The following is a 60,948-nucleotide window of genomic DNA, read 5'->3' on the forward strand; positions in this document are numbered from 1 at the left end:
ACTTCTCGGGACAGCAGCTGTCCATGGAGTTAGGAGTGCAGTCAAGGCATCTCTTTAAAGAGGCTATGTGGAATTCTGTAGGATTTAAGTGGTCTTGAGCACATCCATGTGGCACTATTGCATTGACTTCCATTGCATTTAATACAGCTGCCGCATGCAGTAAAACCAATGTGGCATTACAATAGAGCCAGCCCGGCGCTAGCTACTTCAGTAGATATCTGGACAACACAGAGCATAGGCGTTTTTGACATTACTTCAAGATGAACGTTTCATCAATGGAGGGCAAGCGTACTGTATTCAACGTTTCCCATACATTTGACTTATTTGTGGTGGCCCACCACAATATCAACATTGAACACCACAAAATGATTTTCTATGTTGTGCAAAATGATTTTCTATATGAGATGAAATCCTTTCATTTCATCTCTCTCTCTGATTTAGTTATTGTTTGCAAGCATATAAGAAACAGTATCCCTATGCTAACGTTAGAATACTGTTGGGTTGTCGAGGTTAGCACACTATAACGTTACAGCTACTTGTCATTATCGACTCGTGCAAGGCAAGTATTACTGTAGGCTATTCATTTTATTGACTCCGAGACAGAATGTTGGCTCAACACTCCCCCCCACCTCCTTCACCTACCACCACAAATACAATTCCATTCTGTGGTAAACACTGGTATTTACAGTTAAGAACAAAATTATTCATACCCCTGGCAAATATTGATATAATGTTGATTTTCTCTTGACCGATATGTTTGTTTTAACTGAAAATGACACGGCCACATGTCAAAAGGTTGTAAGACAATGAAATAAAATTAAAAAAATTGTTTTTATCTTTTTTTAACATTTTTATGAAAAATGGCATGTCCAAAATTATTCATACCCTTTTTAAATAATCAATGGAAACATCTTAATTTGCCATCAAAGCTCTCAAAATGGTTCTTATAATATCTACCAAGCCTCTCCCATGTCTCCACAATGATTCTAGACCACACCTTTCTAGACCGCACCTTTCTAGACCACACCATCACTCTGGTCTTGTGCTCACTTTTTTGACGGATTGAGGTCTGGACTCTGGCTGGGCCACTCTAAAATGTTGACATTGTTCTCTGTTAACCATTTCTTGCCTTGTTTGGCTGTATGTTGAGCACAAGTGAGCACAAGGCCAGAGTGATGGCCAATAACCATTCCTGACTGAAAACCCAGATTGCTGTTAAAAAGTTGTGGTCTAGATTGAATCATTGTGGAGACATGGAGAGGCTTGGTAGATATTATAAGAACCATTTTGAGAGTTGTGAATGCAAATAAAGATGTCTCCATTGATTATTTAAAAAGGGTATAAATAATTTTGGACTTGCCATTTTTCATAAAAATGTTAAAAAAGATGAAAACGCTTCTTTTTTTTTAATTCCATGTTTCTCCCACATTGTCTTACAAACTTTTGCCATGTGACAGTGTCATTTTCAGTCAGAATAAACATATTGATTAAGAGAAAATTAGCATTAAATCAATATTTGCCAGGGGTATGAATAATTTTGTTCTTAACTGTATGTAGCACATTTCATACAAAAATGCAATGCAATGGGCTTTACATATTAAATAAAAGAACATGCCCCGGTGAATACCAACACCAATGTCTGAGCATAACAGAAGTTTCTGTAGAGAGTGACTCTATACGTCATCAGTGACTGGTAAAGTTGTGTGAACAAGTAAACCTGTGTGTGTGTGTGTGTGTGTGTTGGAGCTCACCATCTCCGTGAGCAGGTCCCAGTTGTTGCTGTAGAGCTCAGGAGGGAGGTTGTAGACCCGCAGTATATTATCTGCACTGTTGGACAGCACACAGGAGCCATCGGGCGCTACACACACACACACACACACACACACACACGTTTACAGAGGCAACATTAAAGCAATTATTTGACCAAAGCTACACTTCAGGACACAAGAGTGTTCAGACTCGATACAAGCACATGAATTGAATCGATGGACAGCGTCTTATAAATCCTCATATGAATGATTCTTAGCCTTATGGTATCTAAAATTCGCAAGGAGCCATTGGCACCCTGCAAACAGACACACACCTACATTACAGAAGCAACATTAGAGCAATATCATATTCATCTTAATTCGACCAAAACTACACTTCAGGACACCATACCAGCACATGCATAGAATCGCCTTCAAATTAATCCAGAGCATCCTATAATCCTTATAGGATTAATGCTTAGCCTTATGGGATTCATAATTAGCATGCATGATTATAGTATATTCAAATTTAGTATAGATGTGACTAGTAATTTTGAATGATTTTTACCATGATCCTAGACAGTAGCTATATTTCCATATGGTCAGTATGACACAACATCAGTTCGTAATCAGTCTAAATCTGATTAGTGGTGAGATATATTGTCACCCATCTAGTTGATCAATATGAAGCGTGTTAATGAATGTGATCAGTTGTTCATCAGAATGTGAACAGTTAACTTTGTGCTTGTCGCTTATTATTCCACAGAAGAGAACTGTCAATGACAAGTATGAACAAGACTGTTCAATTTAACATTCAAGTAAAAACATAATACAGAAAATAATGGGAAAATGTTGAAGACATCATTAAATGCCTTGTTTTCTCTAGATTCCAAGTTTAAGGTTGGAGTTAAGTTTCCTTAAAAAAAAAAAAGACTCAATACAGTAAATCCATTACCAAACAGTTAATTGATTTATTTAATTGTTAACAACTAATCGATTCATTGCTGAAGACTTGAGTTGGAGTAAATGTGTCAAAGCCAGCAGCTGAACATCAGCAGCATTTGGCAGCTTACCACTTGCAGCCTTTGAGGTAGTTCTCTGCGGAGGTCGTACTCCGCCCAAGACCCTGTCAACATTTGGGGGTTCTGGTTGAAATCAAGACCCAGGCTGCAGACAACATGAGACACAAATCCTTGTTACACTCGTCCCATGCATACTTGACACACGTGGTGTCGCATGCTGGAAAAGAGCAAGTCACGAAGCAAGCAATGTCAGTGTAATGCTAATCGCAAAAGCAGAGATGTCAAGTTATCTTTTATCAGGTTAGAATGATTTACAGCCTGTTTAGTCCATGACTGAAGTCAAAAAGGTGAACAACTAAATCAGTTGCTTAGTCAGTTGTTACAATCAAACTGTAAAAGTGTGTTTCTTTCATTTGAACTGCAAATGGGCTAAAGTGTGCTTGTTGTGTATTTGCGGCTGTTTGTTTGTTTGTTGGTTGGAGGGGTGACCTACTGTTGTTGTTGTTCTGTAGGAGTACATTCAGAACAGTCGGCGTCGTTTGAGTCATTCCCTTGATCCTCCACTGCCACAGGAGCCTCCTCATCGGCTCCGTTCTGCTGCCACTCCACCTCTACCTCTTCTGCTCCTCCTCCTCCTCCTCCTCCTCCACCTCCTCCACCACCTGCTGCTACAGGAGCCTCCTCATCGGCTCCATTCTGCTGCCACTCCACCTCTACCTCTTCTGCTCCTCCTCCTCCACCTCCTCCTGCTCCTCCTCCTCCACCTGCTGCTACTGCCCCCGTTTCTCCTCCATCTATCCGTTCCAGGTCACTAGGATGAGCGCCATCTGAATAACATAAAAATACACAAGTGTATTATTTACATTTCTTTAATTTTTTTCATTAATTGTACTTAAAATGGTTGTCTGTATTGCCAATTTAATATCAAGCTTGCATGAACACACAAAACCCAGAGCACAAGAGGCTGGTCTCTCTTGAATCTCAACTATCTTACCTGTGTGTAAGTAAAGTGATGAGGCATGGTTCTGGTGTCCCTCTTCTTGCAGGCATGCTGGCGTTTTGCTGATGTCTAAATTCAAAGCCATCCCGTCTTTATCCAATCGTGGCTGTTTGGCAGCAGGGGGTACCTCCTCTTCAAGCCCCATCAAGTCAAGTTCACTCAGCCTGAGCTCCGGCGTCTTGGGATGGTGATGGAAACTCGTTGGGTGGCTCTCCGTCTCCCTCTGCCTCTTGTCCAGACACCGATACTCCACCGCCGTCACTGCACCGCTCGGCTGCCGACATGCCACCTCGCTTCGCAACGCAAAGGATTCCCCAAGATGAGCAACCTGTCGTTGCGGTCTGATGATGATGACTCGATTGTTCCCACCCCCAAAACACGTTGTTAGTCAAACGTTGGTGTGGTAGGTGCTACTGGGGTAGTGTTTCCTCCGTCTGTGCGGTTGGCCAAGTCTACGGGAGACCGGGGACATCACAGCACCTCGGGTCACTGGCTTTGGGAGACACAAACCAAGAGGGAAGGCGGGAAAGGGAGACAGTAAGGAAAACCAACAGAACAGAATAACGTCAGCAACATGAACTCAATATAACTGACTTAATGAAGCTAAGTTAGTAAAATGTCGTTCATCAAGAACAGTTTGATATCCATGAAAACGCTATTCCTGTCTAATAGGATTGCATGGTGATGAATACTAAAAACACAAGCAATTGTGACTAACTGGAATTCCACACAATTTACCAATCAATCACTAACTATGCTTTCCAGACAGAGGTGGTCAACTGCTAAATAACGTTAGAGGCAGTAAGTACAGGCTTCTTCGCTCGAGAAGTTAGCTAGCTGTAACGTTATGTTAGTCAGCGCCACTCAGAAAACAGCCATTGGTAAAATAACCCATAACTTAATCATTAACCTTATTTGAGTATTGCCAGCGCACTGCATAATTTCACTTAAATCTAGGAAACATTAGCTTCTAGGCTCTTGTAGCTCAAAGTTGTAGGCTTGAACTTTACCACCAACAAATCAATGGCTTGTTTACGTTCGTGTCGACCGTCGACACATTGCATTAGCAAGCTAATGTTAATCTTACCAGCTGTTGCTTCCCTGTTCTTGCGTCTATTGTATAAATCAGCGGTAGCTGAAATTCGGTCCTTCTTCGCTAAAACGAAGCCTTCCAAAATGTTTCGAAAATTTTCACCCACCAAGGCCCTGTAAAACTAATCAACAAAAACTCATGCCTTGTATACGTACACACAGGAGGCCGCCATGTTACAATCACATCAACGTATCACCCCGGAGGAAATATCGCGAGATCTTCCCCTCCCCTCCGCCACGTGCTAAGAACAGAACCCGTCTACCTTATTATGACCGCCGCGCGGTTTGTATGTTGATCTCAAAGGGCCATGTCAACCCATTCCATAACCACTCATTTCATGTATAGCGCCACCTAGTTAAACACAAAAAAGTAAAAATGAGGTGTTGTAATCGCAGGTATCTGTGACCTAACATAGTCAAAACTGCACGAAATTGGAAGTGTAGGATCATTATGACACCCTCTGAATGCACACCAAGTTTCGTGGAATTCCGTTCATGGGGGGCCACACAATAAATTAATTACAGTGCATGAAAATGCACTGTACTGTTCTTCCTAGGCTTCTTCTTATTAGAGTGCATGAAAATGCACTCTATTGTTATCCGATTTCTTATTACAGTGCATGAAAATGCACTGTACTGTTATTCCAAGGCTTTTTTTCTTCTTCTTCTTCTTCTTCTTCTTCTTCTTCTTCTTCTAACGCAGTTAATGCAGCTTAAACCGTTTAACGTAGAAACTTCATTCAAACTATGTTGCGTGAGGTCTTACTTAGGACATGTGGGCTTTGTATTTTTTCATCTTTGTAACTTTTATACTTTTTAAACTATTAATTAAAAACTAATCAAAATTTCCCCATTGACTTAACATTATGATTATGACATCACAATACGGCCGTTAAGCAATTAGAATCCTATGGCAGGTGTTCGGGCCACCTGGATCAACTGCCAGTCTCAGGCTTTAAGCATACATACTGGCCCTATTAAGACTACACATCCTGTTCAACTGCTTCCTCTGCCAAAAACTGTTTCAAAATAAAAGTCCTCACTATAATATTTTACTGTTAAAACAATTTAACCCTTTAAACTACTGAACTTTTTAACTGTTCAGCCATTGTAACTGTTACTTGTCATCAACTATGACTCCTACCCACTGTAGCTAGTTAGCTAAGTTAGCTAAGTCACATGGTTAGCATAGTAAAGACACGAAAGATGTTAGCATGATAGCATGCTAGTTAGCATTTTTAGCAAAACTGCTTAAAATGATTAGCTAAGTTACATGGTTAGCATAGTTAGCATGCTAGCATGTTAGCACGCTAGTTAGCATTTTTAGCAAAACTGCTTAAAATGATTAGCTAAGTCAGCTAAGTAACATGGTTAGCATAGTTAGCATGTTAGTTAGCATAGTTAGCATAACTACTAAAAATGATTAACTAAGTTAGCTAAGTAATATGGTTAGCATGTTAGCATGCTAGTTAACATAGTTAGCATAACTGCTAAAAATGATTAGCTAAGTTAGCTAAGTCACATGGCCAAGATACTTAGCATTTTAACATTGTTAAGATGTTAGTTAGCATAGTAACTTGGTTAACATTATTATCTTTGTTAACATGGTTAGCATAACTTCTAGCAAACATTAGAGCCATTTCAAGTGTCAGTTATCGTCAACTATCTACCTAAATAATTTAACCATTTAAACTATCCACTTATTTAACTGTTCAGTCATTCCAACTATATTAAACCTCATCTACCTAGCAACCAATATAGTTTGTTTTTACTCTGTATGATATTTTACATCATATTTTTGCATTTTCATGCACTGTATTTCCTTCAGGAAATGCTTTTCTAGTTACAGTGCATGAAAATGCACTGTACTGTTATTCCAAGGCTTTTTCTTCTTCTTCTTCTTCTTATTCTTCTTCTTCTAACGCAGTTAATGCAGCTTAACCCTTTAGGCGCCAGAGGTTTTTTTTCAAAATGTTCGATTTTGACATCTTAATTTCAAAAAGCTATATCTTAAAAGTGATAAGAGATAGAGACTTTCTGTAAATTAGAGAAATATTAAGGATGACCCAAAGTTTATGTAGGGATTAAATTTCCCCATCTAATTTGCATATTATGACGTCATCTTGGATTATAGAATTTTCATGAAAAGTCACATGTTTGAATGATAAAATTCAGCACTTCTTTCCCCCCAAAATGTCCCTCATCTTCTGTGTGCTATATTGCACAATACTGAATGCTCAGGTAAATAGTAAGTAGTAAACAAACTGTGTAAATCATTACTAATAAATGGCAGTAACAAACCGAATGAATGTAGCTGTAGGTTGGCCTTTTGCTGTAGAGATTTTCCATTTACTACATACAGTAGGCACTCTGAAGCCATGTATAGGGTACATATATATTATTCATATGACACACAAACACAAGTAGACAAGACCTGTTTAGTTCAAAAGCTCACTCGCCAATGCAAGGCACAGATCAGGAGTGAGATGTGAGACAAGACGATAGACAATGTTAGTATTTTTTTTTTCTTTTTGTTGTTTTTGTTGATGTTTTTTTGGTTGTTTTTTTTAGCTGACAAAGACACATACATCACAAGGACATGAACTCAAAAAAAGAACACATAGTGTACATTACTATGGTCAGGGGAAATAGATAGTAAATCAACAGTCTAAATCATTACTAATAAATGGCAGACAAAAAAAAAGAATTTATGTAGCAGGCCTTTTTTGCTGTAGAGATAATGACTCCTATCCATCCAGGTGACATTTCTTGTAGTGTTTCAGGGTGTGGTACCTCTCATTGCAAGGCACAACACAAAGACCCACCCCACACTGCCTACACATGTATTTTGTCTGACGGCTGCCTTTAGGCTGGTCCGATCAGAACAAACGACACAATCTGGCTTACCATCAGCCTGGCACATAAAGTGGCGCCAGTGAGTCTCTGTGGCATGTCTCCCAGTGAGGATGACTTTCGGCCTTTGTTGCTCTCTTTCCTGGAGAAGCCTTCCAGTAAAGCAGAGATGACATCCTGCACCTAAGACTTTCAGGGGCTTGTGAGGAGCAGCAGTGCAGCGGCAGTAAATGATGTGGGCATTCACCATGCTTACACTGAGAATGCCATTGAAAATTCTATTGTACCATTTCCTTGATCTATGGGGAAAGAGGTAGGTCTTCATTCTCTGGTCTGCTGTGTCGACACCCCCCATGAATGAATTGTAGTCATCAACACAAACAGGCCTATTTATCTCCCTATAGCCACTATCAGTGTGTTTGGTCCTGATGCGCTTTCTGACACATGTGTTGGAATGCAGTGTAGAGAGCATTGTGAGGCGCTTTGTATCATGCCACGCACAAGCTAGCAACTTCCCCTTCCTCATGAAGACTGGGTCATCTCCCTTGCTCAATGGCAGCTGTTCACGGGTGAGGCCCTTTGGCATCCCCTTCCTGTTACTGCTGACAGTCCCACACAAACCCGAATCATTGTTTGCCAGCTCATCTGCTATGGCTGGCGAGGTGTAATAGCTGTCCATGTACACCTCATGCCCTTTCCCTGTGTACGGGGCCATCAGCTCACGGACAACAAGGTGTGTGGCACCGAAATCAGCGTTAGGCCTATTTTGTCCAGTGTACATGGACCACTGTAGCACATAGCCTGACTTTGCCTCCTCACCATATTTGTCTGGTTTGTTTGGGTTATACATTTTTAGGGTTGATTTTCCTTTGAATGCAATCGTCATTTCATCCAGTGACAGCTGCTTAGATGGGCCATACACTGCTGAAAACCGGGGGATGACCAAATTAATTATTGGGCGGATTTTGAATAGCCTGTCATAGCCTGGCTGACCCTGTCAACATACTCCTCATTATTAGTGAAATGAAGGAAAGACAAAATCATCTCAAATCTATTCCTGGACATCACCTTCCCAAATCCAGGTGTTGCTGTTGGCCAATATTCAGCCCAATAATCCTCCAACTCTGACTTCTCTACCAGACCCATACTCAAATGCAGGGAAAGAAGGCTTTCATTTCACTGACAGTTACGCCAGACCATTGATGAAATCTGGAGTGTGGCTGGAGTTGATGGGAGGCTAAAACTGATGGGCATAGCGATTTGTCTCAATAAACAAGTAAATTCCAGAACTCATCAGAGAGAAAGAGTGATAGAAAATCTAGGGCGAATTGGCATTGGAGAGTTCTCTTTCCCCAGATAACCAATTGGCTGATCAGTATGATCCAACTTTGGTACTGCTCCTCATTGGCCAAGTACTCAAAGCCATCATCTTGCACTAAACTATTCATGGCTCCTCTGCCCCGTGTCACACCGCCTCTGCTCCTGCGCGACTCAGCACGCCTGATCTGCCTCAAGGCCGAAAGTGGTGGAGAGAAGTTGCACAGCTCGAACTAGGCCTACTGTCATTCTCATTGCGACTCCCCTGCCTCCACGTTGCCCCCTAACTGTCCTATGAACACGCCACCTCGCCTAACATCCCCAGTGGCATTAGACAACTGCTCCAACAACACGTTACTGTCGCCGCTGATTGCGGAGAGAGGCACACGGGTCAGAAGACAAAGAAGGCTGGCTAGCGCTGTAAAAAAGACTGGACCCCACATAACTTCCAGCCTCGCTTCCCCACATCACTAACACGCCTGCTAACTTCCCCCGGATGAACACTACGCACCCGTGAAACATTGTTCCCAGCACTAACATTGGGCAAAGGACCATCTACATTGGGCAAAGGATTCATTTGTGCTTGGTGTAGGTCTAAACTTTGTCCAGCTGCACCATTGTAAAGGCAGGGACGATCTGAAGCGTGGTGAGTAAACGAATCACCGCCATTTTCTAAAGGCAGATATTCTCCTTCAGAATCAGGGTCAGCGAATAGAAAACCCAACACTTCATTGCGGGTAAACTTTTCTGATGCCATTACACCTTTATAATGTAGTGCAAATACTCTCTGACGTTGACAATACCGCTTGATAAAATGACACACACGCACACTAGCTCCCGTATTTCTCGCACTGATTCAATGAGCTCTAAAGGAAGATTTTGTATAGAAGCATGACGATTTTTTCGACTCGTGATGACGAGATGACATGTCTGCCATCTAGTGGAGTGGAGTTTGAACAGAATTATGACACCCTATTTGACAGAATCGGCCGCTTTATTCAGTGCCGCGATCTTTGTCGACTATAGTCGCCGATGGGTTTAGAGGGTTAAACCGCGGTAACGATAGAAACTTCATTCAAAACTATGTTACGAGGTCTTACTTAGGACATGTGGCTTTTGCATTTTTTCAACTTTGTAACTTTTATACTTTTTAAACTATTAATTAAAAACTAGTCAAAATTTCCCCCATAGACTTAACATGGGCTGATGACATCACAATAGAGCCGCTAAGCAATTAGAATCCTATGGCAGGTGTTGGGGCCACTGGACCAACTGCCAGTCTCAGGCTTTAAGCATACAAACTGGCCCTATTAAGACTACACATCCTGTTCAACTGCTTCCTCTGCCAAAAACTGTTTCAAAATAAAAAAGTCCTCACTACAATATTTCACTGTTAAACAATTTAACGCTTTAAACTACTGAACTTTTTAACTGTTCAGCCATTGTAATTGTTACTTGTCATCAACTATGACTCCTACCCACTGTAGCCAGTTAGCTAAGTTAGCTAAGAACATGAGTTAAGATAGTAAAGATGCTGCATGTTAAGCCAAGCTTAGTTAAGATTTTTTAGAAAACTGCTAAAATGATTATTTAGCTAAGTCATATGGTTAAGATAGTTAGCATAGTTAGCATCTTGCTACAAGATTTTTTAAAGAAAACTGCTAAAAACGATTAGCTGTTAGCTAAGTCACACATGACAAGATAGTTAAAGATGCTAAGATGTTAAAGACGCTAGTTAAGATTTTAGCAAAACTACTTATAATGATTAGCTAAGTTAGCTAAGTCACATGGTTAGTAAAGTTAGCATGTTATTTGACAAGATTTTTTTAAAGAAAACAACTAAAAATGATTAGGGCTAAGTTAGCTAAGTCACATGTTAAGATAATTTCAAGATTTTAACATTGTGCCAAGATGCTAGTTAGCATACTTGGTTAACATTATTATCTTTGTTAACATAGTTAAGATAACCAAGTAGCAAACATTAAAGCCATTCCAAGTGTCAGTTATCGCCAACTATCTACCTAAATAATTTAACCATTTAAACTATCCACTTATTTAACTGTTCAGTCATTCCAACCATATTAAACCTCATCTACCTAGCAACCAAATATAGTTTGTTTTTTACTCTGTATGATATTTTACATCATATTTTTTGCATTTTCATGCACTATATTTCCTTCAGGAAATGCTTTTCTAGTTATTATTATTCTTCTAACGCTTTTTGTGCGTTTAATACAGCTTCAACTGTTTAACGAGAAAACTTCATTCAAACTGTGTTATGTAGGATCTTACTATGTGACTTCAGCTATGTATTTTTTCAACTTTGTAACTTTTATACTTTTTAAACTATTAATTAAAAACTACTAAAATTTCCCCATAGACTTAACATTGGATTATGACATCACAATAGCAATTAGAATCCTATGCCAGGTGTTCAGGCCACCTGCAGCCACTGTCTCAGGCTGTCTCTCAGTCTTTAAGCATAACATGGGTGTGGTTAAGGACCACAGATCCTGTTCAACTGCTTCCTGTGCCCACAACTGTTTCAAAAATAAAAAAGTCCCTTTAAACTATCCCACTTTTAACTGTTCAACTACTGTCAACTGTTCAACTGTTCAACTGTTGTAACTGCCGGGGTCAACTATGACTCCCATCAACTGTATCCTCTGCCTTCAACTATTTCAAAAAATAAAAGTGCTCACTAACTAGTTAGCCATTAAGATAATTAGTATTTTAACATAACTGCTAAAAAAAATGATTAGCTGAGTCACATGGTTAAGATAGTTAAGATAGTTAATATTTTAGCATAACTGCTAAAAATGATTATATAAGTTAGCTAAGTCACATGGTTAACATAGTTAAGATGTTAGCATTTTCTCGCAAAACTGCTAGAAAACATGAGCTAAGTTAGGTAAGTAACTTTGTTAGCATAATAACGTTGTTAACATAGTTAAAGATAACTGCTAGCAAACATTAGAGCCATTCCAACTGTCCGCTATCCTCAACTATCTACCTATATAGAGCCTTTTAAACTATTTGTCTATCAATATGCATTAAACTATCAGTCTATCAACAACGTTTAAACTATCTACATTTCATTTTTAGACTTTCAACATTCATGAAACTATGTGAATCAACATCCATTAAACTATATGTCTATTAACAACTTTAAACTATCTACATTCAACTTCTTATACTGTCTACTTCTAACCTATCAACTTTTATTAAGCTATGCTATGTCTGTCCTAGCTTCATTTTCATGCACTCGTAATTCCCTGGAATTACATTCTCTAGTTCTTCTTCTAACGCCGCTTAATGCAGCTTTAACCGCTTAACGAGAAACTTCATTCAAACTATGTTACGTAGGTCTTACTTAGGACAAGAGTGCTATGTATTTTTCATCTTTGTAACTTTTTATACTTTTTAAACTATTAATTAAAACTGTTCAAAATTTCCCCATAGACTTAACATGGGCTGATGACATCACAATAGAGCCGTTAAGCAATTAGAATCCTATGGCAGGTGTTTGGGCCACCTGCATCAACTGCCAGTCTCAGGCTTTAAGCATACAAACTGGCTCTATTAAGACTACACACCCTGTTCAACTACTTCCTCTGCCAAAAAACTGTTTCAAAATAAAAGTCCTCACTACAATATTTCACTGTTAAACAATTTAACCCTTTTAAACTACTGAACTTTTAACTGTTTAGCCATTGTAACTGTTACTTGTCATCAACTATGACTCCTACCCACTGTAGCTAGTTAGCTAAGTAACATGGTTAAGATAGTTAAGATGCTAAAGATGTTAAGACGCTTGATTAAGATTTTTAAAGAAAACTGCTAAAATGATGAAGGTTAGCTAAGTCATATGGTTAGTATAGTTAGCATGCTAAAGATGTTAGTTAAGATTTTGAAGAAACTGCTAAAAATGATTAGCTAAGTTACTAAGTCACATGGTTAAGATAGTTAAAGATGCTAAGATGTTAAAGACGCTACAAGATTTTTTAAGCAAAACTACTTATAATGATTAGCTGTTAGCTAAGTCACATGGTTAAGTAAAGTTAAAGATGCTAAATTTAGTTAAGATTTTTAGCAAACTGCTAAAATGATTAGCTAAGTTGCCTAAGTCACATGGCAAGATACTAAAGATTTTAACATTGTTAAGATGCTAGTTAGATACTTGGTTAACATTATTATCTTTGTTAACATAGTTAAGATAACTGCTAGCAAACATTAAAGCCATTCCAAGTGTCAAGTTATCACAACTATCTACCTAAATAATTTAACCATTTAAACTATCCACTTATTTAACTGTTCAGTCATTCCAACTATATTAAACCTCATCTACCTAGCAACCAATATAGTTTGTTTTACCTGTATGATATTTACATCATATTTTGCATTTTCATGCACTATATTTCCTTCAGGAAATGCTTTTCTAGTTATTATTATTCTTCTAACGCTTTTGTGCTTAATACAGCTTCAACTGTTTAACGAGAAACTTCATTCAAACTGTGTTATAGGATCTTACTTATGTGACTTCAGCTATGTATTTTTCAACTTTGTAACTTTTATACTTTTTAAACTATTAATTAAAAACTACTAAAATTTCCCCCATAGACTTAACATTGGATTATGACATCACAATAGCAATTAGAATCCTATGCCAGGTGTTCAGGCCACCTGCAGCCACTGTCTCAGGCTGTCCCCAGTCTTTAAGCATACAATATGGGTGTATTAAGACTACAGATCCTGTTCAACTGCTTCCTGTGCCCACAACTGTTTCAAAATAAAAGTCCCTTTAAACTATCCCAATTTTTTAACTGTTCAACTACTGTCAACTGTTCAACTGTTCAACTGTTGTAACTGTCAGTCAACTATGACTCCCATCAACTGTATCCTCTGCCTTCAACTATTTCAAAATAAAAGTGCTCACTAACTAGTTAGCCAATTAGCATAATTAGCATTTTAACATAACTGCTAAAAAATGATTAGCTGAGTCACATGGTTAAGATAGTTAAGATAGTTAATATTTTAGCATAACTGCTAAAATGATTATATCAGCTAAGTCACATGGTTAACATAGTTAAGATGTTAGCATTTTCAGCAAAACTGCTAGAAAACATGAGCTAAGTTAGGTAAGTAACTTTGTTAGCATAATTAACGTTGTTAACATAGGCCAAGATAACTGCTAGCAAACATTAGAGCCATTCCAACTGTCCGTTATCCTCAACTATCTACCTATATAGAGCCTTTAAACTATTTGTCTATCAATATGCATTAAACTATCAGTCTATCAACAACGCTTAAAACTATCTACATTTCATTTTTAGACTTTCAACATTCATGAAACTATGTGAATCAACATCCATTAAACTATATGTCTATTAACAACTTTTAAACTATCTACATTCAACTTTTATACTGTCTACTTTAACCTATCAACTTTATTAAGCTATGCTATGTCTGTCCTAGCTTCATTTTCATGCACTCGTAATTCCCTGGAATTACATTCTCTAGTTTTTTCTTCTAACGCGCTTAATGCAGCTTTAACCGCTTAACGAGAAACTTCATTCAAACTATGTTAATGTGAGGTCTTACTTAGGACAAGAGTGCTATGTATTTTTTCATCTTTGTAACTTTTATACTTTTAAACTATTAATTAAAAAACTGTTCAAAATTTCCCCATAGACTTAACATGGGCTGATGACATCACAATAGAGCCGTTAAGCAATTAGAATCCTATGGCAGGTGTTTGGGCCACCTGCATCAACTGCCAGTCTCAGGCTTTAAGCATACAAACTGGCTCTATTAAGACTACACACCCTGTTCAACTACTTCCTCTGCCAAAAACTGTTTCAAAATAAAAGTCCTCACTACAATATTTCACTGTTAAACAATTTAACCCTTTAAACTACTGAACTTTTAACTGTTTAGCCATTGTAACTGTTACATTTGTCATCAACTATGACTCCTACCCACTGTAGCTAGTTAGCTAAGTTAGCTAAGTAACATGGTTAAGATAGTTAGTATAAAGCATGTTAAGATCGCTAGTTAGCATTTTTACGAAAAACTGCTAAAATGATTAGTTAAGTTAGCTAAAGTCATATGGTTAAGATAGTTAGCATGCTAAGATGCTAGTTAAGATTTTTAAAGCAAAACTGCTAAAAAATGATTAGCTAAGTTAGCTAAGTCACATGGTTAAGATAGGTTAAGATGCTAAAGATGTTAAGACGCTAGTTAGCATTTTTAGCAAAACTACTTATAATGATTAGCTAAGTTAGCTAAGTCACATGGTTAAGTAAAGTTAGCATGCTAGCTAGCCAAGATTTTTTAAGAAAAAACTGCTAAAAAAATGATTAGCTAAGTTAGCTAAGTCACATGGTTAAGATACTTAAGATTTTAACATTGTTAAGATGCTAGTTAGCATACTTGGTTAACATTATTATCTTTGTTAACATAGTTAGCATAACTGCTAGCAAACATTAAAGCCATTCCAAGTGTCAGTTATCGTCAACTATCTACCTAAATAATTTAACCATTTAAACTATCCACTTATTTAACTGTTCAGTCATTCCAACTATATTAAACCTCATCTACCTAGCAACCAATATAGTTTTTTTTTACTCTGTATGATATTTTACATCATATTTTTGCATTTTCATGCACTATATTTCCTTCAGGAAATGCTTTTCTAGTTATTATTATTCTTCTAACGCTTTTAAAGCGCTTAATACAGCTTCAACTGTTTAACGAGAAACTTCATTCAAACTGTGTTAGTAGATCTTTACTTATGTGACTTCAGCTATGTATTTTTCAACTTTGTAACTTTTTATACTTTTTTTAAACTATTAATTAAAACTACTAAAATTTCCCCCATAGACTTAACATTGATTATGACATCACAATAGCAATTAGAATCCTATGCCAGGTGTTCAGGCCACCTGCAGCCACTGTCTCAGGCTGTCTCAGTCTTTAAGCATACAATATGGGTGTATTAAGACTACAGATCCTGTTCAACTGCTTCCTGTGCCCACAACTGTTTCAAAATAAAGTCCCTTTTAAACTATCCCACTTTTTTAACTGTTCAACTACTGTCAACTGTTCAACTGTTCAACTGTTGTAACTGTCAGTCAACTATGACTCCCATCAACTGTATCCTCTGCCTTCAACTATTTCAAAATAAAAGTGCTCACTAACTAGTTAGCCAATTAAGATAATTAGCATTTTAACATAACTGCTAAAAAAATGATTAGCTGAGTCACATGGTTAAGATAGTTAGCATAGTTAATATTTTAGCATAACTGCTAAAAATGATTATATAAGTTAGCTAAGTCACATGGTTAACATAGTTAGCATGTTAGCATTTTCTGCAAAACTGCTAGAAAACATGAGCTAAGTTAGGTAAGTAACTTTGTTAGCATAATTAACGTTGTTAACATAGTTAGCATAACTGCTTATAGCAAACATTAGAGCCATTCCAACTGTCCGCTTATCCTCAACTATCTACCTATATAGAGCCTTTAAACTATTTGTCTATCAATATGCATTAAACTATCAGTCTATCAACAACGTTTAAACTATCTACATTTCATTTTTAGACTTTCAACATTCATGAAACTATGTGAATCAACATCCATTAAACTATATGTCTATTAACAACTTTTAAACTATCTACATTCAACTTTTATACTGTCTACTTCTAACCTATCAACTTTTATTAAGCTATGCTATGTCTGTCCTAGCTTCATTTTCATGCACTCGTAATTCCCTGGAATTACATTCTCTAGTTCTTCTTCTAACGTTTAATGCAGCTTTTAACCGTTTAACGTAGAAACTTCATTCAAACTATGTTAATGAGGTCTTACTTAGGACAAGAGTGCTATGTATTTTTCATCTTTGTAACTTTTATACTTTTAAACTATTAATTAAAAACTGTTCAAAATTTCCCATATAGACTTAACATGGGCTGATGACATCACAATAGAGCCGTTAAGCAATTAGAATCCTATGGCAGGTGTTTAAATACCTGCATCAACTGCCAGTCTCAGGCTTTTAAGCATACAAACTGGCTCTATTAAGACTACACACCCTGTTCAACTACTTCCTCTGCCAAAACTGTTTCAAAATAAAAGTCCTCACTACAATATTTCACTGTTAAACAATTTAACCCTTTAAACTACTGAACTTTTTAACTGTTTAGCCATTGTAACTGTTACTTGTCATCAACTATGACTCCTACCCACTGTAGCTAGTTAGCTAAGTTAGCTAAATAACATGGTTAAGATAGTTAGCATGCTAAAGATGTTAGCACGCTAGTTAAGCATTTTAGCAAAACTGCTAAAAAAATGATTAGTTAAGTTAGCTAAGTCCATATGGTTACATAGTTTAGCATGCTAAGATGCTACAAGATTTTTAAAGAAAACTGCTAAAAAATGATTAGCTAAGTTAGCTAAGTCACATGGTTAGATAGTTAAGATGCTAGCATGTTAAGATGCTACAAGCATTTTTAGCAAAACTACTTATAATGATTAGCTAAGTTAGCTAAGTCACATGGTTAGTAAAGTTAGCATGCTAGCTAACAAGATTTTTTAAGCAAAACTGCTAAAAAATGATTAGCTAAGTTAGCTAAGTCACATGGTTAAGATACTTCAAGATTTTAACATTGTTAGCATGCTAGTTAGCATACTTGGTTAACATTATTATCTTTGTTAACATAGTTAGCATAACTGCTAGCAAACATTAAAGCCATTCCAAGTGTCAGTTATCAGTCAACTATCTACCTAAATAATTTAACCATTTAAACTATCCACTTATTTAACTGTTCAGTCATTCCAACTATATTAAACCTCATCTACCTAGCAAACCAATATAGTTTTGTTTTACTCTGTATGATATTTTACATCATATTTTTGCATTTTTTCATGCACTATATTTCCTTCAGGAAATGCTTTTCTAGTTATTATTATTCTTCTAACGCTTTTTGTGCGTTTAATACAGCTTCAACTGTTTAACGTAGAAACTTCATTCAAACTGTGTTGCGTAGATCTTACTTATGTGACTTCAGCTATGTATTTTTCAACTTTGTAACTTTTATACTTTTTAAACTATTAATTAAAACTACTAAAAATTTCCCCATAGACTTAACATTGGATTATGACATCACAATAGCAATTAGAATCCTATGCCAGGTGTTCAGGCCACCTGCAGCCACTGTCTCAGGCTGTCTCAGTCTTTAAGCATACAATATGGGTGTATTAAGACTACAGATCCTGTTCAACTGCTTCCTGTGCCCACAACTGTTTCAAAATAAAAGTCCCTTTAAACTATCCCATTTTTTTAACTGTTCAACTACTGTCAACTGTTCAACTGTTCAACTGTTGTAACTGTCAGTCAACTATGACTCCCATCAACTGTATCCTCTGCCTTCAACTATTTCAAAATAAAAGTGCTCACTAACTAGTTAGCCAATTAGCATAATTAGCATTTTAACATAACTGCTAAAAATGATTAGCTGAGTCACATGGTTAGCATAGTTAGCATAGTTAATATTTTAGCATAACTGCTAAAAATGATTATATAAGTTAGCTAAGTCACATGGTTAACATAGTTAGCATGTTAGCATTTTCTGCAAAACTGCTAGAAAACATGAGCTAAGTTAGGTAAGTAACTTTGTTAGCATAATTAACGTTGTTAACATAGTTAGCATAACTGCTAGCAAACATTAGAGCCATTCCAACTGTCCGTTATCCTCAACTATCTACCTATATAGAGCCTTTAAACTATTTGTCTATCAATATGCATTAAACTATCAGTCTATCAACAACGTTTAAACTATCTACATTTCATTTTTAGACTTTCAACATTCATGAAACTATGTGAATCAACATCCATTAAACTATATGTCTATTAACAACTTTTAAACTATCTACATTCAACTTTTATACTGTCTACTTCTAACCTATCAACTTTTATTAAGCTATGCTATGTCTGTCCTAGCTTCATTTTCATGCACTCGTAATTCCCTGGAATTACATTCTCTAGTTCTTCTTCTAACGCGTTTAATGCAGCTTTAACCGTTTAACGTAGAAACTTCATTCAAACTATGTTACGTAGGTCTTACTTAGGACAAGAGTGCTATGTATTTTTCATCTTTGTAACTTTTATACTTTTTAAACTATTAATTAAAAACTGTTCAAAATTTCCCCATAGACTTAACATGGGCTGATGACATCACAATAGAGCCGTTAAGCAATTAGAATCCTATGGCAGGTGTTTGGGCCACCTGCATCAACTGCCAGTCTCAGGCTTTAAGCATACAAACTGGCTCTATTAAGACTACACACCCTGTTCAACTACTTCCTCTGCCAAAAACTGTTTCAAAATAAAAGTCCTCACTACAATATTTCACTGTTAAACAATTTAACCCTTTAAACTACTGAACTTTTTAACTGTTTAGCCATTGTAACTGTTACTTGTCATCAACTATGACTCCTACCCACTGTAGCTAGTTAGCTAAGCTAAAGCTAAGTAACATGGTTATAGTTAAAGATGCAAAGATGTTAAGACGCTTAGCCAAGCATTTTTAGAAAAACTGCTAAAAAAATGATTAGTTGTTAGCTAAGTCATATGGTTAGCATAGTTAGCATGCAAGATCTTACAAGCATTTTTTAGCAAAACTGCTAAAATGATTAGCTAAGTTAGCTAAGTCACATGGTTAAGATAGTTAAGATGCTAGCATGTTAAATGCTAGTTAAGATTTTAAAAGAAAACTACTTTATAATGATTAGCTAAGTTAAGCTAAGTCACATGGTTAAGTAAAGTTAGCATGTTAGTTAGCATTTTAAAGCAAAACTGCTAAAAAATGATTAGCTAAGTTAGCTAAGTCACATGGTTAGAGATACTTTAAGATTTTAACATTGTTAAGATGCTAGTTAAGCATACTTGGTTAACATTATTATCTTTGTTAACATAGTTAGCATAACTGCTAGCAAACATTAAAGCCATTCCAAGTGTCAGTTATCGTCAACTATCTACCTAAATAATTTAACCATTTAAACTATCCACTTATTTAACTGTTCAGTCATTCCAACTATATTAAACCTCATCTACCTAGCAACCAATATAGTTTGTTTTACTCTGTATGATATTTTACATCATATTTTTGCATTTTCATGCACTATATTTCCTTCAGGAAATGCTTTTCTAGTTATTATTATTCTTCTAACGCTTTTTGTGCGTTTAATACAGCTTCAACTGTTTAACGTAGAAACTTCATTCAAACTGTGTTGTGAGATCTTACTTTATGTGACTTCAGCTATGTATTTTTTCAACTTTTGTAACTTTTATACTTTTAAACTATTAATTAAAAACTACTAAAATTTCCCCATAGACTTAACATTGGATTATGACATCACAATAGCAATTAGAATCCTATGCCAGGTGTTCAGGCCACCTGCAGCCACTGTCTCAGGCTGTCTCAGTCTTTAAGCATACAATATGGGTGTATTAAGACTACAGATCCTGTTCAACTGCTTCCTGTGCCCACAACTGTTTCAAAATAAAAGTCCCTTTAAACTATCCCACTTTTTAACTGTTCAACTACTGTCAACTGTTCAACTGTTCAACTGTTGTAACTGTCAGTCAACTATGACTCCCATCAACTGTATCCTCTGCCTTCAACTATTTCAAAATAAAAGTGCTCACTAACTAGTTAGCCAATTAGCATAATTAGCATTTTAACATAACTGCTAAAAATGATTAGCTGAGTCACATGGTTAGCATAGTTAGCATAGTTAATATTTTAGCATAACTGCTAAAAATGATTATATAAGTTAGCTAAGTCACATGGTTAACATAGTTAGCATGTTAGCATTTTCTGCAAAACTGCTAGAAAACATGAGCTAAGTTAGGTAAGTAACTTTGTTAGCATAATTAACGTTGTTAACATAGTTAGCATAACTGCTAGCAAACATTAGAGCCATTCCAACTGTCCGTTATCCTCAACTATCTACCTATATAGAGCCTTTAAACTATTTGTCTATCAATATGCATTAAACTATCAGTCTATCAACAACGTTTAAACTATCTACATTTCATTTTTAGACTTTCAACATTCATGAAACTATGTGAATCAACATCCATTAAACTATATGTCTATTAACAACTTTTAAACTATCTACATTCAACTTTTATACTGTCTACTTCTAACCTATCAACTTTTATTAAGCTATGCTATGTCTGTCCTAGCTTCATTTTCATGCACTCGTAATTCCCTGGAATTACATTCTCTAGTTCTTCTTCTAACGCGTTTAATGCAGCTTTAACCGTTTAACGTAGAAACTTCATTCAAACTATGTTACTTAGGTCTTACAAGAGTGCTATGTATTTTCATCTTTGTAACTTTTATACTTTTTAAACTATTAATTAAAAACTGTTCAAAATTTCCCCATAGACTTAACATGGGCTGATGACATCACAATAGAGCCGTTAAGCAATTAGAATCCTATGGCAGGTGTTTGGGCCACCTGCATCAACTGCCAGTCTCAGGCTTTAAGCATACAAACTGGCTCTATTAAGACTACACACCCTGTTCAACTACTTCCTCTGCCAAAAACTGTTTCAAAATAAAAGTCCTCACTACAATATTTCACTGTTAAACAATTTAACCCTTTAAACTACTGAACTTTTTAACTGTTTAGCCATTGTAACTGTTACTTGTCATCAACTATGACTCCTACCCACTGTAGCTACAAGATGGAGCCAAGATGTTTAAAGAAAACCGCTAAAAAAGGATTTAACATGGTTTTAACATGTTAACATGCTAGTTAACATCTTTAGCAAAACTTCTAAAAATAATTAGCTAAGTTAGCCAAGTAACATGGTTAGCATAATTAACATGTTAGCATGCTAGTTAGCATAGTTAGCATAACTGCTAAAAATGTTTAGCTAAGTAACATGGTTAACATAGTTAGCATGCTAACATGTTAGCATTTTTTAGCAAAACAGCTAAAAATGATTAGCTAAGTTAGCTAAGTAACATGGTTAACATAGTTAGCATAACTGTTAAAAATGATTAGCTAGGTTAGTTAACATAGTTAGCATGCCTACTAAAAATGATTAGCTGATGATATATGATATGATATAAGTCACATGGTAAACATACTTAACATGTTAATATGCTAGTTAGCATAGTTTGCATACCTACTAAAAATGATTAGCTAGGTTAGCTAAGTCACATGGTTAACATAGTTAACATGTTAGCATTGCTAACATGCTAGTTAGCATAACTGCTAAAAATGAAAACATTAGCTAAGTTAACTAAGTTAAGTAACTTGGTTAACATTATTATCTTTGATAACATAGTTAACATAACTGCTAGCAAACATTAGAGCCATTCCAACTGTCAGTTATCGTCAATTATCTACCTAAATAATTTAACCATTTAAATTATCCACCTATTTAACCGTTCAATCATTACAACTATATTAAACCTTATCTACCAAGCAAATCATTTAACTATATAAACTATCCACTTATTTAACTGTTCAGTCATTCCAACTATATTAAACCTCATCTACCTAGCAACCAATATAGTTTGATTTTACTCTGTATGATATTTTACATAATATTTTTTGCATTTTCATGCACTGTATTTCCTTCAGGCAATGCTTTTCTAGTTTATTTTACTATACACCAACTGGCCTGTAGGTGGCCGGAGACAGTTTTCTGTGAATATCTCGAGAACCGTAGGGCCTAGGAGGTCCACCTTTTTTTTTGTATGTTGGTCTTAAGGGGGCATGTCAACCTATCCCATTACCACTTATTTCATGTATAGCGCCACCTAGTTAAAAATTAAAAAGCAAAACATTAGGTGTTTTCATCACAATATCTCTGGCTGACATGGTCAAATCTGCACAAAATTGAAAAAGTAGGATCATTATGACACCCTCCGAATGCATGCCAAGTTTCGTGGACTTTCGTTCATGGGGGGCCTTACAATAAAATAATTTATGTGTACATTTTAGTGACCGTACACCAACAAGGATTTCTGGGACACTGAAAGACCGGGGTACACGAAACTTGGTGGGCATGTAACCCCACATGGATAGCATGGAACCATCATTTTTCATTTTGATCTGTAGCCCCCCGCTGGACTGGACCCCCCGAAAGGAGGGTAGGGCAGACACAGCTTTCTGTGAATATCTTGAGAACCGTAGGGCCTAGGATGACCAATTTTTTGCGTATGTATGCCTCCAGGGGTCATGTAAACCCATTCCATGTGCACACATGTGCATAAACAGATACACACGCACACACATACATTCACAGTAATCCTACGTATGACACATACTCACACAGTAGACATATATACACATGCATGCACATGCACACACACAGGCACATAAACAGGCAAACACACAAGCACATCCACATGCACGCACGCACACCCACCCACCCACATAAACATAAACATGTTCACGCACACATGCACACAATTCAAGAATTTCTCAGAATTATGAACAGGCAAGATGGGAGTGTGGGATTGTATAAAATGTATTTTATATGTGAAATCTATGAACTAATCATGTTTTGGTACTTGTTGTCTAGCAGATACCAGTGAGAATTGGGTGTGCATAATGCAATTCAGTGAGACAGTTCAGACAGAATCATATATGCCTTTCAGCATGACTTATTTTTGTGGAAAACATGTGCTGGACTGGGCGGTGGTCATATTTTGTCCATATTTCGGCGGTCACATATAGTTAGGAGGTATGTCTGGTACTATACCTATACTGCTATAGCACTATGCCTCCCATAGACTGTATTATGTTCTATACAGTCTATGATGCCTCCTTATTAGACATTCTCTGCTAAGAAGTTGAGCCCATTTTCATTTGACTATTTGTTTCATATAGATTTTGTTTTTAATTTAGCCTGCTTTTCCATTGTAGGCCATGACTGCAGCCCATTATGGTTCAAATGGGACACCCTGTATTTTTTATTTTTTTTATTTTATACTAGTAGGCCTTCACAAATTTTAATTTTTAATTGTATTAGATTAAGATTAGATTTTCTTGGATTGCCCTTTATTGTCATTGTGCAGAGTACAAGTACAAAGACAACGAAATGTGGTTTGTGTCTATAACCAGAAGTGCAAAAAAAGCTGAAAAGTGCAATCAGACCCGGCTGCAGAGTACATTGACTGAGGGGGCATTTGCGATTACCAAGGGGAAATGGGGGTGCAGAGAAAACATTTCATGTCACAGTTGAATTAATTGTTACCACGAGTGTCCGCGAGACCCAGCTGTGCTCTTACATTATACATTATTAAGGCTCTTATGCATGTTGCTGACAGCTTTGCCTGTCTAACAAATGTTATCTCCGCGATTTAATATTGTTTGTGTAATGTATAGGCACAGCACGTACTTTAATTTCCCTATTTTTACAATCGGCTAGCCTAACAAACGCATTTCATTTCAAAAAGCAACCTGGTCAATCGCTAACAACTAGGCTAACTGCACCTAGGCCTACAACACATCCAAAAGGGTAGAAGCTGCCAGTAGGCTATCATAACTTTTTTACCGTTTAGTCTGTGCATCGCCGCAGCCATACGACGATGTGAATTAGTGACAGCTGTTGTGCGGGAAACTCCGGTCTCTAGACAGGCCTACTTGCCATGTTGCTTGATTTTCTGTAATAAATGCAGCCTGTAGCCTAGGTTACTTCAGCAAACCCAGACCAGTTGTGGCATCAGTTTGCATTTAAACCGACAGTGTAGCATGATAGGGAGAGTGTCTGTTGCGGGCTATTTAATTTACAGCATAAGCATGACGAGCTCCATTTGTGAGCGCACTAGACCAGCGGCATCTTAGTAGCAGCAATCTGTACAAATAAGCATGTTTATAACAATTCAGCAAGATTTGGCCAAAGGTGGTTGCGGTCGTGGCAGCCGTGGGACCGGAGCGACCACACCTCCGCTCCCTCCGCTAATGAGGCTTGCCTAGGCCACGGGGGAGTCTCCGTTGTGTGTGTGTGAGACCAGGGCAAGGAGTTGGCTGTGTGAGTTTTATGCCGCTGCATGTAGCCTAAATAACGAAAGAAGACTACATCTACGTGAAATAACAACAAAATAGAAACGTACCGACGTCACGTTCTGGCCGGTAACTATGGTAACCCAGCACGCGCGGCCTTATTGGCATTCACCCCTTGCAGTCACGTGACGGCTCCATGCTGGACGGCAAAAAGATGGGAGACGGATTAAAGATTATGATGAACTGAACACCATTACTATAACATCTTTGTAGTTCAATGTATTGCTGTTTGGGGTCTGATAGTCAAAGAAGATGCCAGTGGTGTTGTTAGATGAAATGGGTCATGATCGCAAATGTACAGTTATTAAAACTGGTGGTAACAGCAAGGGGAGATAACGTTACGTTAGGCTACTGTAATTAACATTATGATAAATGAACACCCATAAGTATTTCTGGACTAAAATATTGCAAAGCGATTTGGTTACTTTATTTGTCTTGCTTTTATCAGTTGTAACATAGTCAAAACGTTAAGAATGTCATATCAGAACATGAAACTTTTATCGTAGCTCATAGTGCTAGGGCTAATGTAACTCGTCAGTTTGTACGTTGCCCAGCGAATAAACTTACTTACATGTCTTAAGTTAAAGAATGGAAAGAAATTGGAAATTAAAAAAAAAAAACTTGAACGGTATTATCTGTTTACATTCAGATCTTGCCAAAGACTTTGCCTAAGTGCTATCTGTCCGCCCTGTTCAGAGTCTATGGTTGCTATAGCAACCGCTGCTGTGCTTCATACACTGAGGAGATAAGCATGCAATTGTGGTTGAAATACTCCCGAAACACAAAGAAAACAAACCAAAATATATCTATGCAAGAACATGGGATGTTGTTGTATTCCAAACAATAAGCCAACAGTCGTGGAAGGGCATTACTACGGTTAAATCTCACTATAATCTCCTAGCTGTGCGATATGTCCCATTACAACCCATTGATTTGATTCGTGTTCTTGCCGTCCACTAGGCTATTTTGCTGTGGCGCGAACAAAACGTGACGTCACTTGCAAGGGGTGAATACTCAGTGAATGAAGTACAATGGAGTATTATGCACTTTGGATATCTTACGTGATTGTAGCGTGTCTAAACAACAGAAAAGCTCATCAAATTGCGTCTAAGATGCAAAGGCATATAGGGCAGGACTTGGACCACAAGAAAAGGCGCGATATTTCGAGAAATTACGGATTATTGGCAGCGCAGATCCATATGAGTTGGGTGAGGGAGACGATCACCACAAGCGCCCCACTTCCTCTGATAACTTCTGGAACTTCTGGTTTTTTAATAACTTTTGGAAGTCGATACCTACACCAGATGTTTTTCTCAGTCTGACCTATTGGTACAACCTAAAACACGGCAATAATTAACCATTTTCCTTGACAAAGTTAGGGATTTACTTCAGTGCCTAATGCTTTCTAATGAGGCGAATATCTCCAATATGGCGATGTCCAGATCTGATGACACGCCGTGCAAACCCCTAATGGTGGTGGTCACAATGGAGGGGGCACCGCCCCCCTTTTGCCTCTCCCCTAACGCCGGGTCTGAGTCCAATGTGATATAGGTCAAGGTTAAGTCAAAGTATAGACAGTGCATAGACAGGACAAGAAATAGATAGATAGATAGATAGATAGATAGATAGATACTTTATTGATCCCCAGGGGAAATTCAAGGTCTCAGTATACAGACAACACACACACACATTCACTAACAGCAGAAAAAGTAATTAAAAGTATATAATATAAAAATAAAACTAAGCAATAAAGACAGTAGAAGATAAAGAATATACTAAATATACTAAAATACAAATTATACTAAGACTTAATCTAAATAAATTCTAAAAACAGTATCCACATAGTGGTGATTAATCAATCAAGAGGCGCTTGCAATGACTGAGGCAGGGACTGAGCCTGTGATTCTCTGTGCATAGTAAGGTAAGGTGCTCTGTGTGAGTGAGTGTCATGGTGATAGTGCAAATGAGTAAGTCCAACAGTGCAAGAATAAAGTCTATATATCTATACATATAACTATTTTAAGAAAAGGTATAAGTGTGGCATGGAGGGAGAGGTTATGCATATGTGCTAATGAGCTAATATAGCACGCAAACAGTGAGGCAGAAAGACCAAACATGTATCCAAACATGGAGGGGGTGAAGAGGCAGACAGACTATGCAGAGAAGTCTATCTCTCCTCTTAAGTGAAGCATTGAACAGTTCAATGGCCCATGGGCACAAATGACTTCCTCAGTCTGTCTGTTGCAGTGTTGTGCCAGTTCACAGCTTTTCTGAACTAGTTCAAGTTCAGTTCATACATGCTTAAAGTGAACAGTTCACGTTCAAAGTTCACAATTTTAATTCTGAACTAGTTCAAAGTTCAGTTCATTTGACTTTTTTCGTGAGATATTCAAATAAATACTTTTTTTCACACTACGAGCTAGAAATCACTATAGACCCTTTCAACAATAAAAACAAAAACAATGCTTGAACGTTCTATTTGGGCCCCAATCTACTTCCTCTGCATTAAGATAACATATGGAATGTTGAAAAGGAAGTCTTGTGGGGCCAAATATGATGCTGATAATGGAACTCTCTTGAAAGGGTCCATACGTTCTTTGAAGTTGCTCATTACATTTGCTCATGACACTGCAATTGTGGGTTTCTTACCAGGTGATGAAACTTGCAGCGCTCTCGTCGTTGCCTGCTACGCGGCGTTGCTATGCCTACCCCGCTCTGCTGCAATTCATCACGGGTAACGTTGTGCGGAAGCCAGTATGCTATTCAACTATTCTCAGCCGGACACTACGTTGCCCGCGAATGCTTGCGACACAATGTCAAAACCATTTCTGTCTGGTGATACATGATTTAAGCGGCACCAGCGAGAATACAGGAGGGAGGAACTTTTCTCGCTATGTTTCAAAAGAGAAAACAGATGTCACTCAGTTTTCAATGGAAAACAAATTCCAACGCTCATTTACAGTGATGTCTGCCGTTCATGACACATAATGTGAACTAATTCACGTTCAAGTTCTTTATTAAAAAATGTGTTGCGTTCAGTTCAACGTTCACGAAAAAATGAGCGTCTTCAATGAACGCGTTCTTTTGAACTCATTCACGCACAACACTGGTCTGTTGTGCAAGGCAGTGAGCGAAGTCTCCAGCTGATCAGGCTCTTCTGCTTAACAATAGTGCTGTGGAGTGGGTGACACTCATTGTCCAAGATGTTGATCAGTTTGTTCAGGGTCCTTTTGTCAGATATTGAAGTGATGCACTCCAGTTCAGCTCCCACTACAGAGCCAGCTTTCCTTACCAGCCTGTCAAATCGCCCCGCATCCTTCTTCTTTGTGCTTCCTCCCCAGCATACCACTGCATAGAAGAGGACGCTGGCAACAACAGACTGGTAGAACATCCTGAGGAGCTTGCTGCACACATTGAAGGACCGCAGCCTCCTCAGGAAGTACAGCCTGCTCTGCCCTTTCTTGTAGAGTGCATCAGTGTTGGCTGACCAGTCCAGTTTATTGTCCAGGTGGAGACCCAGATACTTGTAGGTGCTTACCACCTTCACATTGACCCCATCAATGGAGACTGGTAGCAGAGTGGGCTTAGACCTGCGGAAATCCACCACCATCTCCTTGGTCTTTGAAGTGTTATGGTCATTGAAATATAGTGCAATGTAGACCGTAGTATACAGTTGTATTACAGAAGATGGTTTAGAGCAGTGATCCTCACTATTTTTTTCACAAGAGCCACATTGGCAGTGCAAAATCAAAAAGAGAGCCACTTTTAAGACAACATACTAACTCACCTTTGCAAATGTGCATTTCTACATATAAATATCCCACAAAAAAATAACACATCCAAAACAGCTAAATATATACAGCCAATGCTTAATAACTTCCTTTCACCTTAATTATTTGGGTGAAGGAAGAAGTATAATTCAGATGTTTGCGTTTTTAGTGCAGTATTGTATGTTTATGAAGCACATCTGAAAAAATATATTGGCTGTGTTACCACATAGCCTACAGCGCTTTCCGTGATACACGCATAGACAGTAAAAGATACACGCAGCTGTATGAAATGTATTACAACTTGTAAGTCCGCTGTAGCATTGCCGGTAGCGGATTGCATTCAAAGGCGTTGCAAGTGGCAGTGAGATACTGTAAGCAGAACGAAACTAAAGATCACCTCGTTGAAGTCATACAGTAGACTAGGCTAAATCAGAGCCTACTTTTGTTTTTATCAAGCTGGGGCCAGAGATGATGGCCTTGGGCGAACAGTTTAGGCCTACTCAAAATGAGTAAAACCAAATTTGGCGAAATCTCGCCAAAGCTGCATGCGAGCCACCAATAATAGCTTGACGAGCCGCATGTGGCTCGCGAGCCGCGCAATGAGTAACACTGGTTTAGAGTGATATAAATAAAATATAAATATGTGCAGTCAGTGTATTAGCAGTTACCTTATAAGAGCAGAATAAATATTATGTGAAGTATTACTATGTAATATGAACATGAACATGTACAGATATGTGCAATGTAGTGGCAGTACCATTATAGTATAGTAAGAATATAGATAGGCTATAGATAATATTAACAGAATATATTATAAGAAAAACTTAATAAATATGGATATTCAGTATGAACCATATAGACAGATATGTACAGCTATGTGCAGTGTGGTAACAGTAGCACTGTAGTGCAGAAACAGTAACATTATAAGAGTAGTAAGAATAAAGTGTACAGGATGAAGAGCAGTAGAATATGGCTATGTGTAAGTGTAATTACAGTATGTACATTTGTAAATAAATAGAACACTATGGGTGGGATAGGGTAGTGCAATTGTCCGGGGGGCGGGGGCATGTCCGCCTCCTTGTTGACCTGTAATGCCTCCCGGAGGCATATTAACATGTAGCCAATGAGCTATCTTCTATCTTATTTCCATGCTTAAGAGATGTCCAAAAGGTGAAATCTGTACACAAAAATGGATTCAATCAAGATCTCTTTTATTGTATTTGTTTAATCATTTTATCTCTTCAAACAAACAAACAAACTATGTACAGTTTTACGTTGGTTGTTCTTCTCCTGTTAACTCTTATCACTAAAACATTCATAAAATGTAAGCAGAAGGGGTTGAGCTGACTGGTCAAGAAGAGGCAACTAAATAAAAATCCAATGACAATTAATGTATCCTAATTACTTTTTCCCCTTCCCAAAAATAAATTTCCCACAAGTGACAATCATTAGCAGAATTAAAAAAAATGTCTTTTCTAGCTTATGGCTGCACATTTATTTTTTCAAACAAAATAGTTTATTTCCATCTTAACTACTGCATGTTCAAACAATTATTGGCATTTTACCAACATTTTGTAAATATATCTAATGATTAGGAAGGTTTATCCAATTGTGTTTCATGCATAACAGACTTTGGAAGCGGTTCTTTAAAGGAACACATCAACATTTTGTAAAACTAGTTTATTTGCCATCTACCCCAAAGTTGGATAAGAGGATACATACCCTTCACTTCTCTGTGTGTGCAATAACCCAGTCCGACACAGTTAGCCTAGCTTAGCATAATTAATTGGACATGGCGTATTCCAGATATCTAATAGCTAGCCTATAGCTAAAAGGGAGCTATAGGTCAACTGGTATAACCTAATGGTGAATTATGCTAAGCTATGCTAACGGTAACAAACTGGGTTATTGCACGCACCAAGAAGAGAAGGGTATCCTCTTACCTAAATCTGAGGTAGACAGCAAATAAACTAGTATTCTTTTGAAACTGCATTATGCAACTCGGCTTTTGGCCCATGCTCTCTACTCTCACTCTGAAATACTGAACTAGGTATAAGAACAATATCGGAGATAGTACTTAAGTATAACACCACCAAAACAAAGTTTGAGACAAAAAAATTATTCTGCGGACAACCACCGATAGCCCAATATTATGGATGCCACCCAAGCACCAAATTGTCAAAGCTAGCCTGTAATATCATGCAATAATCTGGGGGCCAAAAGCAACCTTCATGTTGCACATTTTCCACAGACCACAATTCTAAGTCACACAAGGACTGGAAAGGAATCCACGATTACAAGGTAAAGAAAAGCTTGCATAATGCAGTTCATGAAGTTAACAAGTAGTCACCCAATTGTCTGAGCAATTTCACATCCATAAAGACGCTAATAAATGTGTGTGTTAGAGGGACAGCCTGGCTGTAGGGCAAAGCTAAACTTTAAACACGCTAATATTAGCACGCTAACACTAACCCTTTCCCAGTCAGCTCAGCTCATCTTAGCAGAACACCGGCTCTCACATCTCCTTGCCTGTGAACTCAGCTACATGTAGGCATTTAAAACTGGTCGTTCATTTCAGGAACAAAAGGCAAAACCATCATCATGAGACAGTCATTTTTTCCCCTCTCTCTGTCTTTCTCTGTTACTATTGGCTCCGCTTGTCTTGAGTGTTTGTCTCTGGTACCATACTGTTGAATACTTCCGACACGTAAATCAATTCTTCCACATTGATTCATTCTGGAGACTACAACTCTTGACCTAACTTCGGTTTCCAAATTGCTTTCCAAAGACACCGAGAGGGTATTCCAAGTACTTGATTTAGTGACAAACTTTGGTACGTAAATACTAGTAGGCTAAGTGGTAACCCTCCTATATCGAGCCCTATGGCTGGGGGGTATTAGGGGGTTTACCACTTCCTTAATGAACTTACCATAGTTTGTCGCTAAACTATGTACTTGGATTACCCTCAGCACTTCTGTGTCTTTCTCGTCACCCAATGTTATGCTGTACAGTTAAGGCATGTTGATCAGGAAAATAAAGACATGTTAAGAAAAAAAATGACAAAATGGATACAACTTTCTACACTATTTACAGAATCCACCTGTCAAAAGGTGTTTAAGTATGTGTATATCTTATGTGTCTGACGGTGTGTATGTGTATGTCTTTGCAACCATATGTCTGTGGGGAATTTGTATGTGTTTATATATAAGGGGTTTTTAATGTTTGTAACCTGTGGATGTCTAGTGGTCTAATGAGGTCAACTGAAGCAGCGAAGACCTTTGTGGGACTAGGCCGATATATTTAAGGATCTCTACTATGTTTACAACAATCAGAATCTATGGTCACATCACCTCCCAGTGACCATACACATGCTTTCTGGGGGTTTAACATTAATATGGCGCTTTTGTCCAGTTGGGTCAAATGTGGTTCAATAACATTGCTGTTTGGTGAAAACTGTGTGTGGAGGGAGCTTCACTTGGCTATGAAATATGTAAAATATTGTGTTTGTTTGTCTGTGTGTACATGTATGCGGGAAGATTTACAATGCAAGCTCTAGTTGCATGGGCATCGGTTTTGGGACATTAGAGCCATCACCATTGGCAACCAGTATCTCCGCACATAAAGGGGGCATCTCTCTAGACCCTTTTGCAGTATGTCAGTCAAGGTCTTGGTTGGGTCGGTCACTTCCTTCAGAGTTCCACCCGATTACAGGACACGTCCAGTCGCACAGACCCACGCAAATGTCTTTTATTCGGCGAGGATTTTGTCCTCAAGCATCTCCTCGATTTGTCCAAGGGTTATGTTCCTCAAAGCCGAGGTGATCATCTTCCCAATAGATCTGAGCTTCCAACTCTAGATTCTGGTTGTCCTCCAAGGTCCCGAGAGCGAAAAGACTAAGAGTCGAGGAGGGCAGGGGAGGGACAGTAGTTCAGAGTGATTGTGCATAGTAGCACATACACTAGGACCCTCGACTTTGTCAGGGTTATCTGGTTCAGCTTTGTGGCCAATGATCAGGTTTTTTTTCAATCTTCTAACACGTTTCTATTGGCTCCAAACCATCCTTTTGAACTTTGGAGGAGGTAAAGAAAGGAAACTGGAAGAAGGGGAAGGTGGGGAAGGGTGAAGAGAAGGGGTAAGGGGGTGGGGAAGGGTGTAGAGAAAGGGGTAAGAAAGGATGGAAGAGATGCTCTGGTTCCTGAAGTCCTTGGATCAAGACCATCCTGAAAAGAGAACACAAACAAGAAGTTAAACTTAATCAAAGTCTTGAAATACTGAGGCTATGAAAAGCATTTATGGGAATCAGTGGATATATAGTGTTTTAACAAAAAATATCAGTACCAATTTGATGGTCCTGCAGCTCCATCCGAAATCTATACAAGGCTCTGTGTTGGATGATGGAGATTAGGAACGTCTTTAATTCCATCAACCGCATTTCCCAACTATTCACAAGTCTTGAGGGGACTCATTGAAGGAACTCCACTCATTCTTGGGTATTCCTGCACATCCTGATTGATTCCCACAGTGTGAGTATGCAGGACAGAGGGTGCAGTCATTGTCAATCTGTGGTATTGTGATAATCTGTCTTTGCTTGTGCTATTCAGCAATATGTCCCATTCATGCTCTTCTCATGTCCTCCCGCCTTCAACAACAACGGGGACTTAAGATCCATGTTTGCAGTAGTTTTTTTTTGTTACTTTTCAGCCTGCTGTATAAAAACTGTTTGGAGAAACATTCATAGTTGTTGTTGTATAATGAAATTCTTTCATCTGTCGCCTCAAACCTGTTTTAATCTTTCCCCACGTATTTATTTTTTCAAAGAGAAGGTTGTACAAAAATATGTCAATATACAAAGGAGGTGATAGGATTCTTTCATCCCTCCAAGAGTTCAGTTTTTTTTTATTATTTTACTTTTTTTTTTTTTGTTTGAAGGGAGTGGGCACATAACTTGGTGCTCCCATCCCAATGCAGATGAACCTCACAGTTTCAACGAAAGAAAAAGTGCATAGCAAGTGTGCCAGGGCAGTGTCTATTGTTTGTAAGCATGAGGGTTTGGGAAACATCCCGGTAGTCCTTTGCATAGACTACCTCATGATTAATAGGAATTGCCCATACAAAAAAACACCTTTTTCAAACCCTCGATGAATGGGGTTTTGGATTGGGATGAGCTGACTTTTCTTCTTCTATTTGCACAAACTGCCCTATCAAATGCGATGCTAGGTGGTTTGAGGTCATTCATGGATTACATATCTACAGGTCTCTCACTTTTTTCTTTTTACCATAAGATATGTCCCATAGTTGTTTCTCAAAAAGAAAACAAAATGCTTAAGCCAGAAGTTAGTCCTTGGAAGAATGGAGGGCAGGGAGAAGCATCAACTATGGAGGGGCTTTCTTGACTTTCCTGCAGCATTTCTGATTCCTTGTACCTCCAAATTCTGGTGTGCTGTGTTTGTGAATGCTAATTGAATTTCTCCAGTCCTGACCCCAATGATTCATTCAGTTCAGGGAGTTAAGGACTTAAAATCAGTAAACACAAATGGCTACCATGAATGAGGGTTTTTCCACCATTGGGCACTCAAGTAACTAACAAACAAACAAACAAAAATTTTGCTTGAGACGATCTTGTCTGCAATGGTTTGCAATGTTCTTTGATGTCACACAGACAACAATATTACCACCCAGGGGAGGTCTGACAACAGGGGGAGGTCTGATAGTGATGGTGAAATATCCCCCAGAGTGTCTGTCAAGGGTCTCTTCCTGAAAAGTCTATACAGCACCTCCATGTTCACCCCCATTACTTTTCCCGCCATCAAAAAAAAAAGAAACTGCACCCAAAGTAATCCGCATGGTTTGTAAACAACAAAAACGAAATATCCAGTAAGGAATTAAAAAAAAAAAAAAAAGAGTCAGATTCTTTTTGTATTTCATCATAACATTGTTTTTTTTTTTTGTATTAACAGGACTGTAAGAGGCAGTGTGTTCAATCAAGTGTCCATTCTTTGTCCACAATTAAGATGAGATAATCCAAAAGCAGAATGAGAAACAGGATTCAACTCCCATAAGCCTCTTTGTTGCCTTTCAACACTTTTTGGTTCTCCACGTTTGTATCTTGAAGTATCGGAGAACAAAAGGAAAAAAAAAAAAATCTTCTGGCTTCACGGGCTTTTTTCCCTCTCCTTTTTTTTGGAATACATTCAACCATTTTCTTTTTTTTTAAGAAAGAAATAATACAACACTTCACATGGTGGCAATGAAACTGAAGGAAAAAAATAGCAGCCCCAAGTGCTTAACCTTAGTCCAAATACTTTTAACTTTGAATATAATGCATATATATTTCTTTATATATAGAGATATATAAAAAGAAATCAACAACAATAGCAACAACAATGAATACATAACAATTTACTAACATTGTGTGCACCTTATTTGTGCACTTTGCACAGTATGATGCCAAGTTTATTTATTTATTTTTATTTTTTTTTTTTTTTTTTTACTTTTTTGAACTTTTAGAGCAAAGATCACAATCAGAATTACTCAATCGCCCAGGAGCAAGAGAGTGGACACAAGGCAACTAGCTCACATCCCCGTGGAGAAATCAAACTGGACTACTTTTTTTTCTTTTTCAAATGAACCATCTCCAGACTGTGCTACGCCCTACGGAGAATGATCAGACAGCACGTCGTGCAAGATCTCATGGTTAGTAAGCCATTGAGGCACAGATTCAAAACAGCTCTGCCACCCCATAATAACCGCCTTAAATCTCCATGGCTGCGGCGAACTGTGACCCTTTTTAGTTCATAGGCACACTTGTGGAAATGCACACATACACACGTTCGCAAACAACAAAAATCACACATTCATTCAATGAGTACCTCTTATGATATCTCATTCTGTGTTATGCGCACAGCCGCCCGCACGCACGCACGCACGCACACACACACACACACACACACACACACACAGATTCAAGGTCCACATCAATCCCATTCTGCTACTGGAACCTCACAGAGGCACAGAGTTGTGGTCGAGTGGCTTAGATGCAGAAAGCAAAACCATGGTGACAGATCATGGAGACTGTTTTACACACACACACACACCTCCAGACCTTCCCAGTTCCCACCAAACAGGTAAGCTGGTAAACATGTGTTGGCTAATGGCAAAGAAGGTGGCACCCATACCAGTTTGGTAGCAAATGAAAGGAGGAAAAATAAAATAAAAAAAATCAACCTGGGGATGAGAGTGCTGGTGTACAAAAAATAAAGTTGAAACAAAAATGGATGCACTGTTCTATTGCCCTCTCTCACCTTCATGCACTGTTCTATTGCCCCCCCTCACCATCATGTCTGTGCCATACACACACTTGCACTCACACATTTCAGAAGAGACCACACAGACATTTTTTGACAGAAATACAAAATAAACAAAGTAACTCATTTCAACTAAATGACAAAATGGCCTCACAAATCTTGGTAAGCAAACAGAAAACAAAAAATTGCGCCGACATTATTTTCGGTCACACTTCAGTAAGACATTCACACTCGTACAACCTCACACACACTTTTAAATTCACACAAACACATTCACAAAAATATTCATCTATATAAACGACTTTTTTTGTTTGTTTTTTTTTTCCTTATTATTTTTTATGCAAGTGCAAATATTCAAGTTTTTAAATCATTTTAATAGCTTTACCTTTTATAGAAATGTAGAAAATAAACAGTGTCTTTCAAGAAAGGATTTTGTTTGTCTGATAGGGTTTTTTTTGTTTGTTTGTTAAACAGAAACCATCGGTCCCTCTGGTATTCTAGGCCTACTCACACATATATACACCCACCCTCACCCCCACACACACACACACACAAACACACTCTCAATCACTTCTTAAACGCCAGTCATAGATCAGGAAGAAAAAACAAAACAAAACACCTTCCAGTTGTGACGAACACACATACATGTAGTAGAGTGTGAGAGGGCTAGCTCACATTCCTTATCTACACACATGGATGACATGTTCGCATGTAAAATAAAACCCAAGCAACAACAGAAATTCAAACACGCCTACACCCGCCTACACCCACACACACACAAATAATATATATATATATATATATATATATATATATATATATATATATATATATATATATATATATATATATATATAACCCTCGTCAGAATCGCAATCTTGATAAAGTGCATTTAGTTTTAAGGTGCTTACTGTCTTAGTGCCAGAGGAATCCCACAACCCAAATATCCAAAAAACAACAAAAAACGATCCACCAAACTCACACCATACAACCCAGCTTGCCTCCCAAACCTCAGTGGAACAAGGCAGGAGGATTTCTGTCTACCCCCTATACACAACTGACACCACCTCTTTTACCCCAACCACCCTGTACCACACACACACACACCCCAAGTCCCAAACTCGATAGTCCTGGCATTCAGTATCCCCCCCCCCCCCAACCCACAGCAGTGCACATTGGTCATCGGGGTGTCTGATTACTTGGGCACCACGTTGTTGTTTTTTTTTGTTGTTGTTGTTTTTGTTACATAGAAAAAAGGCCTCAGGTAGCTATTGCTGTAGATCAGTAATCCTCCACCATCTCCATCTCATTTAGGCTCAGGCGCTCCCCTGCAGTATGGAATGAGTACCCTATGGGTGGGGGTGGGGAGAGAGAGAGAGAGAGAGAGAGAGAGAGAGGAAGACAACAGAAAGAGAGAGGAAATGGGTGATGGGGGGGGGGGGGACACAAGGGAGAGAGAGAGAGAATAGTGGATAGTTATGGAGAGATAGAGAGAGCGAGTGGATAGTTAAGGAGAGAGAGAGAGAGAGAGAGAGAGAGAGAGAGAGATGGAGAGAGAGAGAGAGCAGTGGATAGTGAAAAAAAGGAAGGAAAAGGAATGGGGAGGGAAGACAGGAGGGAGGGAAGACAGGAGGGAAGACAGGAGGGAGGGAAAAGAACATGGAAAATAAGCTTTAAAAGATAACCTTATGCAACCTCACACAACAGCAGAAACCATGATCATGCCTGTGTGTTTGCTAGCATGCCTGTATTATTGATAGCGTGATAGCATAGACTGGTGGGGCCTTGGCGTTAAGACAATTCAAACATGGTGACATTGAATTTTATGGATGTAAAAAAAAATATGGCTACATTTAACCTGTACACTCCACATTGTGTGTAAGTGTGTGTGTGCATATGTATGCTTGTGTGTGTGTGTGTGTGTGTATATGTATGCTTGCACATTTGCACATTACACAAGGGCAGGCTATAAATGGACATTTCTTTTCTTCGATCTTCTTTGAAGCATGATCTGATTCTGATTAATTGGGCTATTGGGTACTGCATTTCAAAAATGTATACAGTGCTCAGGGTCCTTTGGTTTAAAACACACAATGGGGCCAACACATGGGGAAATTACTGTAGTATGTGTGTGCAATGCGGCCTGTGTGCATCTTAGAAAAGTCTGAAAAATTGTGAACCTTTAACAGCTATACAGATGTAGTGAGCAGCACAGTGCAGACACACCAGACTTTCGCTAACACTGTAGCAGTTCTATTGAACTTGTAAATATAATTTTGTGCCTTAAGTAAGAAAAATTGTGATATATAGTGATATCCATGAGATTCAGTGTCATGTATGTGATGCATGCATTGTGTTTTTAAATAATCTATCTTACCAAGGATGCTCGGGTCAGAATGCAGCATCATGGGCTGTTTCTTTTTCAGCTTGGCGGCCTGATCGTAGGCCATGCCCCCTTTCCCGGCATGGGCCGCCTGGAACATGGACTGCAGAGCGCTGGGGGTCACGCCACGCATGGAATCCTGGGAAGAAGGAGGAGTAGGACAATGAGGAGTTAGGAAAGGCCGCCAAGCAACGTGAGCATGTCACATTCCATGACCATGACAACAGCAACAATGAAATAATGGGAATAATGAACAAACTTGACTTGTTACCATGGTTACTATTGTTTTCATAATACAGTACCGAAGCCAAAGATTGTTAAGGCGGAGCAAGATACGTCGTCATAGTTCATGTCTATGGGCGCGAAATGGGGATCGAATCCTGTCTGCATAAAGAGGCGTGTCGATGACGTATTGATGAGCATACGTTGCAACCGGCAAACAGCAGCGGCATAAATAACCGGCGCACACCTGATATAAAGTCGATTTTCTCCAGACTGGAATGCTCAAAAATGCTAAAAAATGTACCTGAAATGTTCAGAAGGGTTTGAGGATCATGAAAACGTGCCCAAAATTCACATTCATAACTGTATAGAACCAAGATCTTAGCATATGTGGTGAAATTCTGAGCTATGGCCATAGACTTCAATGGAGCAGTCGCTGCATAAAGGGGGATTTTGACCCCCCCCCCCGTGCGATCCGGGTTCCCGGAAGTGGCTCCTGATGAAATATCTTGCTCTGCCTTAACAATCTTTGCCGAAGCCATGACGTAGCGTTGTCAAGGTAGCAACTTCACTGGAACTAAAGAAATCAATCTAAACATAGTAGTTACCATAGGCTACGGGGCTTTCTTAATCTATTTAAATAATTTTATGTTTCCAAGACGTTAGTATATTTTATTTACACTGTAGGAATCACATACTACAACACGTATATCAATACGATCAAATTTGTGACCAACAGAGTTTTATTTTAGCACGGGTTTCCTCCATAAAAGAAACCTGCATGTAACATGAGGCAAAAACGTCACTCTTAACAGCCGTAAGCATTTGATAAGACATATCCACTGGCGTTTTGGCGTATAGAAACAAAGCCACATGTCTAAATACAATGCCACTTCAAAAGTTTGTTTAGATCCAGTGACACTGCAGGTCATGGTTCTGAAAAATCTATTGTCAATGGCGAAAGAGAAATTATTTTCTGGTCACGATCGACATGTGCCTTGAATTACATGTGATATTATGATGTTTGTCAATTTTAAAGACAATTTCTCATGTAAGGTAAGTAAGGTAAGGTTTGTGTTGTAACCAGGCTTGGAATTTCACCATTTTAGGGGCAAGGCCACTTGGCCTTCAGTTGGGCATATTTGGTGGGGGGCACAAAGGCCACATGTCAGTGCACCAAGGCCAAAGTTAACTATACAGTAGTAGGTTATAAAAATTATCAAAGTTGTATTTAGCCTATTCACAGCAGAAGACCTGCACCACTGTATGAAACATTACAAAAACATGAAACATGACATATTACATATAACTGTAAATCTGATCATCTAATATTTACAGATATCTAGGCTATATTTAACATTTATTTTATATTTGGCCTGTTATGAAATCATGTTTTGAACAATTTAAGCACAGCTCAGCTTTAAGAAACTCAAATAGCCTAGATGTATGCTTAGCATTTTGTGATCATTAGGGCTACTTTCAAAACTCAGCTGTATATCCTCTGATTTTAATATTTCCCGATATCTAGGCGATATTTGTAACATTTATTTTGTATTTGACCTGTTATGAAAACATGTAGAACAATTTAAACACATTGTGAAATTTAAAGCCCAAATTTGGAGAAATGTATGTCGAAATTTGCTGCAAATTCAAAACCGGATTACTCTGGAACAGCTATCTCTACAGGGGACTGCTTTACACCTTTGTGTTCGGCAAGGTCTGCTGTTTATTCTGATATATGGTTTGCCGTGTGTTGAACGAAGGGTTCGTAAAGTATTCCACCGAGATGAATGGGTAGGAAGATGGGCGCAGAACCTTATGTACAATTTATGATTAAATTGAATAATATTATTTACTTTTTTTTTTCGCAAACCGTTCACCACAGCAATTAGCGGCTAGCTTTGAAAGCTGAGAAAAAGCTCTTTCATGTGATGTGATACTTCTTTCTGTGTGATGAGTAGGCTACTTCGGGAGTAGTTCAACTGAGAATGGCTGAATTTGGGCGCACTTTCTTTCTTGCCGTGCGCCGTCACTTTCTCCACTGCGTAAAAGACTAAATTAATTTGCGCTGTGAATGCTAAGAGTATTTTGACAGGGCAGGCTAAATAAAAAAATCGCTATTAGTTGGACACAAAGCAGAATATTCAAAGAAGGGGGCACCAAAGCCACAGTGGCCTGTAAACCTCTGATTTTTTCAAAGGGGCATCACGGCCAATGCAGAGGGGCAACGAAAAACACAGCAGTTGCGCTAGTGACGTTAGCCCATTCACAGCCACACCGGATTGTACAAGCATACCAGCAACAGGTTTTACTTGGGCTTCCCAGGCCGATGAAAATACCATGAGTCAGAGAATAAAACACATCAGGTAAGGTGTATTCGTCCATAGACTGCACATAAACTACTGTTAAGTGACATAGCTGGTGGCAAGATGTAACCGTTAGCTAGCCGTATCATTTCACTATGTTGGTGATGTACATCATTCGAGACGAGAGACGTAGTCCACTGAGCGGATTCACACAAAACCCAACTTTTGCAGTCTATCAAACAGTACTTTCTTGACATGAAAAAATATCTTTTAAAATTTACACACATCATATGTGAAATTCATGCTACAATTCGATCAGGACAAAAAATTGTTATCTCTCTAGTAACTCCCGTTCATATTTTTTCGCAAGATAGTATCACATGGACCGGAAGTAGAAGGGTGTGACTTTAGCTCTCTATTGATGATAGACTGGCTGTCTGTACTCTAGCCTGCACACTGGCGAGTGCTGTGTGTGTAACAGTAGATTTACCTGTAGAGCGAAGTTGTTCATGGTCAGTCCAGCCACCTCCTTGGAGAGCTATAGGAGTGGAGACACAGAGAGAGAGAGAGAGAGAGAGAGAGAGAGAGAGAGAGAGAGAGAGAAGAGAGGTGATGATGCAGAGAATAACTTCCATCTTAATGTTTTTAGTTGATGTTACTCACTGAAGCCCTAGACTGTTTTAAGGGCATTTCAAAAACAGGCTACCCAAATCTGCCACAATTTTATGTATTAATACTTGCATTGATTTAATTTTGATTTTTAAATACAAAAAGCGTATATTTTTGAAAATATTTTTATATGCATCTCACCACTGCAAGCTGGCAGCTCGACTTGCCTTACATATATGTGTAGAACAGACTGTCTTGAATTTGGCAATATCATTGCCATGGTGGTGGGATTCTCTGGGGCTGAGCAATTTACAGACATATGTGGTGTGCACCTTACAGAAATAACTGGCATTTTTTTTATTTAGTGATGAAAAATGACCTTTCTGCGTTCCATATCTGTGACACGAACTGATCTGACCTGACTTGACCACGAGTTTGCGTGTTAGCCTGTGTGTGCCTATGGTGTATAAACTCATAATGATTCTCTACAACAACTTTTTACTGCATTGCCATGAACAAAGTAAGGGCAAAAAAGGTGTTTCTTTATTGAACAAATCGGAATGCAATGTGAGCCTTGAATTGGATGCCATGCAGGAATTTGCTAGGATCTAAAAAAAACGAATTATGAACATGCTTTGTCATAGAGAAACACCTGATGGCGTTGGATTATAAACATGCTTTGCCACAAAAACAGACAAAAACGTGGGGCAAGTCCAGCTATATGGAGTTATTATTTTGCTGTCACTTCGTCTGTTATATAACCCAGAAAGTTGTACTTGGTATCAAATGATAGCTCTACACACACTCTCTCTCCTGCTCAAACCACACACACACACACACACACACACACACACACACACACACACACACACACACACCTGTTGCTGCTGCTGCCTCTGGTGGTTGGCCTTCTGTTTGGCACGGCGCTCCAGGAACTGCTTGGCAAACTCTTTGGCTTCCATGGTGTCCCCCAGATAGGACCGGATGAAATCCAGCACCTCGTATGGAGATTCCACCTCCTTCAGGTATGCCACAATGGTGGCCACTGTCAGTACACACACACAGACACAGACTGATCATCTCTTCCTTAAGTTAATCATCTCTTCCACTGTAAAACAATGTACACAGTTGTGTGAGTGAATGTGTGTGGGTCAATGACGTGACATTGCGCATCAGCAGGTGGTGCAAACAGGTAAAATACTAATTTAAACCAAGACATAGTAGACTAAAGTGAACAAATTGTTCAAAAATGTGTTGTACCTAATTGTTCTATTAAACAGTATGTGTGTGTGTGTGTGTGTGTGTGTGTGTGTGTGTGTGTGTGTATGTATATATATATATTTTTTTTTTTTTTTTTTTAATTCTGAAGTATCAGAACTAAAACTACAAAAAAATAATGTGTTGTGTCTGTGTGTGTGTGTGTGTTACCATCAATTGAGGAGGCGTTGTTGTTGTTGGTGGTGGTGATGTTGAGTGTGTGTTCATGTGTGTGTGTGTGTTACCATCAAGCGAAGAGGCGTTGTTGTTGTTGGTGATGTGATGGAGTGTGTGTTCATGTGTGTGTGTGTGTTACCATCAAGCGAAGAGGCGTTGTTGTTGGTGGTGATGTTGAGTGTGTGTTCATGTGCGTATGTGTGTGTGTGTGTTACCATCAAGCGAAGAGGCGTTGTTGTTGGTAGTGGTGTTGAGCGCGTGCAGCATCTGTTCACACCACGTGGTGAAGCCGTCCTGAGGCTTCATGCCCTGCAACAGCTTCAGCAGCTTATCCTCCTCCTCTGTGCGCTTACGACGAAGCATATACTGCTCACGCTCGCTGAGGGAGGGAGGGAGAGAGGGAGAGAGAAAGAAAGAAGGAGAGAGAGACTTTTAAAACCCCTTTTATTTAACCATTGTATGGATCAAACCACTTTAAAAGCCCCCCTCACCCACCCCGCAGTCACACCCACACCATGGCATGGAGAGTGTGTGTGTGAGTGCGCGTGTGAGTGAGTGTGTGAGTAAGTGAGTGTATGTGTGTGTGCGTGCATGCGTGCGTGGTGTGTGTGTGTGTGTGTGTGTGTGTGTACCTGAGTGAGGGGCTGCTCCTGCTGCTGTTCTTGTGGCTCATACCCCGCATGCCAGCCTGGCTCTTCAGCGCCTCGTCCCACATGCCCATGGCGCCAGACACTCCGCCCCCTGCCCCAGACTTCCCCTCCAGGCCACTCCCACTGGCCCAGAGAGAGCCCGCCCCCTCCCCCCACTGCCCCGACATCAGGCCCGCATGCTGCTGCTGGGAGACAAGGAGAGAGAGAGCGAGGGAGGGAGAGAGAGAGAGAGGGAGGGAGGGAGAGAGAGAGAGAGGGAGGGAGGAAGAGAGAGAGGGAAAGGAGAGAATGACAAAAAAAGCATTCATTATTTATTATACCAAGACCCTGTTTACATTTGTTTTTAAGATGCATTGCGGATCAATTTTCTGATCTGATTGCAAGAGCACAGCGCATTTAGCCCAGAGTGTGTGTGTGTGTGTGTGTGTGTGTGTGTGTGTGTGTGTGTGTGTACGGGCGTCCTTACCCTCTCACGCTGCTGCTGGGCTCTCTGCTGCTGCTTCACCCTCTCAGCCTCCTGCTGCAGCTCCAGGAGCCCCAGGGCCTTGCCTGGCTTGCCCAGCCCAGCGGTGGAGCCTCCGGACCAGCCGGAGCCCGACGCCGGGCCCCCTCTGGCTCTGGCTCTGCGCCAGCAGCTTCATGATCAGTTCCTGCTGCTGACGACACTGAGGGAGGGATAGAGAGAGAGAGAGAAGGAGTAGGAATAAAGAGAAAGAGGGATAGAGGGAAGGAGGAATAGATAGGAGGGATAGAGAGAAGGGAGGATGGAGGGTTGGACGGATAAGAGGAGGGATAGAAGTTAGGAGGGAGGGAGGGCAAAAGGGAGGGGAACCAACACAAGCAGGGAATCAGTGATCAGGAGCAGGCAAGAGCACAAGTACTTCCAGAACTGTGTGTGTGTGTGTGTGTGTGTGTGTGTGTGTGTGTGTGTGTGTGTGTGTGTGTGTGTATGAATGTGTGACCATACTCAAACATTTCCTTCAATAGACAACATGGGGGCTCCTACTTGCATGGAGTAAGGTAGGTGTGTGTGTGTGCAATGCCAAGGTAATTTATGTGCTTGTGTGTGTGTGCAGGTTGTTGCAAAATCTCATCTCTGCCCAGAAAAGGCATATTATGTAGAAGGCAAACACCAACCCTAAATGCAATGGCTGAACGTTTGATGGACAGTGTCTCCTCCTGCTATATTCTCCTGTAAGGGATAATGGCGGGTGGTCTGATCCACAGAAATTAATGCTGCAGAGGTTGTGCCTCCTCTTCTCCTCCCTCCTGATCTTTAGCTTTGAAACATAGCTATTTTTACTTAGCCTGCTGTCATCCTCTAGCTTAAAAGCCCTGGCCAGTTCAATGTTGCTTGTTCTGAGCCTGCACACACGGATGCAACATGACAGTTCATTTAAACTTCACAAAGTTTGGATCTATACGCGTGATAGGTGTGAAAAAAATGGATCTTATAGGTTGAAAATAAGTGGTTAATTCTGAGTTTGAACATTAGGACAATTCAACCAAGCAGTGGAATAAATGTATATATTCATTATTATTATTATTATTATTATTATTATTATATTATATATTGCTATATATTTATTCACTTCATTAAAGCACAGACATAGATCATTTACAATGCACAACAAGCTATAGGCCTATTTATCAGAAGTTTTTTCAAACCGACAGAAGATTTTCCCCCTCATACCCTTTTGCACTGGTCCCCCAGAAGTCATTTGAGTTTGAGAACATGTACCCTGCCAAAAGCCTCTACATTCAGTCAAGCAAACTAAATCATATTGTGAATATTATAGCAGAAATGACTAGTTTGACGGGGCAGTGATAGCGTAGTGGTTAAGGAGCTGAGCTACCATAATAGCCTAAAACATTGTGGGTTCAATTCCTGGCTTTAACTGTTGTTCCCTTGAGCAAGTTGCTAGGGGACAATGCCAGGGACACTGTAGTCCCTTATAATATACATATTATGTAAGTCACTTTGGATGAAAAGTGTCTGCTAAATGAATACATGTAAATGCTAATGTAGTTTGCAGGTATGACACTCAAGTCAATATTATTTCACATTACACATTTTTGTTTTTCCAGTTTCTACCATTAACTATAATCTTTTCAGTTGGGAAGTGGGGAACATGCTGTTATATTTGATGATGACACCAGGGGGAGCCAAAGCTCACCTTTTGAAGCTGTTCAAGAGTTGGACCCTGAGTTGAAGAATTCATTGTTAAGTCCCATAGACTGGCCTCACCGCCTAAAGAGAAAACAGACATTTGTGTAAGACGAGGGAGCAAACGAAACGGCAAGGTCAGATATTTAGCAGATTTTGGCATTCAAAAACAATCTAATAGACAATTTTAGAGTTTAGAATTTTAGAGACCCCCCACACACACACTATATTCCATTTGGAAAAAAGTGTATATCTGCCGGTAGCTGTTAGCTGGGAAGTGGTTTGCAACTGGTAAGCTTGTGTGTGTGTGTGTGTGTGTGTGTTACCTGTCGGCTGTGAGGCTGAGGTATGCATGTCCCACATGGACCCTGTATCTGGCACTGACATTGACCTGTTCATCGAAGGCATCATACCCTGCTCGCCACACCTGCTGGGAAAGCGCACACACACACACACACACACACACACACACAACATAATCATTTCATCATAATCATTTCAAATTATGAGAAACACACACACTTAAAAACAGATACAATAGAGTAACAAAGTGTGACGCTCCGTTTCCATGACTGCAGTGTTACTGGATCTAAACAAATTTTCGAAGTGGCATCAATAGCATTGACTGTATTGGCATCGTTTCTACCTCAGAAATTGTTTTTAAATGTAGGTTATAGCAGTTTAAACGTGTTTTACCTGCTAGGCAGCAGCTTAGCCACATAACACGGATCCTCTCACAGGTGTAATAGAAAGAAACAAAATCCCAGTGGATATTTCACGCCTTATCAAAGACTGGCAACTGTGAAGAGTGATGTTTTTTTGCCAAGGCGGCATCCGTGAATTTAAGGATTTTAACCACAGGCTGTGAAGGCTGTCTCTTAAATGCTGGTTAAAAGCTGGTCTCTTGTTAAATGCATGGAATTTAAACCCATGCTAAAATACAACTCTGTAGTCAAGAATTTGATCGTGCTGGTATGAATGTGTTGTAGTATGGGATTCCTACAGTGTAAAAAAATATATACGAACGTCTTAGAAACATCGTAAAATAATTTAAATAGATTAAGAAAGCCACCACTATGGTTAGATTGGTTTGTTTAGATCCAATGAAATTGTTACCAGCAGCGCACATCATGCCATGTTTCGGTACTCTATACCGCACACATACTACACCAACAGAAACAAATAAACACACAAAAAAATCAGTATATGAACACACACACACACCTGTTGATGAGCTGGAATAGCTGTTGCTGCTGGAGTTGCTGATAGAGAGCTGCTGCAGCCGCCAGCTCCTGCTGCTTCTTTAGGCGCTCCTGATCCATGTTCCCCTGTCCGTACACACACACACACACACACACGTTATATTAGTTACACAGATCTCATACAGACACAACCAATCAAACAACACAAACACGCATTGACATGATATCACATGCACACACAGAAACACACACGCATTCCAGTTTAAACGTGTTTTACCTGCTAGGCAGCAGCTTAGCCACATAACACGGATCCTCTCACAGGTGTAATAGAAAGAAACAAAATCCCAGTGGATATTTCACGCCTTATCAAAGACTGGCAACTGTGAAGAGTGATGTTTTTTTTGCCAAGACGCATCCGTGAATTTAAGGATTTTAACCACAGGCTGTGAAGGCTGTCTCTTAAATGCTGGTTAAAAGCTGGTCTCTTGTTAAATGCATGGACGAAACCCATGCTAAAATACAACTCTGTAGTCAAGAATTTGATCGTGCTGGTATGAATGTGTTGTAGTATGGGATTCCTACAGTGTAAAAAATATATACGAACGTCTTAGAAACATCGTAAAATAATTTAAATAGATTAAGAAAGCCACCACTATGGTTAGATTGGTTTGTTTAGATCCAATGAAATTGCTACCTTGGCAACGCCACATCATGGTTTCGTACTCTATACCGCACACATACTACACCAACAGAAACAAATAAACACACAAAAAAATCAGTATATGAACACACACACACACACAACATAATCATTTAATCATTTCAACATAATCATTTCATCATAATCATTTCAAATTATGAGAAACACACGCACGCACAGAAAGCACAGCACGCACGCATACACTGGCTGTGAACTCACGGTGTTGGCCCTGGCTGCAGGCTGGCGTGCTGGGGGGGGTTGTTGTTGTTGTGGTCGGACCAGAAGGGGGGCGGCGAGGGTCCGGGGGCAAAGGGCACGCGCCCCCACATCTTAATGACGTCGCCCAGAGGCTGGAAGCCCTCGTCACAGCCTCGCTTCACCAGCAGCGTCATGGAGAAGTAGCCCGCCTGGAACCACTCGCACATCTCCACTGTCGTGAACGGACCTGGGAACAGGGGAGACAGTTGTGTGAGTGTGTGTGTGAGTGAGTGTGGAGTGTGTGTGTGCACGTGAGTCAGTGAGTGAGTGAGTGTGGAGTGAGTGAGTGTGTGTGTGTGTGTGTGTGTGGAGAGTGAGTGAGTGTGGAGTGTGTGTGGAGAGTGAGTGAGTGTGTGTGTGTGTATTAGGGGTGTAACGGTACACAGAAGTCACGGTTCGGTTCATACCTCGGTTCGGACATCCGCAGTTCAGTGCAGTTGATTTACAATGGAGGAAAAGCAAAACCAAAATGCAGAAAGCAATTTTTTTTATTGTGCATGTATCAGGCTGTACCACCTAGTGTCATACAGTCTCTTCCCTGAGCTATCTGCAACAGCCTGAAGTGTGTAAGATGTAGGCTAAACAGTACAATAAGTACCCTGACTCCATCTGTAAGTTGTAAACAAAATAAGACAATCATAGATATAAAACTTAAAATAGGCCTACAGCATCTCTTATTTCTGAAAGTGCAAATTACATAGAATAATGATTTTTAAAAATCCACTTAAGCAAGACCTTCAACATCTGTGTTTAGTTCTATATGGAAGGGTCTACAATTTGCCTCAATATTTTTCAGTGTGTGTACTGTAATACCCTAGCCTACTAACTGTGAAAATATCACACTATTTTGCCTTCTTTCAAAAAACGAAATTGCTCCTTTCATTTCATAAACAGACTACAACTAGAAGTCACATGACTTTGCCCTTCGACGTTAACTCACCGTAGCATGGTTTGTTTATTAGCCTGGTTAGCGTTGACACTTCTGTCTATGCACTTAACACTGCCAGCTCCTCATGTGAGAAGTTACAAGTTACCCCAACATAAAGGTAATTACCACGCGATTTACATGGCTTTCTGTCATTACTTAAATCATTTAATTTAAGCCATAGGTTTTGGCTCTATTTGTATGTGTATCCAAAGGCTGGTGAAGCGCAGGGAAGTTTTTTTTTCTCATTTCGGTGATTGGTAGCCTACATCATCTGGCTGATTGCTTGAACATGTGTAGCATATATTTCCACTCACATACCCAACAACTGCTGAACAACGCCGACACACAGTTTCTTATCAACCACTTTGTGTGAGTGTGTGTGTGTGAGGAGTGTGGAGTGTGTGTGTGTGTGTGGAGTCAGTGAGTGAGTGAGTGTGGAGTGAGTGTGTGTGTGGAGAGTGAGTGAGTGTGGGCGGTGTGTGGAGAGTGAGTGGAGTGTGTGTGTGTGTATTAGGGGTGTAACGGTACACAGAAGTCACGGTTCGGTTCATACTCGGGTTCGACATCACGTTCGGGTAATGAGTTCGGTACAATGGAGGGAAAAGCAAAACCAAAATTTTTTTTTTTTTTTATTGTGCATGTATCAGGCTGTACCACCTAGTGTCATACAGTCTCTTCCTGAGCTATCTGCAACAGCCTGAAGTGTGTAAGATGTAGGCTAAACAGTACAATAAGTACCTGACTCCAACTGTAAGTTGTAAACAAAATAAGACAATCATAGATATAAACTTAAAATAGGCCTACAGCATCTCTTATTTCTGAAAGTGCAAATTACATAGAATAATGATTTTTAAAATCCATTTAAGCAAGACCTTCAACATCTGTGTTTAGTTCTATATGGAAGGGTCTACAATTTGCCTCAATATTTTTTCAGTGTGTACAGTAATACCCTTAGCCTACTAACTGTGAAAATATCACACTATTTTGCCTTCTTTAAAAAAAAAAACTAAATTGCTCCTTTCATTTCATAAACAGACTACAACTAGAAGTCACATGACTTTGCCCTTCGACGCTAACTCACCGTGAGCATGGTTTGTTTATTAGCCTGGTTAGCGCTGACACTTCTGTCTATGCACTTAACACTGCCAGCTCCTCATGTGAGAAGTTACAAGTTACCCCAACATAAAGGTAATTACCACTGATTTACATGGCTTTCTGTCATTACTTAAATCATTTAATTTAAGCCATAGGTTTTGGCTCTATTTGTATGTGTATCCAAAGGCTGGTGAAGCGCGAGGGAAGTTTTTTTTTTTTCATTTCGGTGATTGGTAGCCTACATCATCTGGCTGATTGCTTCAACATGTGTAGCATATATTTCCACTCACATACCCAACAACTGCTGAACAACGCCGACACACAGTTTCTTATCAACCACTCTCTCGCCTGTACTACTGTAACTGAAGTTCTCAAACTTATGTAAGAGACCAGCGGATCCTTCTAATGTGTGTCGCCACCTTATTGCTCCTATCTCTGACTGACTGACTCGAATTAACCACCTGACAAAAAACATAGGTGCCAATCAGAGCTTCAGAGCTAAGGCGTAGGCTACAGATTAGCGTTAGGTGTCGCTAAAGAACTCCCCGTGAATCCCCTACTTAACAGTAATTGGCGCATGACATTAATTAACCGCACACGAAGTTTTATGTTTTTTATACCGTATTCTCCGTAATTCATGCACCGAATCAGGACGCCTGCACTGCTTGGTTCAGTGAGTAAGTGTGTATGGAGAGTTTGTGTGAGGTGTGAGGAGGAGTGAGTGAGGTGTGGAGAGTGTGCTGGAGTGAGTGTGCAAGTGGAGTGAGTGTGTGTGTGTGTGTGAGTGAGTGAGTGTGTGTGTGAGTGTGGAGTGAGTGTGTGTGGAGTGTGTGTGTGGAGTGTACCCTGGATCTCTCCCTGCGGGTCCTTGTAAAACCACTTCATGGCGGCCTCGTGGGAGAGGGGCAGTGCGGACGCCGTGTTCCGACTCTCCTGCAGCGCCTGGGTGAAACACTCCTCGTCCAGCGACGAGTCCTGGAGAGACGCCACCATCTTCTCAGCCTCCTGTAAACATGTAAACACACACACACACACACACCACACGCACACAGAGGGTCAGGTATGTAAATGATTAATTGCTCCGAAGCTTCCACACACAAACATAGCAGTAGGTAAATAATTAATTACTTTGAACTACCCATACATGCTAGGCTAAGACTGTAGGGCCTTAGTAGCATATTTCAGAGGCTCGAGTAAGATTGTTGCCCTTCAATAATACATTTCCGAGGCCTGATTGAGATCACCTTTCAGTAGTATATTTCGGAAGCTTGGGTGAGACTGCATATAGCCTGGTAAACCAAACTCATTCACAAAGTGAATAGAGTCTGGCCAGTCACGATTGCAAAACCTTTCCAACACTGGCATGGTGACGGACATGGACACAGCGTTAACTTTGAAAGTATCTCCATGAAAGGAGATCTAGGTGGGCGTGCCCTTCAGCAGTATATTTCAGAGGCTTCAGAGGTGTACCGGGAGAAAACCATCTGTTCTGCCATTCCGCAGCAGCGGCTAAATCCAGCCTTGTTATCTGGGTGTTGCAGATCATCTTATTTTTAGTGTGCTTTAGAAATTCTTAAATTCTAAAAAAATAATACTCCGTCTCTAACATTGCAAACACCCAGTGTCTTGTATATAAACATGAAGCATATTCTAAACCCTTTAAAACAATAATTTTGCTATTAAAATGAATGATGACTCCACAGAACTCTTGCTTTCAGCATATTCACACTCACACACAGACACATACATAACTGGACACTCTGCAAACAAAGAGAAATTCGTACATACAAATACAATTACACTCACGCTCAAAAACTGCACACAGACAGAATCTCATCCACTTCCTCCCTACCACACACACAACACACACACACTCAATCAAACAAACAAACAGACAGGCGAAACACTTTTCTACAAGAATTCACTCTTTAGCCATCTCTTCTTAAAAGAATCACACGCGCACACGCACACACCCACCTGCTGCAGGTGCTTCATGCCCTCGTCATCCTCGGTGTCACCCCCCGGTGGTGGGGGGTGAATAGCAGCTGAGGAAGGGGGCGGAGCCAGACTGGCAGGGGGGCTGAGCTGTGGAGCTGCCTCTGCAGACACACACACACATAAACAGTCACACAGTCACACACACACACACAAAAAGTCAGAAAAGGCAAGGAAGCTTCTGTGACAAAGAAACAAAAAGCACTGCCATTTCGCAACAATATCAGGCCCTTAGTGTGATGTCTGCAGACTCACACACTTACTAATGTGTGTATAAGAAAGCCTGCAGACTCACACACTTACTAATGTGTGTATAAGAAAGCCTGTATTAATGCTTTTCCCGTGTTGGAATGCCTGTATAAGGGATAGTGTGGTCACGGTACCAAAATTACTGTTTCGATACAAAGAGCTGAAAATGCAACAATATTTGACAGAGGACAGACGTAAATTACTAGTGACAAAATATTAACTTCAGTGTGTCACGCTCTTTTTGTAAATTACGCTTAAGTGTTTTAAAGTGTTTAAATCGTCCTGGCTCTCCCTTATGGTAGGCTAGTTGTGAACAGGCATGCACAAGATACAGCTTCAATCAGAGGAGTTGCAGCTTCATTTTTGGGAGGGTTATAGACACGTTCAAGAATTTTTGGACTCCCATATATTTAATGCACAAAAGGCTACAAAAGGCTCCTTTGCCTGAAGAAGACCCAGCAGGGTCGAAACGTTGCCTTTTGTACATTAAATATATGGGAGTCAAAAGCAGTGTTGTGGACATTATATATTTTTTCACTTGAGTAGGTTTTTTTTTTGTTCTGCACCTGCCAGAAGGTGGGATGTGCACACAATAACTTTTTGTTGAGCTTTATTTAGTAACCAGCAGTTCACTAACTTAACCTCAGTCGCCAGCCCATCTAACTTCTATTAGTTTTGCGTGTGTGTTTTCACTCTCCCTTTGCACGAACACACACAGAATAACAAAAAGGCAGCCCTTTTTATGAAAGCCACACCACTTTTATGACAAGACACTGACTAAGTCATGTTACATTTTCATACTGGTACATCTCTAGCCTCTAGTGTGAATGTGAATCTGAATGCATGGAGTGTATCCCTGTATGACTGCACCGTTACCTTCAGTGGTGTTCTTGCTGATGGTGGGCTGCAGCGGCTCTTCCAGACCAGCAGGGGGAGCAGTCACAGATTCAGAGAGAGGAGCAGGTGGTGCAGGCATAGAGGAAAAGGGGAGAGAGGGAGGGGAGGAGGGGGAGACAGGCTTCACCTCCATCTCAGCCAAGGCTTCTTTCACATCTGCAATGGAATGATGACAAGATGTGAGATGGGAGAGAGAAAGAGTGTGTGTGTGTGTGTGTGTAAAAAGAAGATGCGTGAGGAAATTCTGTGTTTCACAAAAGAGGTAGTCACACCCCCCCCGATTTCATCAACATGACCCCCTTCCCTCCCTCCCACTCCGTTGACCTTTACCTTTGTCCAGTCTCTCCCCTTCGCTGCTGCTGTTCCTCTCCTCCTCTCTGGCGGTGGCCATGACCTCGTCATCCTCGTCCTCCAGGCCCTGGAACTCAAACTCCTGCTCCTCATGAATGGGGTCTTTAGAGCCCTTCTGTGAGAGAGAGAGAGAGAGAGAGAGAGAGAGAGAGAGAGAGAGAGAGAGAGAGAGAGAGAGAGAGAGAGAGAGAGAGAGAGAGAGAGAGAGAGAGAGAGAGAGAGATGGGAGGGGGGGGTGGTACAATTACATTTAGTAATTTAAGCGACTTACATATGTCAATTACATTACAAGGGTCATTGTCCATGCAGCAACTCAGGATTAAGTGCCTTGCTCCAGGTCACAACAGTGGAAGCCGGGAATTTAACCCATGACTGTTTCAGGCTACTGCATGCTAGCCTAGCTCCTTAACCACTACGCTACCACCATCATGGCCCCTCTCCTTATCACACACACACACACACACACACACCAGTGAGCTCACCTTCAAGGGCATGAAGGCGCCGGAGGAGTCGAAGGTGCCCATTTCGCCATCCTCTTCGTCGGTGCACCACTCGGGCAGGTTGTCACGGTCATCGTCCAGGCCTTCGCTGCCCGCCCTCCGACGCCCACCCTCGCCAGCCTCCGGGAAATTGAAGTCGTATTTCCTGCGCCGGGCATCGCCAGGGTGCTCCCGCCAGCCCGCCGAACGAGGACCGCCATCTGAGGGAGGGATGGAGGGAGGGAGGGAGAGAGAGAGAGAGCGAACGTGAGCAAGGGAGGGAGGAGGGGAAAGAACGAGGAAGATGGGAGAATTTAAGATAAGTTAGACTGGTGAAGGAAGGAATGACTGAGTGTCTGAATGAATGTGTAAATATGTGTGTGTGTGTGTGTTAATGTGTGTGTGTGTGTGTGTGTGTGTAAATATATATAAATATCTCACCTGCTCCTCCTCAGTCAGAGGCACTAAAGCCAGAGGCTGCAGAGGCTCCTCCTGCAGAATAGCAGCAAACTCCTTATCCTGCATGTCCTCAGGAACCTGAACACACACACAATATTTACATTACAAGTGTGTGTGTGTGTGTGTGTGTGTATATAAATATATATAAATATCTCACCTGCTCCTCCTCAGTCAGAGGCACTAAAGCCAGAGGCTGCAGAGGCTCCTCCTGCAGAATAGCAGCAAACTCCTTATCCTGCATGTCCTCAGGAACCTGAACACACACACAATATTTACATTACAAGTGTGTGTGTGTGTGTATATAAATATATATAAATATCTCACCTGCTCCTCCTCAGTCAGAGGCACTAAAGCCAGAGGCTGCAGAGGCTCCTCCTGCAGAATAGCAGCAAACTCCTTATCCTGCATGTCCTCAGGAACCTGAACACACACACAATATTTACATTACAAGTGTGTGTGTGTGTGTATATAAATATATATAAATATCTCACCTGCTCCTCCTCAGTCAGAGGCACTAAAGCCAGAGGCTGCAGAGGCTCCTCCTGCAGAATAGCAGCAAACTCCTTATCCTGCATGTCCTCAGGAACCTGAACACACACACAATATTTACATTACAAGTGTGTGTGTGTGTGTATATAAATATATATAAATATCTCACCTGCTCCTCCTCAGTCAGAGGCACTAAAGCCAGAGGCTGCAGAGGCTCCTCCTGCAGAATAGCAGCAAACTCCTTATCCTGCATGTCCTCAGGAACCTGAACACACACACAATATTTACATTACAAGTGTGTGTGTATGTGTATATAAATATATAAATCTCTCACCTGCTCCTCCTCAGTCAGAGGCACTAAAGCCAGAGGCTGCAGAGGCTCCTCCTGCAGAATAGCAGCAAACTCCTTATCCTGCATGTCCTCAGGAACCTGAACACACACACAATATTTACATTACAAGTGTGTGTGTATGTGTATATAAATATATAAATCTCTCACCTGCTCCTCCTCAGTCAAGGCACTAAAGCCAAACAGGGCTGGGGAGGCTCCTCCTCAGTCAGGAAAAGCCAAGGCTGCAAGGCTCCCTCCTGCAGGAATAGCAGCAAACTCCTTATCCTGCATGTCCTCAGGAACCTGAACACACACACACCAAGTGTGTGTGTGTGTGTGTGTATATAAATATATTAAATATCTCACCTGCTCCTCCTCAGTCAGAGGCACTAAAGCCAGAGCTGCAGAGGCTCCTCCTGCAGAATGCAAACTCCTTATCCTGCATGTCCTCAGGAACCTGAACACACACACAATATTTTATTGTGTGTGTGTGTGTCGTCAGTCAATAGCAGTGTCTGATGTTTTTTCGGACTATAAGTCGTTTCCGGAGTATAAGTCGCATTAGTCAAAAAATGCGTCATGAACAGGAAAAAACCTATATAAAAGTCCCACTGGACTATAAGTCGCATTTCTTTAGAAATGTATTTCACAAAATCCAAAAACAGAGAATATGTAACTGGACTATTGAGGCCAAAAAGATTAATGTTAATGAAGACGAAGGAGTGAAGGCAGCCAAGAAGAGGGCCGGATAGGCCTAAAGCAAAAGATTCACTGAAAGAAAATGCCATGTGGTACACCAAAATTTAGCTAAAATGTGGAGAATACAATGCAATCAAGCATTTTGGGCAATGTGGAGTCACAAGCTGGCAGCAGATTAAATGCTCACGAGAGAGAAAAAGACAGTTTTAAAATGACGTGACCAAAGCGCAAGCCAGGCGATCGGCCTATAGGCCCGATAGTAATTGTAAAGCAATTTACAAAAGATTCACTGAACAAAAATGTTGATATGGTACATGAAAATTTAGCTAAAAATGTGGAGAATGCAATGCAATCAAGCATTTTTGGCAATGTGGAGTGACAAGCCGGCAGCAGATTAAATGCCCACGAGAGAGAAAAAGATGCGTTTTAAAAAGACTGCACAGACCGGTTTTAATAGGACGTGCAGACCAAAGCTGCAGCAAGCAGGTGATATTTAGAAATTTATTTCACAAAATCCAAGACCAAGAACAGACAGATATAACTGGACACAGAGGCCAAAAATATTGAGAATTCTACAGGGAATGTTAATGAAGGCGAAGGAGTGAATAGTGGCAAGAGGCAAGCCGAGGCTGCTGGCGAAGTGCCAGCGCAATTAATGAAGCAATTTACAAAAGATTCAATGAACAAAAATGCTGATGCGGTACATGAAAATGTAGCTAAAAATGTGGAGAATGCAATGCAATCAAGCATTTTGGACAATATATTGGCACAAGCTGGCAGCAGAACAATTACTCGGCTGGCCACCTCCGAGAGAGCGAGAGAAAAAAATATGCGCATTTAAAACCAGGGCCTAAATTTCCGCGCAGGATTGCGGGTATTGCGCATAAGTTATTAAGTATTGAGCATAATAATAAAAGTCCCACAACTCCATCATAATGAGAGAAATTCCCACACATGTTACAGCGCTGTCTGATAACGTTAATCTAATAGAGCGGCCTGAATGCGGGACTATTGACTGGACGGACCAACTCTGACTTCAATTGAACCCCATGCAGAGACACACACACACACGTGCGCATGGACCACTTATCGGGTGCCTCTCTCTCTCTCTCTCTCATCGCTGAAGTCAAATTGTAGCCTAGGAGGTGCTTCTACATCAACCGTGATCAACAGGAAGGAAAACAAACGTTTAGCGATCAGGAACCATCAGGAATTTTGTAAACACAGAAGCGACAGCCTATAACGCGAGAGAACATGGATGTGTTCTCCATTTGAGGAACGTTATAATCGATTGCGGACGTGAACAGACAGATACAGACACGGAGCGCATAGTAGGCCTACTTTCACTGTCTAATGTGCGTATTCAGTACGTGAAAGATAATTAGTAGCAAAACAGCGATCAAATATTAGCCTCATGGCAGTGAGTTTTGTTTTCAAATATTTTCATGCATGTCTAGATAACGGGTGAGGAATGTTTAGGCGGCAGACTATCGTAAATCTTCAAATTATCGCTGGGGTCTTTATTTAGGCTGCGCAAAGCACAGCACCTTTATTTGGGGCATGGCTTACTGTTTGATTATATTGCTAAATTGATGACCACTGAAATCTATGGGGTATTTGATGGTTCACTATTAAGTTTCATGTATGTAGGGTAGGGTGTTGGGATCTCCATCCGCTTATTGCAAGATAAGACATCCGCTTTCATTTATTCATGGAACGTGTGTTGTGCTGAAATGGAAACCTTATTCAGCCTAAATTTAGTTCTTTTTTGAATTATGCATGATTTACTTTTTTTTTATAAAATTCGTAGGCTGATGCCTGACAGCAACAATTGTGTTTAAATGTAGGTTACTGCTTCAGCCTCTGGCAAGCTCAGAAGAGCGGCATGCAACTGGTAGCTTGAGAGCAACGTGTTGGAGACTCATGGCAACAATATTAAACCAACCAACAATATAAAATATTAAGAAGAGCTACTTTTATGAGTTAAATTGAAACAAAATTATTACTGGCTTTTATTTGTCTGAATCTGAGGCCCAAACAGAATCCAGGGCATAATTGGAGGATTTAGGTATGCACGTGTGTTTCAGGCATAGTGCAACCACTAATCTCTGACTGAAAGTGCACAGAACTTGTGCATTTAAGAGCGCTCTCCCGCGGCTAGACAGTAATGTTTCATGTAGGGTTCATGTCAGTTAATATGAATTAACATTTAAAAACATGTTCAATTATATATTTTTTTCATATATAAGTCGCACCTGACTATAAGTCGCAGGGCCAGCCAAACTATGAAAAAAAGTGTGACTTAATAGTCCGGAAAATATGGTATATTATGTGTGTCCGTGTACCTATACGAGTGGGTGCGTGTGTGTCTCTTTCTCACCTTGTTGTCTTTGATATAAAGTGCTAGCATCTCCTCGCGGCCGTACCGATAGTCGGCCAGTTTGTACTTTGGCATGGCGGGGGAGGGTGGGGGGGAAGTCACACTGCCCCCGCTGGATAGTGCACGGAGCCTGGACGAGAAAGGGACAGAGAGAGAGAGAGATTTATTGGATCATTCCTTAACCCATGACATCATGACATGGCCCATACAAACATTCATAAATACATTCACACATAAAAATCCCACAGAGACAGAGAGAGAAAGGAGAGAAAAAACATTCATAAGAGAGAGAGAGAGATAAAAATCCCACAGGGAGAGAGAGAGAGAGAGAGAGAGAGAGAGAGAGAGAGAGAGAGAGAGAGAGATTTATGTTCTGCCTTTCCTTTCCATAACTGGACATACGAGAGAGAGAGAGATAGATAGAGATAGATAGATAGATAGATAGATAGATAGATAGATAGATAGAAAGATAGAGAGATAGAAAGCAGACGAAAAGGGAAAGGAGAGGTTGTGTGAAAGTGAATATGAGGCAAGACAATGCCTAAAAGAGGAAATGAGGAGGAAAATGAGGTGTGTGTGTGTGACCCACCATTCTGGGCCGAAATTGAGAGTCTCAGCAGTCATATTCCTCTTGTCCTCCAAGAGCTGAAAGTCTGCCAGGCAACAAAAGCACATGTGACACATGGCAAAATAGAATGCACAAAACACAATAATAGACAAAACACATTATAGAAACACACATTTGATAGTACTGTTTTTCCTTTCATGCACCAACTCATACACATATGAAAATACAAATGTAATTTAAAATCAGCTGAGTGCGTGCACGCACACACACACAGCAATGCAGTCACATGATCTTTAATTCTCATAATACGGCATTTAACCCCTTAAATAAACACAAACATTTTTTCCAGGGATTTTAAGCTCATTGACGTAACCACGTGCTAAACAAAGCCATACATACACTATGAAAGCCACACACACACACACTAGAAATGTGCTGTTGAGTTTTATGAGTAAAGGGGATATACCTGTGTACTGCAGGGGATAAAATACAAGGGGCTGCTTTTCCAGGCATGCATTGATGATGGACTGCTCTCTCACACACACACACACACACACCTATCCAGCCTGTGTGTACTCACCCTGTCCTGTTGAGCGGAGCAGGTGGGTTCTGTGTGGATCCGAGAGTCCTGTTTGCATCCAGTGATTGTGTGTGTGTGTGTGTGTGTGCGTTTGTTACTCTTTGTGTGCGTGTGTGCGGCTGCAAACCTGTCTGTTATCAGCGTGTGTAACAGAGAGAAAGAGAGAGAGAACTCCCAGGATAAGGTAGAGAGTGGGGATAGCTGCCTCAATTAGGAAAGGGATGGGGTGGGAGAAGGGTCAAAAAACACAACTCAAACAAAAGGCAATTTTAAAAAAAGAAAATCAAACCAAAGGGAAAAAAAACACTGGGCACTTCAGCCAATAACTCTCCCAGGAACAGAAACAAAAAAGAAAACAGCAAAAATTGCAAGAATGAATAAAACTGCAGAAATCTCTAAACGAGGGCGATTCCTTTCGGGCAAAAGAAGACCACGGTCCCAGAGGGCTGTAAACTGGGCTGCCAGTGTCAGCAGAGGTATACTATGAGAGAGACACTCCAAGAGAAACAGGTACAATCCCACCGTGAGAGTGTTTTAAGGGTGTGTAGGGATATACAGGGAGGGGAAGGGTCAGGGGGGGAGCGGACCAGATGAGGTCGCAGCTGCCTGCAGCCGATGTGACGCCACACGACGCAACGCAACACCACGCGACACAACACCTCTCTCGTTCTCTATCGATCTCGCCCCCCGTTCTCAAGCCGCTTCCTCGCTCCGGCCAAAACGCCCGTCCACTGTGGTCCTCTGTGGTGACCGCTTCCTGATTCCTTTCCGGCTGAATCTTCTCGCCCAGCCACCTGGGAAGACAGGAAGGAGAGGACATGTTAGTCTAAGCAGTCACTCCCATGGAGGTATTATATACTGTAATTTAATTTCCCAACTATTACACACTGATTTTGCAAAATGTCTTCAGCTATGAGGTTAATATAAGGGGAGGGGCTACACATGAGAATGAATTTTTCTTCCTTCTTCTTTATGATTAAAGCTTGATCACATTCTGAATCGGTGGGCTACTGGGCACTGTGGAACACTACAGCGTTTCTCAGTTGCTTTGATGCATTTCTAAGATCAGAATTAAAATTCTCAAAACTCAAACTCCATATCATCTCATCACTTGTGCCCATCATTAAAGCAGTTTCTCCCCATCTTGAACAAATCACAATGCTTTAGTACATCCATGCAACTGATTTTGTACAAAATGTCTGCTGTTTATTTTTATTTTCAATTGCTAATGAGTCATTCCGTGTCAAATCAGACAAAATCGAGGAAAATGGTTGCAGTACCGACTCGATTTTCCTCAAAGTTTGTCTGCACAATGTT

The 60,948-nt window shown here is 40.0% G+C and overlaps 1 protein-coding gene and 1 long non-coding RNA gene across 3 annotated transcripts; both read right to left on the bottom strand.

Annotated features, from left to right (window-relative positions):
* Positions 1-30,101: 30,101 nt before the first annotated feature.
* On the bottom strand, positions 30,102-37,306 carry LOC125289264. 2 transcript variants are annotated; one of them, XR_007192609.1, is made up of 3 exons: positions 37,296-37,306; positions 33,235-35,990; positions 30,102-33,116 (listed from the first exon to the last, which is right to left on the bottom strand). It is a non-coding gene; the product is annotated as an uncharacterized LOC125289264 (long non-coding RNA). The 2 variants fall into 2 exon arrangements; XR_007192608.1 differs by lacking the exon at positions 37,296-37,306 and having other exon boundaries at positions 33,235-36,977.
* Positions 37,307-37,350: 44 nt separating this feature from the next.
* Positions 37,351-60,421, bottom strand: gigyf1a (GRB10 interacting GYF protein 1a). The gene is given in 27 exon segments (XM_048236062.1): positions 37,351-37,549; positions 38,578-38,722; positions 41,602-41,649; positions 42,599-42,765; positions 43,370-43,533; positions 43,787-43,986; positions 44,271-44,415; positions 44,417-44,469; positions 45,982-46,055; positions 46,298-46,401; positions 47,196-47,299; positions 48,093-48,157; positions 48,160-48,318; positions 51,000-51,159; positions 52,132-52,253; positions 53,275-53,451; positions 53,626-53,761; positions 54,129-54,346; positions 54,475-54,481; positions 54,567-54,653; positions 54,742-54,837; positions 54,909-55,004; positions 55,076-55,171; positions 55,243-55,338; positions 58,484-58,613; positions 59,073-59,136; positions 59,632-60,421. Coding segments are annotated over 27 exon segments (3,039 nt in total). The 5' UTR covers positions 59,690-60,421; the 3' UTR covers positions 37,351-37,481.
* Between the last annotated feature and the right edge of the window lie 527 nt (positions 60,422-60,948).

Source organism: Alosa alosa, chromosome 24 (genome assembly GCF_017589495.1).
Source record: "Alosa alosa isolate M-15738 ecotype Scorff River chromosome 24, AALO_Geno_1.1, whole genome shotgun sequence".
NCBI classification, from domain to species: Eukaryota; Metazoa; Chordata; class Actinopteri; order Clupeiformes; family Clupeidae; genus Alosa; species Alosa alosa.